The following is a 71,696-nucleotide window of genomic DNA, read 5'->3' as shown; positions in this document are numbered from 1 at the left end:
TGGGTATTTGATGCTGTTTCATTAATTTTCAGTCTGCTGACCATTTTCAGAGGAATGTAAGTGTTGTGGAAAATTTAACAATAACCTGCAACACACCCAGTGAGCTTGATTTGAAGTGGGTTTAATAAACACATTGCAATGTGGAGAGAGCATCCCAGTGAAACACTACGACCATCTCTGAATTGTGGCCACTGCCTTTACATCTTATATACAGAGACACAGACAAAGAACATTCCACATACTCTTACATGTTGGCCCCTCTCACAGGGGGGCTATACCTTCTCCCTCACAGAGAGAATTATGACCTTGTTTTCTGCTTAGCCGTCACCTAAGGATTTACATCCCTGATAAGCAGAAGGAGTCTCACTATCTGTATAATGTTTCCTATTACAATGGCCTCACTGTGTTAAATCAAATCAAATCAAATCAAATCACTTTTATTGTCACATCTGTTACGACCCGGCTCATAGCCGCAACATAAAAGAAGATGAATACCAGTTTGTGGGATGAGAAGAGGCTTTATCTTAAAATGGACAACCAGGTTGGCTAAAAATGGCTGGTGCCACTAAGGCAAAGACAACAAAAGAGATGGACAAAATGGTGAACGGAGAACTAAACTATACTGGGAAAACTAAACTACGGACCCTGAACAGAAACACAAACCTGAACACGAATAACAGCGAGCAGAAAACAGATGACGGTTGGGCAGCAGGGAAACACACGGATGAGACACGGTGGATACACAGACGGACCAGCCAAACTACAAAGACAGAGGACGCGACTTAAATACACACAGGGAAACACAGGGAGATTGCGCACAGGTGGGGAACACAGCTGGGAATAATCAACAAGACGAGACAGAGGTAAAACTGAACACACTCACATGAGACGCAGACCTTCACAATAAAACAGGAAACGAGAACAAATCCTTAAACATAACATAAAACAAAACACTGACAACATTAAATCGTAACACATCACATGTGCAGGTACACTGGTACAGTACATGTGAGTGAAATTCTTGTGTGCGAGCTTCACAAGCAACAGAGTTGTGCAAAATACAATAATGTAAAACAAGCAAAATATAAAAATGGCTAATCTAAAAAGTAATAAATATATGTACAATATGTAAAGGTATATGCATTACTGAATGTGTATACTAAATATGTTTTTCTACGTGTGTGTGTTTGAGTGTGTATATAGTATGTATATACATGTTTTACAAATGAAATAAAGTAAACAATAAAATAAGATATATAAAATATACAGAGGTTGGTATGTGCAAAACAGTGGCATTAATGTACAGTATGGAGTGCATAATGTTGAAGTTCCAGTAGTGAGGGTGAGGTGTCTATGAAGTGTTCAGCAGTCTGATGGCCTGGTGGAAAAAGCTGTCTCTCAGTCTGCTGGTACGGGACCGGATGCTGCAGAACCTCCTTCCTGATGGAAGTAGTCTGAACAGTTTATGGCTAGGGTGACTGGAGTCCTTGATGATCCTCCCCGCTTTCCTCAGGCACCGCTTCCTGTAGATGTCTTGGAGGGAGGGAAGCTCACCTCCAATTATCCGTTCAGCACACCGCACTACTCTCTGGAGAGCTTTGCGGTTGTGAGCGGTGCTGTTGCCGTACCAGGTGGTGATGCATCCAGTGAGGATGCTCTCAATGGCACAGCGATAGAAGGTCCTGAGGATGCGGGGGCTCATGCCGAATCTCTTCAGTCTCCTGAGAAAGAAGAGGCGCTGCTGCGCCTTCTTCACTGTTTTGTTTATGTGTACTGACCACGTAAGATCCTCAGCCAGATGTACACCAAGGAAGCGGAAGCTGCTCACTCTCTCCACAGCGGCGCCGTTGATGGTGATGGGGGTGTGTACTTCTCTGCACCTCCGGAAGTCCACTATCAACTCCTTTGTCTTTGCGACGTTGAGGGTGAGATGGTTGTCTTGACACCAGTGGGTCAGGGCGCTGACCTCCTCCCTGTAGGCCGTCTCATCACCGTTGGTAATAAGACCCACCACTGTAGTGTCGTCCGCAAACTTCACAATGATGTTGGAGTTTCTAGTGGCCGTGCAGTCGTAGGTGTAGAGTGAGTACAGGAGAGGGCTCAGTACACACCCCTGTGGAGCACCAGTGTTCAGTGTGATGGGGGATGAGGTGGTGCTGCCCAGTCTGACCACTTGGCGTCTGTCAGACAGGAAGTTAAGGATCCAGCTGCAGAGGGAGCTGCTCAGTCCTAGATCCTGCAGTTTCCTGTCCAGCTTCGAGGGAACGATGGTGTTGAATGCTGAGCTGTAATCTACAAACAGCATTCTCACATACGTGTCTCTCTTCTCCAGGTGTGACAGGGCAGCATGGAGTGTCAGGGCTATGGCATCATCAGTGGACCTGTTGTGGCGGTATGCGAACTGTAGAGGGTCCAGTGAGTCGGGTAGTGCAGAGCAGATGAAGTCCCTGACCAGCTTCTCGAAGCATTTGCTCACGATGGGGGTCAGGGCTACGGGTCGCCAGTCGTTCAATGAGGAGATGGTGGAGGATTTGGGTACAGGGACGATGGTGGCCATTTTGAAGCAGGCTGGGACTACAGACAGAGAGAGGGAAAGGTTGAAGATGTGTGTAAACACTCCAGCCAGCTGAGCCGCGCATGACTTGAGGACGCGGCCGGGAATCCCGTCCGGACCAGTAGCTTTGCGTGCGTTCACCCTCCTGAAGCACTTCCGCACATCCTCCTCAGACACAGTGTGCGCACTGACGTCATCCGCGGTGCGCACACTGTCCGGTCTCGTGGTGTTCGCTGTGTCGAATCTAGCGTAGAATACGTTCAGATCCTCACACAGAGAGGCCGTGGTCTGCGGTGTGCTGGTTTTCCCTCTAAAGTCTGTGATCGTGTTTAGTCCCTGCCACATACTCCGAGGGTTGTCAAAATGTTGCTCCACCTTGTCCCTGTACTCACGTTTGGCTGCTTTGATCGTCTTCCGGAGTTGGTAATGTGCGTGTTTGTAGTCCGATGTGTTCGCGGAGGCAAAAGCGGTGCTCCGTGCCGCCAGTGCTGTGCGAACATCTCCGTTAATCCAGGGTTTTTGATTTGGGAAGGATTTAACTGTTCTGGATGGGACGACATCTTCCACGCATTTTCTGATGAATCCGCAGACTGAGTCTGTGTACTTATCAATGTCTTTAGCAGCCACGTGAAACATTTCCCAGTCCGCGTGATCAAAACAGTCCCGCAGCGTAGACTCCGATTGGTCCGACCACCGGTGCACCGCCCTCAGGGTTGGAGCTTCCTGTTTCAGCTTCTGCCTGTAGGCGGGCAGGAGCAGGATGGAGCGGTGATCTGATTGGCCGAATGGGGCGCGGGGGAGGGCTTTGTATGCATCCCGGAAAGAGGTGTAGCAGTGGTCAAGAAGCCGGTCTCCACGAGTGCTGAAATGGATGTGTTGGTGTAGTTTTTGTGAGACTTTCTTCAGGTTACCCTTATTAAAGTCCCCGGTCGTGATAAACGCCGCCTCTGGGTGTGCGGTTTCCTCACTGCTGATCGCGCTGTACAGTTCCCTGAGTGCTCGGTCAGTGTCGGCTTGTGGGGGAATGTAAACAGCCGTAATAATCACTGCTGTGAATTCCCTCGGTAGCCAGAATGGCCGGCACTTAATCATCAGGTACTCCAGGTCCGGTGAGCAGAAGGATTTGACCGGGTGCACGTTCGCATAATCACACCAGCTGTTGTTGATCATGAAACATACACCACCGCCTCTGCTTTTCCCAGTAAGCTCCTGTGACCTGTCCGCGTGGTGCACAGAGAACCCCGGTAGTTGTATTGCGGAGTCCGGTACCTTGTCCGATAGCCAGGTTTCTGTGAGGCAGATCACGCAGCAGTCCCGCATCTCTCGCTGGAATGAGATCCGTGCCCGAAGCTCGCACAGCTTGTTCTCCAGAGACTGCACATTAGCCAGTAATAAACTGGGTAACGGTGGTCTGTTAGTGCGCCGTCTCAGTCGAACCAGAACGCCAGATCTTCTCCCTCTGCGTCGGCGTTTGCGGCCTCCACGGGCCCAGAACAAAGGCGTCTCAGGTGAGATGAATGGGGGGTCTGCAAACGGAGGGTCCGTGTTGCAAAACTTGAACTCCGGAAAGTGATGAGAAAGTCCATCTTTTATGTCCAGTAAGGTTACGTCACTGTCATGAGACATTCTCGCAAAAAAAATCACGGTTTTAGTAACGCAGTAACGCAGCGTTCCTACGGGAAAGTAACGGTAATCTAATTACCGTTTTTGCAATACTAATCCCTTACTTTACTCGTTACTTGAAAAAAGTAATCGGATTACAGTAACGCGTTACTGCCCATCTCTGGTCGTTAGTCGTTACTTCGTGTGGTGGCTATCGCGGAGCTTCCACAGTTTCAGTAACATTAGCAAGTGGTGGAGGGCAGCAGGTGGATGAGGGAAAGGGGAGGCAGGAGGAGGAGAGACCCGAGGCGGCCACCGGTGTCAGGTGAACTGAACTTCAGGTAAGAAGTTATGACCTGCAGTCTATCTGGGTCAGATATAAACCAAGTTTAGGTGGAGTTTATTTTCGTTATGCTGACTTTTTCGTGCTGGGTACTAGCTAGCATGACGGCGTTTCTATACAGCTGGGTGGCTGCTATGATGTTACTGATGTTGAACTTTATTTTGTTCATAAGGTTAGAGTTGCCAACCGTCCCCTAAAAAACAGAATCGTCTCGTATTCAGAGAAAATGTTACGCGTTTCGTATTGAGGTGAAAAGGAACACAGTTTGTCCCGGACTTCAGCTACAATGAAAAAGAAGACAGAAAGCTGGATTCTGTCTTTACACTGCACAGCTGCCTCTTCTTCTCTCATTCTCTCCCCCTCCCTCTCCTGTTGCTACTTCAATCATGAAACTGATCAATGATCAGCTGATCGGCTTTTCTGTCGCAAGTCCCGTCTCTCTTGTTTGTTTATTGCCCACTTTGCGCCAGAAAGAAGAAACCAGCTGATGTCGCGGTAAACAACAGCAGCACGTTTAAGCTTGATCAGCTGTTGTTAGAATTTATTTAATATTACTTTCTAGTATCAGCTGTTGTTTGCTGGAGCCACAGCTGTAAAAACTGCTGGTCATGATATCGGTTTGGATATGTGGTGAGAGGGAAACATGAAGATGAAACCAGGAGATGTCCTTACTGAATCATCAGAGCTGAACAAGTGATGGAGAAACAGGTTTACCTTTAGGTGACATGAATGAGTTAAAGTTATGAACTGTTTCTGAGAGACAACTAACACCAGGATCCTTTTTTTACAGCTGACAGCTGGTAACTGTGCAGGGGCGGGTCTAGCAAAGTTTTGCCAGGGGGGCCAGGTAGGGCGTTAACAGGGAAAGGGGGGGCACAAAGAAGTACTTTCCTTTCTTATTCTCATTTAAAATATCTAGCTTTTAAAAAATAATTATCTGAATCTTACAACAAACGATTGATAGGTTGATGCATATATACCATTAAAACAGTGTACATCACTGTCACAACAGCGTTTGTTTTTATTCAAAGGCTTTATGATTTTTCCTATAATGGCGGGCCGGTCTATAGTCAAAATGCCCGGGCCGATTTTTTGTCCCAGTCCAGCCCTGTATGCAGCTCATCTGCAGTCTGGAGTTATGTACATCTTCCTACTCGGAAGGCAGAATTTCTGAGCTCTGAGTACAGTCAAAAGCACCTCAACTGCAGTTTTCGTGTTAGATGTAAAAAGTGCACGTGATGCTGTGACGTAGGCTAGAATCATGGCGGCGGTCAACGACGGTCCAGGCGTGGGATTTCTCTCGTGGAAATATGCAGATTATTTTTTCCTTTCTATTGGTAGGTGGCACAGTGCACTTGTGGCAAGTAAGCGAGCTAGAAGACTGGCAGTCTTGCTGGGTATCCAGTTACGGAAGCAACACATTAACAAGAGAATTCTGAGTAAAACCAAAGTTACTTTCCCTAGTAACTAGTTACTTTGAAAGTAACGAGTTACTTTGAAAGTAACGAGTAACTTGAATTAACTGAGTTAATTTTGATAGAAGTAACTAGTAATGTAACTAAGTTACTAATTTAAAGTAACTTACCCAGCACTGGATGTTACTGATGTTGAACTTTATTTTGTTCATAAGGTTATTTATTAGAGTTCCAACCGTCCCCTAAAAAACGGAATCGTCTGGTATTCAGAGAAAATATTACGGGTTTCGTATTGAGGTGAAAAGGAACACAGTTTGTCCCGGACTTCAGCTACAATGAAAAAGAAGACAGAAAGCTGGATTCTGTCTTTACACTGCACAGCTGCCTCTTCTTCTCTCATTCTCTCCCCCTCCCTCTCCTGTTGCTACTTCAATCAGGAAACTGATCAATGATCAGCTGATCGGCTTTTCTGTCGCAAGTCCCATCTCTCTTGTTTGTTTATTGCCCACTTTGCGCCAGAAAGAAGAAACCAGCGGAGGTCGCGGTAAACAACAGCAGCACGTTTAAGCTTGATCAGCTGTTGTTAGAATTTATTTAATATTACTTTCTAGGATCAGCTGATGTTTGCTGGAGCCACAGCCGTAAAAGCTGCTGGTCATGATATCGGTTTGGATATGTGGTGAGAGGGAAACATGAAGATGAAAGCAGGAGATGTCCTTACTGAATCATCAGAGCTGAACAGGTGATGGAGAAACAGGTTTACCTTTAGGTGACATGAATGAGTTAAAGTTATGAACTGTTTCTGAGAGTACAAATACCACCAGGATCCTTTTTTTACAGCTGACAGCTGGTAACTGTGCAGGGGCGGGTCTAGCAAAGTCTTGCCAGGGGGGCCAGGTAGGGCGTTAACAGGGAAAGGGGGGGCACAAAGAAGTACTTTCCTTTCTTATTCTCATTTAAAATATCTAGCTTTTAAAAAATAATTATCTGAATCTTACAACAAACGATTGATAGGTTGATGCATATATACCATTAAAACAGTGTACATCACTGTCACAACAGCGTTTGTTTTTATTCAAAGGCTTTATGATTTTTCCTATAATGGCGGGCCGGTCTATAGTCAAAATGCCCGGGCCGATTTTTTGTCCCAGTCCAGCCCTGTATGCAGCTCATCTGCAGTCTGGAGTTATGTACATCTTCCTACTCGGAAGGCAGAATTTCTGAGCTCTGAGTACAATCAAAAGCACCTCAACTGCAGTTTTCGTGTTAGATGTAAAAAGTGCACGTGATGCTGTGACGTAGGCTAGAATCATGGCGGCGGTCAACGACGGTCCAGGCGTGGGATTTCTCTCGTGGAAATATGCAGATTATTTTTTCCTTTCTATTGGTAGGTGGCACAGTGCACTTGTGGCAAGTAAGCGAGCTAGAAGACTGGCAGTCTTGCTGGGTATCCAGTTACGGAAGCAACACATTAACAAGAGAATTCTGAGTAAAACCAAAGTTACTTTCCCTAGTAACTAGTTACTTTCAAAGTAACTAGTTACTTTCAAAGTAACGAGGAACTTGAAGTAACTGAGTTACTTTTGATAGAAGTAACTAGTAATGTAACTAAGTTACTAATTTAAAGTAACTCACCCAACACTGACTATAACTAATGTGATATGATTAAATATGTGATTAATTCATGAAAAAAGAAATCTACCTCCACATAAGCCACTAAACTCTGACTTATGCACATAACAGACAGCTTAATAAAGAACCCACTGCATCTTTAGGCACTTTGTTACTAGCTTCGTGTTACAAAGTTGCACAATTTGTTTAACTTTCTTTAGATGAATCAAAATATCAAACACAACACATTTTGACAACAATCCATTTTTTTTTTTTTTTGCACAAATAACTGGCGACACAGGACCCAAAAGATGCATCTGAACCTTCAGTTGATTCATCTAGTGTTCACTGAAGGCCCATCAAAAAGGTCTCATTGAACGGTGGCTGTAAAGAAACCATTCTTAAGGAAAGGAAACAGGGAGAGAAGACTGAGGTATGCCACATTCCCCAGAACTGGCCTGAAAATCAGCGGCAACAGATCTTTCAGAGTGACAAATCCAATGTGAGATTCTGTCATCAGTATGTACAGATGAAGTCAGCAGAGAGGTACAACAGTGAGTTTCTACAACAGTCTGTAAAACACGGTGGAGGCATTTCATTCGGCATTTCAGCCAGTGATATTTGGGATATTGAAAAATAAAGGTGGTTGTACAAAAAGACTTTCAAGCTTGTCAGCATAAACTCTGTTTTTGCCTTATAAACTGTATTTCCAGTTATGTTTACTTGTTTCAATAAATCACTGCACTTATTCACATCTTCCTTGCAAAATATAAAGAAATGAGGAATTGTTCAAGACTTTTACAAAGTAGTGTCGAAAATAGCCTGCATGCAAAGCATGTTTAGTTAATGTGTTGTACGACAACATTTAAGGCTGAAGGATTTCTGCATATCTTTGACACACATTTATTTCTTTCCTTACCTCTGAATTCAAATGGTACATCCAAACAGTGCTTACTGTAAGATAGACTGAGCATTTCAGGCTGACTTACACAGATTGAAAAGACACATTTTTATTGGCCTTAAATCAGATGTAGTGACTATCACATTGTCTTCAGTTCTGTAACATTTGAATGCTCTGTAAAATTTTAAATATGATAGTTTAGCTTCATGACTATGTTGTTGCTCCTATAAAGATCATCTGAGAAACAAATCAAACAGTTTCACATCTCACATGCTTTTAAAATAAAACAAAGCATGCAAAAGGTTCAAGTTTATTCTAGTTCCATGTGGCAAATTTCTTTAATCAGTCCACGTTATCTGTGTACAAGTGTCACTTTTTTTTTTTTTATCACCCTTGTCCTCCATATAAAATTCGATTCTTTCAGGTTCCTTTTTTGGTGTGCTATCATGATGCAGTTAAGTAACAGGAAGTCATGCATGAAAGTCATTAGTACCAACAAAGATTGTGTTCATTTAGTACTGATACAAAATAACTCACGATAGTCTCACAAGATCCATTCATTCATTATTTATAGACACAGGCAACAGTCTCTGATCTCTTGTGTATTAGGAATATTTGGACATTCCTATTTTGGTACAGTTTTTGTGCTAAACTACTTCGGTTATTAAATCCTGCTTGGATATAATGATTTCATTTGATTTTCCTTTATTGGTGATATTTTTTGTTTGTTTTTGTTTGTCTTGTAATCTTTATATTGTTAATATAGTTTTTAATTACATTTTAACAATATTCTAACTCTTATATACTTTTTTACTTTAAGAATTCTTTAAATATAAATATACATACATAAATTGACTTTAAATTAAGTTAAGAAATTGAGAATTGAGTTGAGAATGACATGTTTAAAAAGAAAAGAAGAAAAGGAAAAAGGTGTGCAAACATTGAAAATAAATGATTTTCAGTCCCCTCACACACTTACACATGAAGGGATAAAGTCCATCGCATCTGCAAACATTAATGAGTAAACTTTACAATGACCATGTCTTATGGGAGGAGACTTCAGGGGCTGCACTGTCATTACGTTCAGGAATTAACAATGCTGTCTTACATAAGACGGGGTTCATAAAAAGCTTACAGGTCAAAAAAAAGATCTTTGGGGAAGGCTCACTGTCAGGGTTCAGGTCAAAAGAGAAAGTTGAGCTTTTTCACAGGAGGATCTCATCTCAGGGAGGAATATGATAAAACAGGTGATAATTGGGGTTGTGTGTGGTGCTGCCGTACTGACTGTAGGCATCCTAATTGGTCACTTTGGTATTGCCAAGAGCGGCACCTCTGCACCATTGTGGCTGGAAGATGTGGCGAAGGATGTGGATGAGAGCCTCATTGAGAAGTTCATGTCGGAGGTGGACAACATCCAGATTCAGGAAAATCTCAGGTCAGTTTCCTTATTTTTTAAACAATGTTATAAAATCTCACCAGCACCTCATTTAAAATCCAAAGAGTATAATTTAATACCATTACCATTCATTCAAGTATTTCAAAGGCTAAATTGCCATTGAAGTTTTATCTTTCATCTTCCTCCACAGGAGCCTGACAAAAGTGCCCCATATGGCTACCACAGCTGGAGATGAGGAGACTGTACAGATAATGCTTAAGAGATGGCAAGACCCTGAAACTGGACTAGACAAGGCCTGGAGAGAGGAGTACTGGGTCTACCTGTCCTTCCCTGACAAAAATAACCCTAATACAGTCACTGTAGGTGAGTGAAATGCTTGTGAAATGCTTGATGACAGAGGGAATGGTTACATTATCTTGGTCAAAGTAAATATTACAGTATAAGAATGAATGGTTTACTTAGCTTGTGCTGTATGATTAACTACAGTGAAAGCTGCTCCATCAGCATCCATAGGATTATTCCATGGAGGACAAAATCCTTTAAGTACTTTTACATTGTTACATTTTGGTTATATTGTATATTTTTTTCCATACATATATATTTTGTCTTTTAATAAACTTCCATTCCATACTCAATCCAACATACCAAGAAAACTGGTATTAATCTAAAACTGTCCACTCTGTATTTAACACTCTTTCTAACACTGAGAAGCTCTTCAATCTGCAAGTTCCCTGATGACTCACAAGCAGACCTTTCACCATGAGTTGTTAATTTCAGTGAGCCCAGACGATACGGTGCTGCACACAATAAGAGAAAAAGAAAAGCCTTACACTCCGGACCAAAGTGATCCAGAGGTGGTTCAGCCGTACGCAGCATACTCCCCTGCAGGACATGTAAAGGTAAAAAGCTACAGCCTCACGCATCAAGCACTAAATTTAACTTATAAATGCAAATCACTCAAAATAAAACTGAAAACACATCAATTATATTACATTTAAAATATCAGCTTTATTCCCATTAACCAAACAGAGTTGACCAACACCTTTCATCCTGTTCCTGAAATGGGAAAATCTGGCAAAACAGTCCTCAAAGAAACCTCCAGTGTTTTATTGTATGTTTGTGCACAAACACTGAAATATTCTGTGCCTATGGAACTATTACACCATTTCTGACCATTAAATTACTGAAACAATGATGAAATAATAAAATCACATGATAGTCATAATTAGCTTACTTGTAACCTTTGAGGCTGTACGTTGTATGCTTACTGAAATACAGTCAGTATACTTTTAACTGTTGCAGTTACATGACTGTATATTCAAGAAAGATGATAAAAACCTCTGCTCTGAACAATGATTAAGTGGTGGTGCAACAAAACCTGAGGTCGTGACACAAATATTTCCAGGTGTAAAAGAGATGGGATTTACTTCTGACAAAAACTATGAGAAAATTTAACATTGAATGGAAAAGAAATAAATGAATAAATATGCTGCAATCACAGTCACAGATTTAGTGCCACACTTTTCAGTAATAGCGCTCGTTTATTGGTGCCATAAACTTCTCAACATAAAAGCCAACTCCAAGGCTAAAATGTCTTTCATAGACTGGCCAAGTACTGATAATCTTACAAGTTATGATGTAGACTGCGTTAGCAAAACGTCAAGAGCCAGTCTGTAAAGATATGTATCACTGTTAATCTTTCTCATGGCAGTAAAAAAAATGATACCCTGATTAGGAAAATAGACTGTTCTAGCCCGACTCACTTTATGAATGCAGAACACACAATAAAAAAAAAAAAAAAAAAAAAAACTTTCCTCAGAGACAATACAAAATACATGCAGGCAAACGAACTCCAACTGAAGGTGGCAGCAAAATGCAAAGCAAAAGTAAAGTCAGGGGAAACTGAAGCAAAGTTAAGATAATAGTAAACTGCTCTAAAACACTTGAATGCCAAGAGCTACTTAAAGGTTCAAACAGGGACATACAGTGATTCTGTGAAGTACACAAACTGATTACTAACAACCAAATTGATACCAGATTGATACTGATGATAACAGTGTTCTGGACTATCAGAGCCAATGAGGGGAAGGCACACAATGACTAAGGGGTAAAAAAGACAAAGACGGGAAGCAAACTAGCAAAGGTACAAAATATAAGTGGCAAATAAAAGAGGAGCATAAACCTCAGACCATTACATAAACATTAAATGTTTTAAAATTTGGTTACAGAAAGATTTAAATCACCTTTTCTTCATATCAGTTCACTTTTTTGAGTTTCTGTTGTTCACAGAGCGTTTCTATTTCTCATGGTTTTAGGGGAAATTGGTTTATGCCAATCAGGGGAAGCCAAGTGACTACAGTGAACTGAACAAGACAGTGGACCTCAGAGGAACTATTGCTATCACCAAATATGGCGGAGCAGGAAGATCGGCTAAAGTAAGTTTCAGAATGCATCATCAAATCACCGATTTGTACATTTTAAGCCCAATTTTGTTTGGTTATAAGCAAAAACCATCAACTAAGCAACAGGGTACATTCTTATTGCCACTAGTTACATGTTAGTTCAAACTCTTACTTTAACAAGTGGCATAATTGTTTTATCTAATCTACATAAACACTATTCTGTAGTCACAAATTTTTATATTAAGATTAAAAATATAATACGCTGACATCACGTGAGCTAAAAAAAAAGAAGATTAACGCCACACACTTCTAGTAAATTCTAACTTTATTAATATAGCACTTTTCATACAATTTTGCAGCTAAAATTCCTCTAGAGTGGACAGGTTTAATGACAACTGAAATGTAAATTATAAAAGAATAAAAGTGTAAACCAACAAATTACTGTTTACAAAATGCATTATGTGTCTCATCCAGGCCATCAATGCAGCACCATATGGCGTCGTTGGAGTGCTTGTCTATACAGATCCTTTGGACATGAACGATGGTCTCATGTCAGACGCCAATGAGACGTATCCTCACTCCTGGTACATGCCACCCACTGGCGTGGAAAGAGGTTCCTACAGCATTGACTTTGGAGACTTGCTGACACCTCACTTGGCTGCCAAAGGTTAACCATTGCACTTCTCCACACTCCAAAAAGATACAAGCTATATAGCTTCAAACACATACAATATGAAAATTCAAATCATGTTTAATTACTTTTTTATTATTTCACTTTTGTATCAATTCTTAAATGTAATCATTTATTTTACAGAGGAAACATACAGAATCAATGCCACAGACATTACAGGCATTCCTCCTATTCCAACTCAACCAATCGGATTTGAGGACGCCTATCGATTAATCTGGTTTGTGACAAGATAGATCTGCATGTGTAACTGATACAGCCTAACACAGCTGATGATTACTTCAGTAATATATTTTTTCCATTGGTCATTTCAGTGAGTTGGGAGGAGAACCAGCTCCAGATGCATGGCAAGGAGGATTCAACTGTACCTACAATTTTGGTGGTCCAGGGTTCAAACCTACATCCAGTTTCAGCAACAGGTAACCAACAGTATAAGTAAGAAGTGTAAAAAAAAGTAAAAAACCTTACAGACCTTTTCAACTTAACTATTTTTGAATAATTCAATTAGATAATTTAGAATCAGTGTAGTAAAAATTGAATTGCCAGCCAACTTGATCATTTTTATTCACTATACAATTTCATGTCAGATGGTTTACACTTGAATATCCAATTACATTTACACAAATACATGTTTTGGAGCAGCAGTTAAAGCCTCTTTGTCCCTTTTCTGTGTTGCCTTTAATTTCAGTGATGTCAAACTGGACATCTACAACTATGAAGAGGTGAAACCCTCCTCTAATGTAATGGGTTTTATCAGAGGAAGCGTGGAGCCAGGTGAGACTAAGGTTGGATCGGCAATTTAAGATCAGCTATTTTGATGTTGTGATTATTTTGTGTAAGTGGTGTGTTCATATCCACAGACAGGTATGTGATATATGGCAACCACAGGGACAGTTGGGTTCATGGCGCGATAGATCCAAGCAGCGGCACATCAGTCATGCTGGAAATTACCAGGGTGCTGGGCAAGATGGTCAAACAGGGTGAGGAGGAGCTGGAATGAATGACTGTTTGCATAGAGTTCTAGATAAAGACTGACCTCTGTGGCTCTCTATTGTAGGCACCTGGAGGCCTCGTAGGTCCATTATTTTTGGAAGCTGGGGAGCTGAGGAGTTTGGCCTTATTGGGTCCGCAGAATACACAGAGGTGATTTGCAATTTATCCACAAGACTACCCATAACTCCAAGCAATATGTAAAATGGCCATGTAATCTGTGTTAAAGAAAGTATATATATGAGATATAAAGTGCACATTCTTCTACACTTGACCTTGTTCTTGTTTCTCCTCCAGCAATACTTTGCAGCACTCAGTGAACGAAGTGTTGCTTACATAAACGTGGACATTGCAGTCTTTGGTAAGAAGCTTCACACTGCACCTGTACATCAGAAGTACATTTAAATGTATTCCAATCAGCCGTACAACACAAACAGCTAACAGAAAAAAAAATGCTCCTGGAGTTTTTGAAGAAATGTTAAAAATATAAACCTAAATCTGATTCTTTTGCACATACTCTGCATGAAATGAAACGCTGTGTTAACACACCTAAGATGAATTTACAGGTTTAATAGTGATGCTCTTGCAAAACAATTGTTGTCTTGCATTTTTCAGCTAATGCTACTCTCGGAGCTTCAGGCATGCCATCAGTGCAGAATGTCATCTTTAAAGCTGCAAAACAGGTGAGCCCTTTGACAAACTACTATCTAGACAAAACCAAGACTTTTACTGCTCAGAAGTGTGGTTTTTAGCTCATCTGGATCAATTAAGAATCAATGAGCTTATGTGATAGTGAGGCATCAATTCCGTTATTCACAAGAATCGTTACTGCTCCTCGTTTTGGTTAGATTTTAGTGAAACTTGAACCCAATAAGCATCTGATAGGTCTTCGTCCAAATTGTGCCCAAGATCAAAGTCATATTGGTCCTATTTACAGGCACTTTTCCATTTTTACACAAATCTCTACTTGTCCTAGACTATTCTAGAGTATTTTTCCGACTTTACATTGCAATAGTCTGTGAATCAAGATGGATTATTTATCATATGAATTACTGCAACACTGACCTTTGTTTTCTAGGTCAAAGCACCTGGCCACGAAAAATCTGTGTATGACAACTGGTTAGAGTACACAAACAAAATCAGCCCCACCCATGGATTAATTCCCAGGTAGTAAACTGCAGCCATATCTTGTTAATCTTGCATTAAATCTTAAAAGAACAGTTGTCTGGGATTCTATTCAAAATCACTCGTCTCTATTTGAAAGTTTTAAAAAACTAGATATTATATTGACATCATAGATTTTATTCTGCATGTTTCAGATATAAACTTTTTAGTTTTTTAATAAATTACCAGTGGCCACAGTAGTGTTAGCTGGTTCATTGTTAAAATGTAAAAGACTTGTAAAAGACAATCTGAGCTTAAAATGCTCCTCAGAAAAAAGCCTAATCAGAAGCAATTAAGCATATGTTGTTAATTTGCATATGTTGTATATTCACAATAATGTATGAAATACAGAATTAGATTTTTTGTTTAGTTTTATTGGTTCTATGGCATCATAATCATTTAAATTATCTAACAGACAGTTGGTTTGGCCAAGTCCTACTTTCTTTGTGATATGTATTTTCACAGAATTTTGCAGTGTTTTCATTATATATTCATATTTAATTCTATCCTATGTCTCCCTGCTGAAATACCTCAGAATGTGCTCCCAATGTGATGTTTTCTGTCTTCTTTCAACAGGATGGGATATCTGACAGGAGCAGGGAGTGATTATGCTCCCTTCAGCCATTATCTAGGAATCACCTCCATGGACATGTCATACACATATGACAAGGTACTAAAGATGTATGATTGCACGATTTGACACGTAGACAGAATAATACTGAACAGTTTTGCTTTTAGAGCCTTTTTGTGTAGTCGCAGTAAATGTGCTTTAACTAGCGTTAAATGAATGATAGAAATGATAGATACAGTTAAATGCTCTGGTCATTGAAGCCAGTTGTTCATTGTACATTTTAAACCAAAATAAGCTGCAAAAAGTTTTTTGTTTTTTTTTGGCATTCACATATATTAGGAGAAGGCAGGTGTGAACTCAGCTCATTAAGATAATATTGTAACTATTATTGTATATATATTTGTCTTCACACAGACTAAAACAAATGCTCGGATTTATCCTGCATATCACACAGCATATGACACTTTTGACTATGCTTCAAAGTACATTGATCCTGGTGAGAAATTATTTTTTTCCCTTGTAGTCTACTTCTTGCACAGTAAGAAGAATAAATGATTCCTCATCTAACCCTTTTCCTGTCATAGTGCTATAGATTTTGCCAGCAATTAAATATACAAAAAGCATTGCATTTCTCAAGCAAATATTTTCTAATTTGTGGTTTTTCTGTTGTCAAACTTGATCATTGAAAAGAAATAATTAGCTGAAAAGAATCAAATTATTCCATTATAACATTAGGTCATACCTTCTCTTGTAGGATTTCTCAGTCATCAAGCTGTAGCAAGGACTGCAGGAAATGTCCTGATCCGACTGGCTGATAGCTTGATCCTGCCATTAAACTGCGCTGACTATGCTGAAAGTCTGGAGGAATACCTCAGCACTGCTTTGAACCTATATGAGCAGAAACTTAAAACTATGGATATTTCAATGGGTAAGTACAGGAGATCTTTAGAGAGATGTGGGGGGAGGGGATCTTTATGGAGCTAGGTAACACATCTTATACTTTAATGATACCCTCTGAAAGTGTCTTGTGCATCTATGTTTTGTCTTGTATATCTATGTTCTACCCCAATAATCAAGTGTAATTAGAGAGAATAAAAGAATACAATCATTACTGGGTGACTGCAATCATCTGTATCTTGTTTCAGAACCCCTAAAACATGCAGTGACCAGCTTTCGTGCTGCAGTTTCTAATTTGGAGAAGGTGATTCAAAGTCCAGACCTGGCGAATGAAACGTAGGTGCACACATTGCATACAGTATGTGCACAGTCATATCCACATCCATCCAAACAGAAATGAATACCAACTCCCTTTGCTTTACCATGTCTTTTTCCTCAGGCCGCTTAAGGTCAGATGGATCAATGACCAACTCATGCTTCTGGATCGAGCTTTCTTGGACCCTCTGGCTTTCCCAGATAAATATGGATTTAGGTAAGAACGTGGCCCAGTGGATTACACAGAGATTTCTGTGACTTTGGAAAAAAATAAAATTATAGTGCCTAGTGGAGTCTTCTGTGTTATACAGGACACTGTACACAATGAGAGAAGAAGGACTGTGGGGGTTAGTGAAGTCCCACTGTTAATAAAACATGTTCATCCAGACATGATTACCATGGTTATGCCTACTATCTTAAATAGGACCAGAATAAGGCCTCAGGCCTTAAGTAACTTTTTAACCCCCACAAACAGCAAAAGTTTATGGAGCCACTGGAGCTGGCATAGTTGTTAAAACCTACAGTAAAAGAAGTAATAGTGATACATAATAATGGAATGCAGCAGTACGGCATTTCTGGGGCAAGGAGCCATTGTGAGAAGCTAGTGAACAATATGCAGAAGGTAAACGCATGGAATTAAGACAATGTGTTTTAACAGTACTAGTGATTTGAATATGACAGTGCCAGTAGGTTAAATCTTGAGCTGTTACGCTCTGTTGATTGTTACATTTAGTAGTCTTTTGATAAGAGATACCAAGTGTAGTGACAACAATTGTTTGTTTCATTGTAACTCAGAAACACATTTGATAACACTGTTGAGCTAATCTTTATTTTGTTGTGTGTTACACAGGCATGTTATCTGGGCCTCAAGCAGTGCTGGCAAACAAACCTTCCCAGGTTTAGCTGATGCCTATGCTAATGCTGAGTCATCAGGGCAGGCCAGCGACTGGGACAAAGTTCACTACCACCTGTCAGTATTAAGCCAAGCCATACTGGGTGCTGCCAGCACACTGACTGATGACATGCAGACTCAAACTTGGAGGAAGTAACTGCACTAACTCAGGAATTTAATCAAAATGCCAATGGCTTTTAGCAAGATTAACCATACCAGCTGTTGTTAATAGAGGTTGGTTTTGTTTTTGATTACTTTATGTAGTCTTTCAGAAATTAATGAATAAAAATGGAGGAAAGAAAACTTGAAAGGCAAGTGTGTTTGGGGCACTAGTCACCATGAGGCAGGAACATCTTATCAAAGGAGATTAGACCACAGTTTTAATTTTTCTCTTTTGGTTACAGATGCAAAGATGGTTTTGGTTTCTTTGGTAGAAAACTAGGTTCTGTATCCTATAAATGTATGATATAAATATTCTCTTTACTTTTCAAAAGAAAGTTTTGAGTCTTGAGCATATGGTGCCATTTTCCTCCCACACATTTGTCAGCAATATTTTCACAACAGTAACAGCTGAACATATGTAATGAGAATGTGCCAAGACTTTATCATTTGTTAGGAGCCCCGCGAAGTTGTACCCCTGAACTTCTCAACTGTCTCATAATTAGGAAAAACAAACATACAGAATGCTGTATTGTAAAGTGGGTTTAAGGCCCACAAAGGAATGGTTAAAAAACTTCCATTGATGCTATTGGATGGTGTAATGGCATATGGAGCAATAAAATTTTACTTGGAAATACTGGTGCAAAGGTTTGTGTGATGAGTCCCTATCAGCAACATAAGAGTCATAAAGGATTTTATGGCAATCGGCATAAAATAAAAGATGATGATCTGAGTTTTAAAGAGGTTACATCATTTGTATGCAAGGTACAGCTGGAAAAGAAATTCTGAAGTTATCTATACATGGTTCAGTTTGAATCGCACTTACAAGCTACAAGTCAATGAAAACTTGAGCACTTCATAGGCCTCCTGCCAGTGCCTATGGTGGAGCTGCAGTACTGACTCCTACCAGCAGGGGTCAAAAATACTTTGACACTTGACCAAAATTTGGTCAAGCGTTGCAAACCCAGTCAAACAGGCTGAAGAGGTACTTTCACATGTTCTCCTTCAGGGATTCTTCCAGGAATTCATTCACAGTGCAAAATTGAAGCAAATGTATTAAACAAAAAAGAAAATCAAAGAAGTCTCTTTGAAAAGAATTTAGCCAAATTATAAAATCTGGTTAAAATTTAAACAGTGTTATTCACCCTCATTTAATCCATCCAAAAATTAAAATCTCTGGAGATCTGCCTTTGGCAGCCCATACCTTGTGAGGGGTATGGGCAGTAGCAGTAGCACAAATAAACTCTTTAGGTGCAGACACTCAATGTTTTCCTGAATAAGGTGTAGGATCACTGCATACTTTTTTTCTCCTCTCCAAAATCTTCCCACACTATAACCAGTGTATTTCAGGAATGACTGCTTGTATTGTTGGTGTGATATATATAGGAGGTTCTTCAGTATTTTTACCAGGGGAATACTTACAGGCCATGGATTTTTTTCCCTTCAGTAGTGCTGTGTGGATAGCATTCACAGAGTTTGACATTCATATTTGCAGAGTTGCCCAGAACAGCAAAGGCAGTCTGTTTTTAGCCACTCAGCACATTACAGCTTGAAGAATTCTCTCATGCAGGATAGTAAACACTTTGCAAGCGTTGGATTCAGATGGATGAAATAACTATGCTCAGGCTTTGTTTTGCGACCTCTACTCAGCTGTTTCCCCGTATACTATATCCTATATAGTATACAGGCATTCCTGGACATTTTTTTGCTCAGAGAAATGCTCTTTTTCAGACCACTCTTCATAAACCCTAGAGAGGGAACTGCCGGAAAGTTGAATACTTTCTGCAATGCCAGTTGAGAGTAAATATTGAACACCTGACGTGCAGTGATAAATCCGACAGTCTGCCCCGGGGCAGACCCAGGACACGCTGGAGAGATTATATCTCTCAGCTGGCCTAGGAACGCCTTGGATAAGCTAGAGGAGGTGGCTGGGGAGAGGGAGGTCTGGGCTTCTCTGCTTAGGCTGCTGCCCCCGCGACCTGACCCCAGATAAAGCGGAAGAAGATGGATAGATGACTTATTTAGTCCATTTGACCCTAGAACTGAAGAAGCTTCTCGGATGAGAGGTGAAACGTCTTCAAGCAACCTAAAGAAGTCCAGACGCTTTTCTTTCCAAGCTCCTTAGACTACGATGACCTGGATGACTGAGAACCTTCACAGATACTTTTGATATAGACTATAGTTACATCCCGACCTCTAACCATTTCACATGGCAAAGTCAGTATGAGTGTGAACATCAGCCATAATGTTATAAAAAGAAGTGTCTTCGCAATGGGATTCAAACAAGGAGACGACGCTGGGGCTTTACTTGCCAGTCGCAGAGTTTATTATTTTAAATATACATAGACTATCCCGTTCTCATATTAAATACCCCACAACCCGTCCTCCCTCATCATCCCTCCCCTCCCTCACCCTCATTTCTCTGCTTTCTTTGTTCTGCCTCCAGAGAGAAAGCTTGTCTGGCTGAAAAACACACTCTACTTTGTGCAGCATATTGCTTATTAAGACATTTGCGAAAACATAAATTAAAAAAAGAAAAACAAAACTACAGCTTGTCTTCCCCCCCCCCCCAATTTCTGCTCCAACATCTGACTGTGGAGAACAGAATCTAAACAGGAGGAAATTTAAAAAAAAAAGAAAACAGCACAGTGTCCCTCAGTCTGGCTACATACAATGAAGTGGATTCCCAAGTTTTAGTTTTTTCATTGGTTTTTTTGTTTTTTTTTTAACTCGCATGTATACACAGTGGTCTGTACCGTGACAGATAGACAAAAACAAAACAAAAAAAAAAGAGAATTCCTTTCTTCAACAAATGTCCTGAGTTTGGTCAGATCATGTCGCCGTGTTGTTGTCATGTCGTGTTGTACATGAGACATCCAGTCAAGGTGGCTGATTCAATTTCAGCCCTTGCTTTCACTAGTGTTTGTGTCTCTGTTCATCTCCTCTCTGCTCCTCAGGAGGTAAATAACCCTCACGATCAGGGGATGGGACTGTTGTTTACGGCTTTTTTTTTTTCCTTTTCTTTTTTTAAAATTGCTGTTACAATTATTGGTCCAATGAGGCAGTTGGAGCTGCAGGCAGAGTGAAGGACAGTGTGATACGGCACTAGAGGAAAATTCAGGTGTTTAAGTCACAAGGCATGCATGTTAACACTGAACTCAGAGTCGCCACCAGAAATGTTTCTGCTGTTATGCTTGTATCATGTCCCGGGCATGAGTCTTGTCAGTCTGTTTTGGTGTGTGTTTGTGTGTCTGCATCAGTGTTTGTGCATTTTTTTTTTTTTTACTTTTTTCTTTTAAACAGATTAAGGTCCTGGAAAAGTCCTGCTTTTAATACCATCCATGCTAGACTGCCCTGACACCAAGATTTCATCTTTTCAGCAACTGAAGGTGTAAAGAAACCCATGCTTGTTCCTGTGACATTTTCGATCTGATCTGCATGTGGGCTCTCAGTGGAGAATAAATGCATAAAAAGCAGGTCTTTTCCAATTACCAACACTGTGACATATGTGCACATGTGTCTTCTGTGCTTCTGGTATTTCTCATGAGTCTTTTCAAAATTTTATATCCAATATTCTAGAAGTCCGTTTCCCCTCTCCTCTTTAGGAAGCACACGAGGGACTGCGTTGGCATTACGGAACGTCAAAAGGTCAAGCTGGGATCACACACGGGGGGAGTATTTGGGGTTTCTTGGCACCTCGGTGAAAGATTTCAGCTCATATGGGATCCCCGTGTCCACTTCGATGGATTTGCGGGAGAATAGCAGCCGGATATCGTTGTGCAAGTATATCTTTCCAGATTTGGAGCTCTGGAATCTAAGAAAAATCAGACCAAAAACAGAGGTTGGCAAAATAAATAAATTCCACTTGAGCCAAGAATATGACTAAAAGCACAAAAAAGGTTGCAAAACTTTTAAATATTCAATGAAAAATTTATATAACACAAAGTTTTATTAATGTTTTAGTATATAGACGTTTCAACTAAGCTTTTAAAGTCACATGATAATGGAGCATTTTAGCCTTTTCTGGCACAAAAAGTAAAAAAAACAAAGCAAAACGCATATAAAACCTTAGTTGTACCTGAGATGTATAAGGTAGCAGAGAATCTTCTTCCTATCTAGCATTCCACTTCCTGGAGACGCCTCGCCTTTCCCCTCAGCTCCCTCCTCTACTGGCACCAAGAAGATGCGGTGTCGCAGGAACGTCATATGATTGACAGGCATGTCGTTAAAGTTGTAGGTCACCAGGAACATCTTCACCACAGTTTTGTTGGGATTAAATAAGGTCTGAGGACACAACAGGAATAGATGAGATAGCTCAGCATGATTTAAATGAAATTAAATGGTTTAGCTATAATAATGACAGATATGTGACCCTTAAAAGTATAAACATGACAGCATCAAAATGTTGCATTTTTAAAATATATATATGTACAGGTAAAGAATGACATAAAATTACCACTTGAATGGTCCCTGCTTTGGGTATGCTGTATCCTTTCTTTCCAAGAGGTTCGAGGGATATTACCCCCTGTGAGAAAAAGGAGACACAGAATACATATCCTCAGTCACTGCAATGATGAAATAATCTGTAACATTTTAATACTTAAGACCTACATGAAGACTATGCGCCATGAAATGAAACGTAGGGGGCAGCAGTATGACAGTAGTAGCATACAACAGTAGTTTTCCATTTCTGTTCTAAAACACAGATGAGATCATCCACATATCTGTATTGATAACACATGTAAAACCAAAAAAAAAGAAAATCCAGAAATGAAGTTGGCGACCTCTAAAACTACTGCAGCAGAGCGCAGTTGTAAAGGCAGCTGCATGGAAAGTCAAATTAAGAGTTCAAAGAAGTGAATCAAAGGAGGCCTGACCTTCACTTTTATACACAACAGATCAAAGTAGAAATGAGGAATTAATCTAAAAGTGAAACAGCTGCTTTTCCATTTTTCCAGCAGGATTAAAGCTGTTTACACATCAGGGCTTCCTCATAACACTGCTAAAATGCTTTCTTGGCATATGCAATAAATGTACAGTATTTCCCGATGAACTGAAGAGATGTGAAGAACAGCATCATAGCATATGCACAGAAAGACATTTTGCACATCTGCTTGTGAAGAGGCAAATCAACATCAATCAGACACGCGCATTGTTTTGGTAGTTCTGATCTCTAAATTGGGTTTATTTTTTCCCCAACCAGGAAACCACAAACCACAGCAAACATTTCGTTTATCTTTTTTTCTTTCCTGACTAAGGATATGCACAACAACACAAAAACATGGCACAACACACACACACACACACACACACTGACCAGGAAGGGTGAGGGTGCGCTGTGCTCTGAGATGTCATAGTATGTAACCTGCACAGGCAGGGTGACGTGCTGTGGGCAGTAGGAGCCGCTGGCACCGATCTCTGCTGTGAAGCCTTCAATTCGGCCTGAGGGGGAGAATCGCCCCTTCAGTATGGACTCCTGGGAAGCACAACAGAAGGTGAAATGGGTTGTAGACATAGAGAGTCTATTAAAACTGTAAATGTCAGTTTGACTCACGAGTCAAACTGGGTGGTGAATCAGATAAACCCATGACTGTGAAATCCATAAAGATCCATATTTCATTTGTTTATTTTTAATTGAAACCAAAGCTCAGTTGGACAGTGTTAAAATATGCATCTGTTAGCCAGCAACACTGTGAGCCAAGAAGGGATCAACTTTAAAAGCATAAAACTGTGAAACAGCAATATTTATTTATTTATTTGTCTGTTTAATTAACAAACGAAACTCTTGAGATGGAGAATCCCTCTTTTTAAGAAAATCATCATTTGTTACAATTGTTATGAATGTTTTTAAAGTCTTAACATGTGAATGAGGTTAACATATTTTCAGCATTACAACAGTAAGTCCTGACTGTGGAAGTATTTCTCATCATTGACAATTAAATGTAGAGGCTGTAGTGAAAAACAAAAGTAACATCTTGACAGTGTTCTCATGAGAACAAACCAGCTTCTATCCTTGTTTCAACTGTCTAATTGGCCAAGTCTTCTTACATGCAGACAATCAAACAGTTTAAAAAATGTGCCAATAATAAATCATAACTGTCTAAACAGAACCCTATACAGATTACAAAATGCAAATGATCACCGTATTAGGTGCATCAGTATGAAAATCCACTGTCAGAGCATAATTAAAATAAATCTTCTGTCATTGCAGTCGTGGTAAAACCTAAAACCGGAAGGTCGAGGGATCTTCGAATTCTTTTTACCCAGTTTCATATCAGCACTTTGAGCACTCTAGAATCAGTTTCAAATTGGAATTATATTTATCCATTTCAGTATGTCCCGTTCAAAATTTACTTTCTTCTGGTTTATTATTAATTCCAGCTCATGTTGGATTTAATTAAAGAATAAATTATTATATGTATTTTTTTTAAGATCACATTTCCCTTCCACCAAAGTTGTCAAACATGACCTTCGGGCTGTGACTGTCGGGTTTATATTATGCGGATTTTACATTTTTGAAAGCTTTAGTCTGTCAAGGCTGAGAAACTTGGCTCCAGTCTAAGGGGGATTCAGAATAAGGAAAAACTGTTTTGGCAGAGAGCCACACTTTTAAAATGGCCATGCCCTGCAGAGGGAACAGCATGTGGACTTGTCCGCCCAAATGCTCCTAAAAACTACACGTGTTTTTTAAAAAACAAAACCAAAAAAAACCTGTGATACAAACACCTTCCCCCAAGTTGTGTAGATGAATGGGAAGGAAAAATATCACTAAAATTCTTGTTTTGTTTTTCCAAATGGCTTTGAGTTGGAATTACAGGTTAAAATTTGTACTGAATTACATTACATTGCAAAAATGTACCTTAAAGGTTTCTCCAAGTGTATGCTGCCAGAGAAGAACCAAGATTATCCCCATCTCCATGTGGAACACATTACACTAGTTAAAGGAGACCTATTATGTTTCAGCTTGGTTTTTGTCATATATACTACTACACTGGTGGATAATAAACATGGCTAAAGTGTACGCTCAAGGAATTCCTTTAAGGCAAACGTTTTGAGTGTTCTTTATGCTCATTTTCAGAAAAAAAGTTTTCTACTCTTGGCTGTGTAGTATGCCAATAAGTGCAAATATCTTTAATATGGTCATCTTAAGCAAACAGCTCTCGCTGTAAGCACAGCAGCCCCCTCCCATGTGAAGCTCAAGTCTTCTGTTTGCGAAAGGCAAGCAGTAAGAATAAATGGTTTAAATGGAGGATACTTTTTAAGTGAGAAGAGCTAAAACTGTTGCTGTCAGATAGAGAATGAGCTGACAGGATGCATGAAGATAAAATAATGGGGACCTATTATAACAATCATAATAGGTGCCCGTTAATGTTTTGGTTTTGCTGCAAGAAATAAAATAAAATTCGTACCTCAAAGTTGCCGAGCAGGGATCTGCTGATGGACGATGCAGGCCTACTGGAACGTGTGGAACGGCTGGTGTCTGTGTGACTGCCGCTGCGCAGCTGCCGACTGAATATGACCATAAACACACACACACGCACACAAACAAACAAAAAAGAGACCGGTGGTTAGTGGTTAAGATTACACTAATTTAGTCTTAACCAATATGTCACATGCCTCCGAGTGTGTCTGAATATTCGAGTACAGGCACAAACCCTTTAATTTAAAAAACAACAGAAGACCTACTCTAACTCCCACTTCCTTTCCCAATGTTGATTTTGGTGAAGTCAGTATGATACTGGCTGAGAGTTTTTATATATAAGGTGGGTGAAAACAGTTAATAGAGTCTTCAGACCAAATGTGAATAGCGCTGTGCATTTACAAAGTTTAATCAGAGATGCCGACTGACACAAATTTGCATCAGACATTTTGAATAGAGGGAAATATCCATCAGTGCAAGTTCCAAATATTGTGAAAGACTTTCTGCTCAGTTTCGGCCATAGACTGTGGATTCTCCTGGCAATCAGAAATGGGCCTAAACCTTATTACAGTTTTTGGGCAACTGCAGCTGTATGACTCTACTTTGGGACGGTGAGGAGAGGTCTTGGAGCAAAGTGAGCCAAACTGCAGGACTCTTACGCACAAATATTTGTGGATTTCCAAAAACATTTTTCTTCACGTTCAGTCTGAACACAGCCCAAATTCATTTTTAGTATATGCTGTCTTTTTAATATTAATATTCCGAGTATAAATAGAGTGGATTACTCACCTTTTTAACCGCAGTCCATTCTTTAGTCGTCTTCCTGATCTTGTGCAGTCTGTGGAGGTCTAAAAAAGTGATGACAAATAGAGGAAACAGTATGATTTGTTTTTTTCCTCTGTTAACATCCTGACATATCATTAAGCTACTCATAATCATAAAGGAGTGCTTGTTTTTCTGTGGTCCTGTGAGCTAAATTGTTAAGTGTAATTACATATTTCAGGTGTCCTTCTACTTACTGTGCACTGACTAGTGGTTGTTGTGTCACGCATGCATACATTCCCCATTTCCAGGCTTCCGCTGACCATAAAGGCCACTCTATTTTCAGGTGACTCGCCACTGGCCAAACCCATGCTGCCTGCTAGCCATTTTCTCACAGAAAATCTCTCACTCATGATTAACTTATCGTTACTAGCTAATCCTTGGTTATAGTTGCTCCCTTCAGAGCTAGAAGTTCTTTGTCAGCTTGTCAGCTCGTACTCACATTTGGTTAAATCCAAAGACGGCATTTTGAAAATTATCTTGTCCCACCGTTCCGTATGACCTAAAATATCTTATTTCCAGCCTTTGTTTACTGAAATATTGCCAGTGACAGTCTATCCTAGCTGCTTTTCTTTAACTCTGCCTCATCTGTCACTGATTCCCTTTCCTGCTTTGTTTTGTGTTTTCTTAAGTCTATCTGTTTCTCCCTGCTATTCCCTCACACAAACACACTAATCACTTGCAGTCACAATGATCCCACCACTGCATGAAACCAGTGAAACTAGTGAACCCTATTGTAACCATTAGCATACTCGCCATACCACAAACTCAAAGCACTTTCTGGCCTCCCAGTGTTAAAAAATTCAATTCCAGAACCATTTTTAAGCAGGATGTATGTATACATATGTGCATGAGAGACACAGCATACTCATGTGGGGGAACAATGGGCCCTCCCTGAATGGGCTTTATTCTGGAGCTGCTCTCCCTGTTCCAGCGTGGCATGATAATGAGCCAGCCATCACCTCATTCTTTTTACCTTTAGTTGTTCTCTCAGTTTTTGTGTTTTTAATACCTCAAGCCCTTATACAGGACTGTCAGGACTAGCAGATTTCTTACCCATACTTATTCAAATGCATTTCATTATTCACAATTCAAAGTCTCTGATGGCTCTGCATACAAGTTCTACAGGTTTCTGGTTTAAAACGATGACATTTTCATGGAAATGTGTGCTGAATATAAATGACCACGAGACTCTTTCTTGTGGTCGAGAATTAGACCTGGACAAGCTTGTTTCCTCAGTCCCAATTTACTTACAGTTTGTGATTCAAATTAAAATAGGATCATATGATGATTAATTTGGTGCTCTTTAACTAAAATGTATTCATTATTTTTGAATATATGACTAGTTGTGTGTGAGAGGTGTTTAAACAAAATGCTAAAGCAGTTGTTTTGGTGAATTAGATTACTCAAAGCATATGATAAAGATGATGTGTGCTAACCTTAGGCCGGTCCCAAACAGAGGGCAGCAGGTGGTTCCAGTAAGGGGCAGCTTTAGCATCAGTGCTACGACATGAAGCGGGCCCCAGTCCTGGAGCGAGCAATGACAGCCTGCTTCTCTTAGATGTGGAGGGTCCCTCATCTTCTGAACACGACTCCCCTGTATCACTTGGAGACAGCAACCTCTTTTTGGCAGGCCAGTGGCCTCCAGAAAAGAGACGGTGGCCATTAGTGCTAGGAGTTTTCTCACAGGAAGCCAGGCCGTTAGAGGAGGTGGCAGCCTGGGTGGCACTTCGCTCAGGTGGGGAGGATTCAAGTCCAACTTCCCATTCTGTTGCCTCCCCTGGTTCCTGCAGCTCTGTATGGTGTGGTGGGGAAAAAGGACCTGGGGGACTGGTTGGGCTGGCTGGGTTAGGAGTTTCATATGTGGACATTTCATACAAGTGGGGGCTGGGCTGGCCTCCAGATGACCCATTACTACAGCTGTCATTTCCAGGGCTACCTAGTGAGTGGGTCGGTGTGCGGCTCCCATTAGGTATCTCTGTCCTAGTTGAGCTTCCAAGGGAATGACCCTGGTCACACATTGGGGCTGATTTAGGTGAGAGTGGAGCAAATACATCAGGAAATGGCCTATCTTGATTGTACTGAGCTGGGCGTCGGGAAGGATTGTGGGTGGGGGAAAGGGGTGGAAACCTGGGTAACAATCCCTCCTCTGGGTCTTTATGCTCCATTTGCATGCAAGAGTACAGAGAACCAGATCCACTAGGCCCACCAGCTAACCCCATTCCTGCACCTTGAGCTGTGGCTGGCCCACACAGCATCCCTCCTTCTAGCCCCTCCCTGTCTGGGGAGTCCCCCAGGTGGGGGCGCTTATGAGTTAACTGAGGCTCCTCTAACCCCCTTTTCACACCTGATCGAATAGGCCTCTGCTGGGCATCAGTGTGGGATTCTGTGGAGGTGGTAAATCCTCCCAACTGAGAGAAAATAGAGAGCTGGTAGACCTTTTGGAGTCTCAACTCCTCCTGGTCAAGGTGCCTGGGTGCCCCCGGTCTGACGCCAGGGTCTAGGCCCTGTGAAGAGGGAGGCAGGTCCCCCTCCTGTGCCGGAAGCTCTAGTGGAGCCTTTTTGTGGGCTAACTCAACGTGAATGTGCCGCATCTTTTGACGGCTGAAGGATAAGAGTCTAAACTAAGTTTTGTGCAACAGGGTCAAGTAGATCCTCACAAGTGCAAGAGCAAGATGATCCACAGGAGTGGTAAGTCCTACACTTCTTGCAGTGATGTCAAACACAGGACACTTGGCCACAAAGCTCCTGAGAGAAATAACAGACAATTTTACAATTCAGGAAAAAGTTTAATAAAGCAGAGATTATTTTGTAATATTTGTAATTTAGGCTCTTTGACATTTGAAAAGTAAGTTTAACCAACTTTTTGATATATATATATATATATATATATATATATATATATATATATATATATATATATATATATATATATATATATATATATATATATATATATATATATATATATATATATATATATATATATATATATATATATATATATATATATATATATATATATATATACATACATATATATATTATATACATATATATTTGGTTGACTACTTCAAACAAACAGGAAGACTTAAAACTTGCAATAAAACTCATTTTTTAAAAGAAATTATTAAAAGACTCAAGTTTTAAAAGAAAAACAGTTAAGCAAGGATGCTAAAAATCCCATCCTGGCTACATAGAAAAGGCATGCCTCTAATAGTTCAGTCACAATGGCTTAACAAATTTTTAAAAGAATTTGATTACTATCTTAGTTTTAGTCAGCTAAGGTTGCCTGCCCTGCCACCAAACCAGAGGACTTATATTCAAGCCAATACCTGAGAACAACAGCTCATCTCTGTGCCCGTCCTTGTCCAATTCTGCCTGTGTGGACAAGCTGTATCTGGCACAACATCGGAAAGCTGTATCTAACAGCATACTAAAGGAACCCATCTAACTCCATGGCAGCTCTCAAAAAAATTAAGCCAGTATCCCAGAACATGTGAACAGGAAACACCAAGGAGTCCAGAACAAATCGGAGCGAAGGAGGTAGGCACAGGAGCCAAGACCTGAGAGAAAATACAAAGGTCAGTGTTCTTGTCAGTGACAAAAGAAATCAGCACCATTACAGGTATATGTATTTATAGTCAAAGTTGCTGATTCAAATTTATGAGAATAAAAAGGGTTTTTTTCCTTTTCAGTAATACAGCCTAGCTTGGGAAACCATGTTAGTAAATATACAATGGACCACTTAATGCTTCTTTGTATGCAAAAGACATAAGATTTGGTTTTGAGCAGCAAAGGTTGAAATTTACCAGTGGTGGAGAGTGTCAGTGATGTAGCAGGCTCTTGAGAAGAAATATCTCAAAGTTGTTACTAATTCTAATGGGCTTCCCTCTGTGATTGGCTGAAAGCCAGACACGCCCTCCTTGGTCACCTAGGCGTGAGATGTGGCATGGCTGAGGCATCATGACAGGGTCATTCCCCCCAGTATCTGTGAAGAGGCAGGACACCAAATTACATTACAGATTTAGGAGCGAGAAGGAGAGGGAGAGAGAGTTAGAGTGAGAAGCGGGTAAGTTAGAATGTCGATATTTAAGCATGAAGCAATTAAAAAGCAAGCCATTTAATATATTTTACTATTAATGTTATGTTATCAAAAAGTCAACAGATTAAAAATTGTCTCATCACTCTCTTATCTGTATAAAAAAATATCCCATTTGAGGATGAAATGAGGAGGAGTCATTCGTAGAGCTAACTTGACACTAAATCATGCTAGGCCAGGGGAAGCTCTTTCTAAACCTACTTGGACTACAATTTGGGAATGTGGGGGAGCGGGGGCACAGTGAGCCGTCACCGTGGCAACCAGTAGTCCAAGGATAACGACTCCTTTGTGCTTGGCCACAAAGAGGGAAAAAGACACACTGAGCTAGAGAGAGTGAAGGAGACAGGGTGGATGGTAGGGGGTGCAGGGGGGTAGGGGGTGGCGGGGGGAGACTAAAGATGCTGCTCAAAAAAAAATAAAAAAAATATTGGGAGACATTACAAAATAGCAGTTTTCCATTAAATGTGTCCAGCCAACTAAAAATTTCAGGCCACTGTGACACAGGCCTATGTTGTATCAAGCTATCAAAAATAGTTCAATGAAATGCTTAGATATTTTATTCAAAGCTTGAAAATGAAGAACACTAATCTGACTTTCTTCCCCTGGCACTCATATAAAAAGAGAAGTATAGTTGGTTCCCACTGAGACCTACATTACAGAAACCAGGTACTTCAGCTTTTTTTGCATTTAAAACATTATGATGAAACTGCGATGACGCAGGCAGAAATCTGTAACGTGAAAAGAAGTGATGACACAATCCTAAAGATCAAGCAATAGAAAAGAACTGGAGTGTTCATGAATATTTTCCAGTACAGGCGAATACGGGTGTAATGTTTCCAATGCTGGAACTGGATGCTGATAAAATCCCCCAAAGGCTATACTATCTATTGATATGACTGGCTGCACTCTTCTTGACCTTCAGCAGGTGTTTGAATTACTGAACAATAACATTTATGACCATTTACTGTATTATATTTCTTATTGCTGTAAAAAACAAATTCTACATTCAACAAACCTTCATGCCGTGTTACGTTACAAGATGTAACACGGCATTATTTATTTATATATATATATATATATATATATATATATATATATATATATATATATATATATATATATATATATATATATATATATATATATATATATATATATATGTGTGTGTGTGTGTGTGTGTGTGTGTGTGTGTGTGTGTGTGTGTGTGTGTGTGTGTGTGTGTGTAATGGCATACATAACTTCATACAACAAATCACATGGTCAGGAGTGAAACCTTTGTAGTTAGAATGGATTACTTTACTTTGAAAAAAAACAAACAAAAACAAAAAACACAAACCAGGATGCACAAGCTTCATATAAAGAGGAGTGCTTCTCTTATTTTTACATCAAAACATCTGGTGACACTAAGTAAACATTCTAATGTAGTTGCTTTTCAGCCTGTATATGTATTAACTCAACTATAAGACCATCAAGAGTATTCCCCAGTTACTTCTTAGTTATTTTCTTTTATTACGAAAAAAAACTGCTCCACATAAATCACAGTCTTAATATAATTTGCTCACTATGGATCTTAAGTGGGATTTATTTTGTGTTAAATCTATGCCAAAGGCACATAATAACTGCAATCCCTACTGAAACCCTACACTATAACTTACTTCTGCCGATATTATTTAAATCAATCGAAAAAAAATGGATCAGCTCAAAGACAGAAATTATATCGCCAACTAGTGTTTTGGCAGTGACCGTGCAGAACAATGCTGGCACACTATACACAAGTATTAATGCTTGTAACTTTATTGGCCGCTTATGTAAAAGCTGTAATGTCGCCTAAGTTCAAAAACGAAGCATAAAACACAAATCTAGGTGACAACACCACAAGAATAATAACTCTCTCTTAATGTCACTAAAAATGTTTAAAAAAATTACGTAACAAATGATTAATAAACAGCCAATATGCTGCTAATAAGCATGTCAGTAAGAAACTACATAAGCGGAAAGTGTTTGTAAACAGAGGTACACATAACAAAGTAGATCAATCTGATTCTTTACAAGCCAAACTACCCATACTGGTGTAAGATTTCTTTACTATAAACAGGAATATATGAGCAAGAGGACATGACAAGACATTTCCAATATAAATCCTGCTAGCCAAGGTCATTCAATTTTCTGTTGATATTTGAGTAGGGAGTGCCAAACCAGACCTGGTGTTTTTACCAAGTCAGATAAAGAGACATCATAAAAGTTCACTGCGAGTAATTATATCACACATAACTATACCCACAGAGCAATCGGGGGGGGGGGGGGAATGAGAGAAGAGTCAGCAACAGTATTTATAGTCATAGCCTACTGCATAGCGCAGTTGGCTCTATGCAGGATCCCACTTGATTTTTGACCTTATTTTGAACGAGCAGGAGTCTGGCAGATGCTGCCCAGCCCTTCTCAGGCTTAATCCAGTAACCAACAGGAGGGAAAGGTCTGGCTTCACCCCAAAAATGTCTCAGGTTCCTGGATATGGTGCCAGTTCAGGTCAGAGAACCTATGAAAACCATATTCACATCTACAGGTTAAATCTGATCTGCTTAAAATTCATATGACCTATGCAATCTGAACTGTGTGCTTCTCACACAGTTCAGATTGCAAAAATCTGTACTTATAGTGACTGTAAAAGCCCACGTAAAGTATATGCAATTTATTATAAAATGTCCAAATTAACTCTTATCCAAAATATAAGCAAATAAAATAAGTTTTTATCACCACACAAGAATTGTTAGATTTTTTTTTTTAATGAAACTTAATGAAATTTCTTACATTTCACTAAGAATGCACTGCTAAAAGTAATAAAGATGTTGCCTATCACTGGTGAGCCAGTTGCAAACAACATAACCTCTGCAGCATTGCCTATATATCTATCTGCATTCAGAAACAGACAAAAGAGATTGAAAAGGCCAAGATGAAAGATAAAAGACTTAAAAACACCTGACAGCAACCAGCGGTCAGAGAAAGCAAAGAGATAAAGGATGAGGGGAACTGAGAGAGGCCACAGCCAAACCAAAGACCTTGAGGAAGGTATAAATAGAGCCCCACCCCCAAGTGTCAGGGGCAACCTGGCATGTTCATGGCTACATATTAACGAGCAGTTATGAGGCCAGTTGGTTCAGAGCATATAAAATGGAAAGACAATGTTAAAAAAAATAATATTCAAATATAATTTTTTAATTCTAACAACACACTCCTTGAAAATGGTTGAATGCAGAAAAATCTTCCAACATAAATACTGCAAAAATAAAATAAAAACTAGAATAAAATAAAATTTAATATCTTTAAAATAAGCTAAAAAAAAAGAAAAGAAAAAAAAGATATGAAGTAAAAACAAACAAAACAAAAATTATAATAAATAAACCCAAACAACTAATGAGTCATGAATTAACTAAAGTTAATATTGTTTTACTCAGTTTGCTTCAAATCCATGTTAAAATGAACTTAAAATAGTAGGAGTAGGTTTAAGAAACACAGTACTAAAATGTTAAAGAGGATGACAAAAATAAATTAAAATTGCTGAACAAAAAGCTTAGTTTGTCTGACTCGGCCCTAGATCTGGATCAAAGCAACAGCAGACTGAGTCATGCATGGAAAAACATTAAAAGGAAATTTGTCTATTATTAAAGCAGGAAATAATTTTCCAATATGTCTGTGAAGGTTCTCAGTCATCCAGGTCATCGTAGTCAAAGGAGCTTGTAAAGAAAAGCGTCTGGACTTCTTTAAGTTGCTTGAAGACGTTTCCAATACAACAAAAGGACAGTGAGATAGGATACTCACTGATCCTATTCATTTTGATAAACAACTGGGATCCAGAGTGAAACCTCCTGGAAAATGACCATTTTCCAACTTTTCAACCTAAGCAATATTCACATTATCATATATTGTTATTTAGTCTTTGTATTAAGTTACGTTTCTTTGAGACATTTCGGTTATGTGTGTTGAAATATGTACAAGTATGTGTTCATTGGAATGCACAACACTCAACACATAGGCACCACTGTGTCAGTCTATGAGCATCCTCCAGGGCAAAGAAGGTTGTGGTCATGAGGTTGAATGCCAACAGTGTTGGGTCAGATGACTTATAGCCCATCAAGAGGCCCAGAAGAGTTTAACTTGATCATCATGGGAGGTGGTGTTAGGGATGTGGTAATTGCTAACAATAAGGCATATGGCTTACACATACACTCTTAGTTCCACTTGAAAGACTAATCAGAGCTTATGAGACTAGACACCCATCAGTAATGTGGGTGGCAACTACTAAACATCTGCAAAACAGGCAAAAGCACACTTAACACCCTGTGGTTTCTTGCAAACAAAGCTGCACATGGATGGACTACATCCTTGAAAACATACTCAAGCTATAACAGTCATGTTCAAAAGGTGGGGTGGGCATTAATGTTGGGACGTGGAGCCACTCCTGGTAAGGTCAAGACAACCCATAGAAAAGAAAAACATGAATTGAAACTAAGGTGAATAAACTATTTTAGAGAAAACAAACCAATAATAGTTTCCTGATGCAGCTCAATATGGATGTTTTTTTATTCTTAGAAACTGATAAAATTGTGGGATTTGTGACTTGATTTTTTGTGTGGTGAGGGGCATGAACTGTTTTGGCATCTAACAAGGGGGATGTCAAACCACTGGGCTATACATAAAGAGATGAATGCAGAAAGATGTCATTAAGAGGTAAGTGATCATGCAACCTAAAAACAGTTCCCAGTAAAATGTATGGAGATGTCAAAGATCAGACTCAAAACCTAGCAATTTAATCCTGCAACGGCTTGGGTTTGTTTTCAACCTTCAACTGATTTGAAGAACAACAAAGCTACTGTATACTTTAGATATTTTTACTGCATGCTCTTTGACAGTTACAATTTCTCATAGGTGGAGTCCTCAGATAAAAACAGCTGACCTTCTTACGGCTGTGAAGATTCACTTCTTTTAGTATAGAAATGCTTTTATTATAATACAAACATTTTGTCAACTGGGAATTTTTGCAGGTAACACAGCAAAAGCACACGTTTTAGTTTTTTAGCTATCCATAACATTTTTCTATTCCAGCTATCATAGAGTGAGAAGCGTCATACACCATGGACAGGTTGCAGTGTTAACATAGAGAGACACAACCAGTCACACTTGAATTTACACCTACATCCAATTTTGAATCACCAGTTAACCTAAACTGCATGTGTTTAGACTGGAAAGAAGCTGGAGTACTCCGAGAGAACCCACACAGGCAGAGGGAGAAGACGTAAACTCCACACAGAAACCACACTCTTCGATTCAAACCCAGGACCTTTTTGCTGTGAGGCAACAGTGCTAACCACTGCACTGCTGTCCTACTCCCTCATTTCATTCATTCATTCGGATTCAGAGAAAAGTGTGAAGCAAAAAAACCCAAACCGGGATAGCTAATGGTGAATTTCTAGTCTCTCTTCTTCCAGAGGCAGACAAAGACTTCACAGTGGCATTATGCCAACTGTGTAAAATCGATGATTTTTTTTCCCAGCTTACAAGATTAAAAAAAGACCATGGGATAGGGTTAATTGCCCACCCTTCTAAAGAGGTGAAATAGTTTGTTTTCAGTCAGTGACATAACATCTTTGGCTTTTGTGAAACCCTATCTCTAGGTGGTCAGATGCACTCTGACCTCTTTATGTCCTCGGTCAATCCTCTATAGAAATCTAGAGGCGTGATAGTATCAGCATGAAGTTAGCAGCCTCCCAAATGTCCTGATTGTCTCACTAAGTTTTAGCTGATCCCCACCCAAACTACTCCCATGCCTGTACTCTGCCTGAAGGCTGATAAACAAACACAGAGAGGAGGGAAAAAAAGAAGAGAAAAAAAGAGCACCACAAGAAAAAGTTACTGGGTGCTTCTACAAACAACCAGCTGTTGATTAGATTACTATAGTCTCAGTTCACAAGGGACTGGAATGACAGCTCACTAAGTCTGTGAATGTGTTTATGTTAAACAAAAGGCAGAAGACAGGAAGTGGCAAAGAAAGACAGAACATAACAGAGAGGTAAAGTTCAGTGAAACTGATAAACGAGAGCGAGAAAGCGTTAGAGTTGACACACACACAGCATTCTGACTGGAGAGTAATTGCAGTCTGAACTAAGCTGGCTCAGTGACATAGTTGCTGAGAATGCCTTTTTGACACAGGGTCTGTTTCTGTTTCTCCCTCCCTCTGCCTATCTGTCTGCCTGCCTTTCATGTGGCCATTTTAGGAGACATTGAGTCATTCGAGCCCAGCTGACAATATGACAGCAATCAACAGGAACAGCTTTAGTACACTTGACTTCACACCAAGAGAACTTGTCTCACTCACCCTTGCAGAAAGATTATCTCGCTGTCTCACTCGGTCTTTCTCCTTCCTTCCTCTATTTCATCAGGTGTTCTTGAGGGGCAACACTGTTGTCTCTTCTCTGTGTCCTCTTGTGTATTTCTGTTTCTACTAGATTAGGGTGCCTTATTGGTCTTAACTCCCTGGCTTCTCATCTGTCTTTGCTTAGTTCCGTTTAAATAGGTAATGTCGCAAGAACGACAAGTAGTTTTTCTGCATGCACTAATTACCCCTCTCCCTATGTATCCTGTTTTCTTTCCGTCTACCTCTCTCCACTCTCAGTCACACATACACAAATGAAAAACCCATCAACAAACTTGCAGCCCCATTTTCTCACTGGTTCCCTCCCTTGCCTTTTCTCTTCGGAGTCCTCCCTTTTCCCGTTTTTTTCCTCTCATTCGCACACCTCCAAAGTATCTTGAATACAAAAGCGATTTGGCATGCTACAGACCCTTCTCACCTCCCACTTCTCCTCTTCCTCTATGTACTTTCAGGCCCCTCCTTTTAAGCTTTCTAGCTATCCTATCCTCTCTGTTGTGTGTGTGTGCTTTTCTTTCTGTTGGTTTCCTCTCAGCTGATAGAGCGAGGCATGCTTTGCTCACTCAGCAGTGAAGGCACACAGGGGAGAGGAATGGGGGGGATGCTTCCAACTGATTGGCTCACCAGAAGGGGGGTCAGCTGTAGTGGCTGAAGCCCTGATTGGCTGGAGGAAAGGATTGCAAAGGAGGAGGAGGTGTGAGTATCCATAAGCCCTCCCACCTGCTGAAGCTTTGACTGTTCTACAGAAGTAGAGTGCAGGCCTTAAGAACACTTTGCGTAAAGTGTGTATTAAAACTAAGTCATCTCCAAGCATGTCAAGTTTTCTTTATACAGTACAACCACATGTAAAGTTGTGCATGTGTGCTTGAATAACAGTTAATAAAAGAAGTTAATGTCTTAGAAAATAAACCTGCTAATAACTATGCAATCACTCCCTCCCCCTTTCTCTGCTGCCCTATTTCTTATAATGCTCCTCTGTGGAACATTAAAGGCAGGCATGAACTATAGCCAGCAAAAGCAGAAGGCTTATCTGTGGTGGGACTGATAGAGCAATAAGTGCATGTGAAAAAGTTTATCAGTAGAGGACCAGGAGCAGCGCTCAGCTGTGTGCTTATGAGTGTGTGTGTGTGTGTGTGATTATTGCAGCATCTGTGAGCTAATAAGGAGCAGGATGTCGACTACCCGAGAACTACTTCAGTTTGGTGTTGTTGAAGTCCACACAGCACAGTGCATTACTGACACAAGCACGCATACAGTGGGTGGAAACTGCACAGAAATTTGTCCACAACATATATCTTTGAGGCTGTCAAGCGAGTGCATATTTAACACATATTTAAGACACTTCTTTGTCCAGCGCTCCTGGAGATGCACACTCACACCTCCCTGTCTATGCTTTATTTTTTATTTTGGAACACTGGGTTGACTTTTTATCAGATGTGCACTGGTTGAGACATGCGAGACCAACATACTGACAGCTACTTGTCACTTTAAATTTCATTCACTTTCTGTCATTCTCTCCCTCTAGGACTCCTGATTCACAGGATGTCTACCTCCAACTCAGTTTCCATCTGTAACACCCTTCATCTGTTTCCAAAACAAGATGGAATATTTATTCCTGCCAAGTTACTGCTGAGTTTCTGTATTGTCTCTGTTTTACAAGAGGGTGGACTGGGCATAAGCTTTGTGGTGTCTCTTTTAACAAATTACTCTAAGGTTATGGCTCCTTAACAAATGATTAATGCTTAAAAAAAAAAATCCTTGTACAAAATAAAAATCTCTGTCACACACATAAGATTTGATCCTACCTGCCACCAGAATAAATATGTGCATATACCTGCATACAAAATTAATCTCTACCACTCTTGCAGGCATGCATCCTAGTTTACATCAACAAGATTAACCATTTTGTCTCATAGACCATGTACTGACATGTACTTATTCATAGGTGGATCCTTGGCTGAGTGATAGTACGGTTGCACTTGTTTTTTTGGTTTGTTTGTTTTTGTTTTTTTGAGTGTGTGAACAGTAAAAGTTAGCAGAGAGGAGGCTTGAAAAACAAGACACGTCTTCAGCCACATAGCTCCAAATATAGAGATGTGGGGATAGGGGTGAGAGCGGAGGAGCGGAGGGAGGTAGACAGGGGAGGAGGAAGCAAAAGAAACAGAGCAAGACAAACTGACAACTGAAGATTGAAATGAGATTCAGGTGATTCGTCCGCTACTTTTCACAGAAAAGCTGGTAAAGAAATCCAATAATGGGATTTTATGTTCCTACATAGCACTATTTAAGATTCTCCGTTTCAACGCAAACAAACGCAGACAACTACACCCTGCTGTCCCTTTAAGAGTGAACGTTGCTTTCCATATTTGGCGATAAAGGGGTGTGTCTTCCTTCTGAACACCTTCCCCCATTCAATGGCATTGAGTGGAGCCAAAGAAAACCATGCATTGAAAACACACACTCACATTCCAACAAAAACTCACACTGATGCAATTTTGACTTGAGCGCATGGCAGTGTTTGTTTTGATGTCTACATGGCAGCGTAGGGGGCTGGACTTTCAGCCTTGATATGAGAAATGCTGCTTGACACATGTCTTGTTTTTGTAGGCCCCTCAAAGTGACACCAGCTGTGTTTATTCCATTTTTTGGATTAAATGGGTTTCTATGGGTTACATGGCTTGTAATATAGTCTCAGGAACAACATTTACAATGCATATCACCTGCATTAAAAAACAAACAACGCATGAAAATAAATAATCGGCGTTTCTAAACCAAAATATCTAAAACAAGCTCCTTAACTCTCTCACTCAAACTGGGAGTGAATAAAAGGAAGGATTAATGAGGGGAGGTGGAGGAACAAAAAGTGTGCATGTGTGAAGAGAAGAGCATGGTGCCTGTGCAATAATGAGCATGTTTAAAGACACACAGACTCCTTCCTGTTTTGTTGTCCATGTCTGTGTCTGGAAGTAAAGCCGTTAAGAAGCATAAAGCTAAAGAAAAATATTTACAAATAATATTTGCAAGGGTATTACAAACACCGGTGCATGTTGATGACTCGCTTCTTTAAATACACTCAAACTTTATGATGCAATGCCTCTGACTTGACTGTAACAATTACATGAATATGCCTGCCAGTAAAGGGTAGACTAAGGTACATATATTGTAGGGTGGCTGATAATTACTATGACACTTTTTGTCCTCTGGTGAAATGTGAAAGTACATTTAAAGCAATTTCAAACTTTTTTTTTTTTATACAACCTCTGTTTTTTTAGTGCTGCAAAACTTCAGCTGTAAAATGTAATTCTTTAAAAGCAAAACGAATGACCTAATTGGTATGTAGATGAATTTAGTTCTGCTTTCATATTGTGAAGTAGACCCTACGATGACACAACAGAGAAAACCCTAGCAATCATATGACCTCCTATGAGCAAGCGCTTTGGCGTCAGTGGGAAGGAAAAACCCTTCACTTTTAACAGGAAGAAACCTCCAGTAAAGCCAGGTTTAGGGAGGGGCGGCCATCTGCCGTGACCAGCTGGAATAAGGGTAGGAAGACAGGATGATTAAATGCAGAGAGGTTTATAAATACATAGTGACAATAATAGGTTTCCTATTTTCAAACATTTCGGCTCTTATTTCAACCAGCACTTTTGAAGCAGGTTTTTACCTGCCCCATTGAGTGCTATAATTCCACAGCAGACTTTACCACAGATAGAAAGTTCAGGTACAGGTGCTTTCTCTGTTTGTAGGGTAATCAATTGACTTAATGCAAATAGATCGAGCAAATAAGCTACATCTATATGACCAATTAAACACAATGGTTCGATTATACAGCTCCATAGTGTAATGACCTTATAATAGCCGGATCAACAGAATTACAGATATGTTGTCAAACAATTGTTATCGTCAAAAAGTAAATATGACAATAAAGGATGACGGAAGCAACAGGATTAAAAAAAAAAAAAAAAAATGTGTACAGGGGCAGTCTGTTTACTCAAGTCACGCAATGTCATGTAAAAGTCAGGCCAGATTGAGAGTAGAGAACCCACAATGAGTAAGAGCTCATTGATGAGTGCAGGGAAGATGCAACATGTCTTTTAATGCCAGTGGGTCAAAAACTTGAGCAGCTTATTAACGCTTTAGGATATTTCACAAAATACACACGTTTATCTGCCCAAGTAGTTTTAAAACATTGACATTAACACAGCTATATTGTATGTTGATCATTCTTATTAAATGATCTTTCTACACATCAGTGGACCAATGAGACTGGGCACTTCTACAAGGTGTCCACTTTTTACATTCAAAATAACTGAACTGAAATGCAGAGCATGTAGAAAAAAATGTAAGTTTCCCAAATTAAATAAATAAACTATAGACTAAATAGAAAAAAAAATAAGATAATTTATTTATTTATTTCATTTTAACCCATTCTGAACTCTTATACATCATTCCTGAAATAACATTAGTTCCCTTTGTTGGTTTGTTTGGCATTTTAAAACGAATTTCCTGTGTATCAGTCGTACCGCATTTCAGAACTCTGATTATATTACTGTGAGATAATGTAAAACGTATAAAAGGAAAGAAATCGAGTGGATGGGGAAAATATGATGGGGAGGAGTGTGGCACCCTGAGTCTTGGTGACAGGCTAGGCCAGCTCAGAGGATGGAATGTTCCAGAGAAATATGTTGCCTATTCACACAGGACAGGAAATATGTATGTGTGTGACTGTGTGTTTCTGTCTCCTCCTCCTTCTCCTAGCCTTCGGGTACTTTTTTCCTGTCCATCTTCTTTCAGTATGAACCAATTCTTTTTAGCCTTTCATGCTTAGAAAATTCACACAGCATGATGGTGTTGCACCATTCTGACTGGTAGAGGCTGAATGTAGTACCATCTGGGCAGTGAAAGGAGGGGGGGGGGGGGGGGGGACAAATACCATGTAGTTCATCCAACAATCATACTGTCATTATTTAACCAGTTAATCCAACAGATAACTGGTTACTAACCAAAGCGGATGGCTGAGAAGATTACGATGGCACTTAGAGGTCACTGACACCCACCTTTTCCAGTAAGTGTGTAATCAACAGCAGAATGAAAGGAAAACACAAGCAGCAAAGCATACAAACTTAGAGAAAAATGTTGAATTCAGTCGCATAACAGCATGTTGGTAGACACACATTCATAGGACGTCTCATCAACTTAAATGTTGGTGATGTTTCAGTGTAAAGTAGAGAGTGACGTCTGACTAGGGTTAATCCTGAGATCCATTTAACACACATCCACACACGCACTTGCAGTTATTAAGCAGAACTTAATAATGAGAAGCTTTGGCAATATAACTGCTGCTCTCTGTTTTAGGCTACACCCACCCTAAGATACTTTCATTAAAAATAAACATGATCTGGTTCCAAAAATGTATTTTATCATAATAAAGTCAGTGTAGAGAGATCAAAAATAATCTCTCTACACTGACACACTTGTAAATCCATTTTACATTCACTATTTGCATACATCGGGTCTGCGGTGTTATAAATAGCAAGCAGCAAATTTCTTTTTTGTAAAAACGCAATATGTAGGTAGAACAGAAATGAGGAGAACTATGAGCAATATTTTTTTCCATCAGGCCAATAAACAAACTCTAACTCAAATTATAAAGCAGTCAGGGCAGTGGAAATAATATTGTGAATATTATGCCACAAAGTAAAAATATGGGGACATATTAGAGTTGTATCAGGACCATTATCCATTGCCAAAGAAAACCAGGCAGTGGGAGTGGAGTGTCTATAGAAAACTGACCAAACATACAGTACAGGCACCCTGATGGCTGAGTAAGTCACAAGCTGCGTCGGTGTGACTCCTGGCTCAAGTTTACTGCACGTCATTCCTCTGCTCTCTCCTTTGCTATAATTCCTGTGTCCATTTCAGCCTAATTGGTGGCTGCTTGTCCTCCGCATGTTGCATCAGGTTATACACAGAAGGGATCCTGCTCAGAACTACTATCAATGCAGTATAGAGAACACAAAAAAGCTTTTTCCCTTGCTCTGGTGAGACATGCAAGGTGAGCCAGTAATACACACATACAGACAGAACATTTGTTTCATGGCATACCAACACAACCAAACCATTAGTACGCAAAGTCAGAGATAATCACTTATAGGCCTATTTTAGAAATACAAACAACACAAAGTGCTACAATGCTCCCAAGGATGTAGGAAATACACTGTTGTGGATATTTGTTTAATGTTGGCAGACCTAAGACTTGGTAGGTGATGTACAATAAACTGTTTAAATTAAACCCTACATACTTCCAATTACACTATACAGGTATACTGCAAACATCAGCTCTGCGTCGCTGCCTTGGAGTCATTTTTTTCATTTAGTGTAAAATTTCATGCAAGTCAGGCGTGTCCTACATACCCAGAATCCACAAGACAGATGGGAATATGTACTATGCACACATGGAGGGCTTTGATGCTACACTTGTTCCCCTGAGTAATGGCAACACAGTAAGAACAAAATGGAAAGCTCATAAGTGACCGATATAATGCACAGGATTACACGTCTTCTTTCCAAGACTAACTCACAAGACTACATTAATACAATGCGTTTATATGTTTTGTTCAAGGCGACTTATTTATAAATGCTAAATGATAACTCCTTGGCCACTTCTTTAGGTATAGCTGTTCAGCTACTTGTAAATGTAAATATCTTATAAGCATATTTTTTTTGGCAGTTGGGCATGAAGACATGGTCAAGATGACCTGCTGAAGTTGAAACAGAGCAACAGAAAGGGAAAGGAAGGTGACTTAAGTGACTCGTAATATGGTGATGCTGTTTGTGCCAGACAGGCTGTTCTTGTATTTCAGATTTTCAAGCACAGTCACATTTACGGTTTACAAAGAATGATGAAAAAGAGAGAATATCTAGTGACTAGCAGTGGGTACAAATTTGTTGTTCATGTCAGAGGTCAGAGGAGAATGGCCAGATTGCTTCAAGGTAATAGGGCAACAATAACTCAAATAACAACCAGAATACACAGAAGAGTATCGCTGAATGCACAACAGATCAAACCTTGGAGCAGGTGAGCTGCACCAGCAACAAAATCCATTGTTCTCCTTCAGACCCTCATGAGGCTCAGCAGTGGCTGCAGATGACAGGATAGTATCCCATCCTGATTCAATCAGTTCTTTTGTATTGCCTCACCTCCTGTTTCAGGGGATACTGGGGATGGAGCCACCAGCTCAAAACGATACCGCACAGGACCAGCTCAGCCAGACTGCTTTAGATGATTAATCTGTTTCACTGGTGCCTTGCAGCTTTCTTTTTCCACTTATGTGGAGGAGCATCCATTTAAATCCTCATAATATTTGGGTCAAAGATCAAGATAAGTTTGACACTTTGAGACATATACAACAATGAGAAAGACTTAAAATGTCAGTATTGGTGAATTTTTTCCTGCAATGAAAGCTCTTTTGATTCCAATAGCTCATTCCACCACCTTGGACCAAGAACAGAAGAGGGTGAAATGGTTAAAACTCAAAAGAGTACATAAGCTTTGTGGTAACAAGGAGCAGTTTTCCTTGCTTCCCTTTAAGTTAACATTAGAGTTTTAAACTAGATATAGGCAGAAACACAACGCCTTTGTAAAGAACAAAGAAGTGCTATGGAGAAACATGGGAGGTTTAACAGCAAAAAGGCAACAGTTTACTAGATTAGTTATGAAAGCCTGATGACACCTAAGCAACCTCCATTGCAAGGAGGAAGGCAAATACATCAACAGGAGTGGCCTGCCACACCAATATTTGCAGAGCATAACAATCTATCAATACCACGGTCATTCCTAGGTCATGTATCAAACTTGGCAACACAACTGTGTTGTCGATGGTCTTGAAAAGGTCTAGGTTAGGAGATATTTTCTCAGAAGGAACAAACATTTGAGCTTGTCTTGGTTGAGCCTCTAAGATGTAAAGCAAGCAAGCAGCAATGTGGGATGAACAGCTTAGAGTAATTTACAAATGCTTCAAGTACTTTAGATGATGCAATACCATCATGGAAGCTTGTGACTTTATCCAAATTCAATCTGCAGTCAGTGTCATAAAAACTATGTTCGGTGGCAAGAAAAACAAAGTGTTCTGTAACAGATGGATAAGGCCTAAGCACTGATCTCAACATCATGGAGTTCGTTTGAGTTTACCCCAAGCCAAAAACTCAACTGTGTAATTCTCCAACATGTGTCGAAAAACCTACTGAGTATCTTCATTTCCTATTATTGCTTAACACACTTTTTGTGAATTTAATTGGCAACTATTTAAGGTAGTTTTAAAATGCATCATTACGTTTCTTCTAGAGCTGTACATACTGCAGCAATAATTTTTGGTTTGTCTATTTGCATAGAGTTATATAGAATGCCCATAAAAAACCTATATAACACACTTATACACAGAATTGGAGACACGTCTGTCATTTATAAAAGCTGTGACATACTTAACTTAGAGCAGACACTGAAGCAGCTTGGTATAACAAAAATACATGTATTTGAGATCATTTATTTATTTTTTAAAATACTGATCACCAGCAGTTATTTCACCCGTAGTTACTTGAAGTTGTGGAATGTAATTCACTTTGCTCTACCATGTCACTACAAACTGCTTCCACTCTAGATGAAACCTTAGATCTGTCATTCAAGCCACTCCAGCATAATACGCAGTATCTTCCCTTTACAAGAGCAATCAAAAGTAACATCTTAGATTGACAAGAAGGCAAACTGGAACATGTGGACACTTTTAGGCTGTTTGAGCAACTTGAGCAACATTTAATATACACTTGACCCGTTTATAATTCCTGAGTCTTCATTATTGCAAAGCTGTCATAGTTCTGACTATCCGTGACCACCATTGTAACATTGCTAACTTGTTCCAAGGATCACAGAATTCTTTGGCATTTTCTTCAATAACCTCCACATTGATTATTCTGAAAACTACAGTAATAGAAACACAGGGACACTGTGTGATTGCAAGAGAACTAACCACTTCCTCTTACTGGTAGACTGTTAGGAGGACTGTGTGACCTTTAATGGTAAGATTGAAGCTAAGTTTGGTTAATGTGTGTACCAGGCCCTTTTTACACATGCTCTCTGGATAAAGTCAGGTAAGGATATTTCCAAAGCTGGGGCAAAGGCATGTTTCTCTACTCTGTTGCATTAATTCTTCTTTTTACAACACTTTGTACGTGTTTGGGAAATGAGGAGCCCAGCTGCTGTACATTTAAAAACAAAAATGTTTCCTCATTCTGAGTGAGGTTGTACATCATCTTTATGCAATACTGAAGGCCTTCCCTGAAAGAGATATATGGATGGCATTAATGGTACCTTCATAGATGTGCAACTTACCCAGGCTATATGCACTAATTGATTCCTACGCTGTTACAGACTCTGGCTTTTGAACTGTGGCCTCTCCTATTTAGCCTTGGGAAAAATAATGACCAATTTAAAAAAAAATAAAAAAATACTTTGGTTATTAAAATCACAGGATAGTTTTAAACTTTGGTCCATCCTTCATAAATGAGGTCAGTCCCAGAGAAGATCTTATTTATGCACATTTTTTAAATTGTTCTTTGTTTTGACATTGTCCTGTGTTTTATTCTATTGTTAAGTGTTCTTGGGTGTCTTAAAAGGTGCTTTTAAATAAAATGTATTATTATTATTGTTTTCTTTTGCGTGGTAGAATTTAGACTTCAGATGTAGTGATGAATCATGTTTAGTTATACTGATAGTGGTTGTCAGAAGTATTCCCAAGCCTATGCAGTCATTTCCAGAGTCATAGGCGCCACCAGTGCAGTGCTACCTGACGACCTGAGATCACAGAGATTTCATCCTTGTTTTTGATCTTGTCCATTGCATATAGATTTTTTTTTTAATTATATTAAGTAGAATCCCAAAGTGACATTGCAGAAAAGAAAACTATTCAGAAGACCCAACAGTGGTAGTCTCCCTGCATTTTAAAATGAGAAACACTATTCATGTCAGCTGGTCACTGCTTTCTGTGGTTTAGTACCAAAAGTCACATCAAATTCTTGTGCATACTTATTATCTAAAGTTATTTGTTGCATTCCTCTTTTCTTAAAGCTAACAATTTATGCCTAGTATTTTTTTGTTTATTGTTATTCAATAGACATAATTTAACTCCCATAAGGATAGAAGCACAGTCGTGCTTGGGCACACTCAGTCACACATACACACTAGAGATCAATATAGCCCCAGAGCAGTCCTGAGTACTCGATCTAACCCACACAATCATCTGTAATCTCTGACATCAAATCCTGCCGAGATACACTGGAGAGTTGACAACAAGCCTTCATCAACAAGCCTTCATCTGCTCAAAGCATTTAATAGCCACCCCCACTTTTTACACAGACAATCAAATTGCTGCCAGGTAGAAATGCTAAAGAACAATCGTGATCAAAGAAGAAAACCACCATAAGACAAATGATACAAAAGTTATTTTTGATTTGCTCAAAGATAGAGTGTATGCAAAAGTCTGTAATGTTGTTTTTGTGGACTTTATTTTATTCTCTTCAGACAGAACCATTCATTCCCTTAGCATAAATAGATACTGGTGGCCCTCCAAACTACCATCGGAAAACAGACTGTTACTCATGATCCTACTCTTGCTTAACTCAATGTTCTTGCCTGCTTAGTATGCACAGAAGCATGCAATTTGATTTCATTTAATTTGGCTGAATGTATTGGTTGTTATATATTTTGAAGCAGAAAAAAACCCCAACAACACTGCGGGGGCTTTCCTCTGGCTATTTTCTTTTCATGCAAGGAGGTTGATACACTTATCCATTCTTGTATTTGATCACTCCCTCTCTTGCTTTTCTTTGAATATGAGAGGATTATCCAAGTTTCTCTATCTCACCTGAATAGACTGAATTCATTTAGTGTTTTTTATTGTCCTTGTGTGCCTAAGCATGAGGGAACTTAAGTAAAAGGTGTTTGAGCGTGGGACAAGCCCAGACCAAGGTCTGCTGAACAACATGCATCTTGCCTTCGGGGCTGGATACAGCAAAGATCTGCATGACGTCACACTCAGCTGAGGACAAAAGCCCACTGCTTTCTCCCAGACAGAATAGTGGGGGGTGGCTGTCAGAGCAATGCATGGACAAGCAAGAGAAGAAGAATAATGAGCCGCAGCTGTATTTGGTGCTGCAGTGTGTGCTGCATGTGTGTGCAAAAAGCTGTAGTTTACATACATGTAAGACAGCTGCACGTGAGCTATATAGATGATGCAGTGTGAGACTGCACACACATGCCTAATGTGTATGTCATTGCCTTCATGCTCTGCTTGTCAGGACAATGAGAGATGGTGCACTGCAGCTAGCATATTAACAGTGCAATATAGGACTCATTGATTTGTTACATTTATTTATTCTTTTTTTTTTTTTTTTTTTTGCATATGCATGTGACAAAGGTTCTGTGCCATCATCAATACTCTCTTCAATGCATGATGCAATGCAACTCCCAAGTGCAATCCAAGGGAACAATACACCGACTGCACTCACTTATATGCCCTCTCCTATTAGCTGTACAATGTTCATCATCACTCCACCCGCTGAGCTACAGTCATAATCTCACAGATATACCGCTGCTGGTTGATCCTTCCTTCTTGCCTGGCCCATATATGCACAATCCCAGGAGCACAGTGTGCAGTTACAATAATTAAAAAAAAATAAAAACCATTTTATCTCATAACCATTTTAATGCCACGCACACTATTAATTTTGATTTATGCATTGGGATTTCACTGGGAAATTCTAGCACTTTGTCCCCAACCAATGCAGACTGTGCACACATAAAGAATGTGTGAGGAAGGCAGACAAAGCAGGGGAACGCCCCCTACATCATGCAAGCTACTGTCAGGTCATCAGCTGGCTCAGGCTGGATTTCGCTCATTCTTCTGCTAGACTCACAATTATGATAAGGAATCTCTATGCATGATCACAATGCAAAGGATGTAACTTAACCCATTTCAACACACCCCTACCTTTAAAGTACACACAATGCAGAAGATTAAAGGGAAGGCAACCAGCCAAATTTCAAGATTTCGAAGTCTACTCACCTCACGAAAAATATAGACTCAGATCATCAAACACAGCCAGGCAGTGTGAAGTGACGTCCGTGTAGTCTGGGAGTTTGGCCTTTCTGCTGTCTGTCTGCCGTGTTGACTGCTGCGTTGTCGGTTTCTAGGTAGCTAATGTTATGGGCCGAAAATCGACTTCGAAGCTAAAAGACGTTAGCAACATTAACCGTATATCAAATAGGTAAAATATTCGGACAGTCTTGATCTCGTCGTCTCACTCTATAGTCCAAATAGTTTTTTAGCTAACAAAGCTACCTCCCTTCCTCTCTGTGCCAGTCTTTTTAGTGCACTCCCAGCTGTTTTCGTTGTTTCAACCTTTGCCTTAAATTCCTCCTCTGTCCCTTTAAGTAACAGGATTTCCGGGGTTTGCGTGTAAAAATACCAAAGGCGGGGCTTATTCACCAGCTGAGCGCCTGTCATTTAAGCGATTCGCCGCTTGGATTTCCCTTGACCAATCATCACTTGTAGTTTTTTAAACTATGCAGATTTATTCAAACATACTGTTCTCTGATTGGCCTAAGGATTACCTCAAGAGCCGCCCAGTACACGTGCATTTTCTTCCCTCCTAGTCTTCAGTGCCAAGGATAGCTTTTTGTGCTGGAGCTCCGACAGTTGTTTTATCCATTAGTGTTTAAAATGACACGAAATTAAAATTAAAAAATAAGACTTTAATAATTACTGTCACGGATGCGTGGTAATTTATTTAGTTGTTTTTGTATTTATGCACTGGTTAAATTCACATTACTGTAGGTAACCCCCTTCTTTTCCTTCCATTTGCTCCATGTTGTCACAGAGCTAAGAATAGCTCAGCAACATGTATCCCCATATTGCCTTGCAGCTGCACTGAACTCCACGCCCATCTACCCAGAGTACAATGGGGCCTGATTATACTGTGCTGTGACGACGATGCAGCCTAAAAAGATAAAAAAAAGGACTGCGTTTAAGCTCTGCGCCTGGAATATAGGATACTGAATTTGATGCTCTTGCCTGTTACTTCTTAGTACTTTATCTCTTAGTAATAAACCCAGTGTCTGTTACTGAATAAACTCAAAATTACTAAATCAGTCAATGAGTCATTTATTCTTATTTTAATTACCACACAATTCTAATCTGTCAAAAAAATAATTAATGCAGGAGTTTAAAAAACGTGTACCACATAATCACATGTGTTGAGGAAAAGTGGATTACTCCCCTTTGTGCATGGCAAAGAGAAAATGTCCTTTTCCGAGTATCATATCAGCGTTCCTATGTTCTTTAAAAGTTATCTGAACGTTATGCACATGCACACAATAGAGATGTCTTATTGTTCATATATTACTCTCAGACCCAGCATACACTTGATGGGTATTATGGTGGTAACCACATAACAACTCATGTTATGATACCGTCCCAGTGCTCTCTGTTCTGCGTTAATAAAGGTGATATTTAAAATTGGTGTATTCAAAATGCATTGCAAGAGGAAGTGCTGCTGTATCAATCATTTGTTCCACTTCTTTTTGAAATTTCCCATTAACATAATATTTTTGGTGCATGATTATTTTTAGTTTTGGCCGTGGGACCACAAAGGTGGAGTCATGACAGATTTCTTTTTAAAGACATTTATCCAAAAGCGACAAAATTTGCATGCGGTGTCTGCAAACATTTTCCAGTAATTCATTCTCTGAAAAAGGAAATGAAACCTTATTATTTGGTAAAAACAGCTGTTATTATTATGTGTATTATTTTTCACGGTTGCATTGCTTCAAAAAGCACAGTAGTATTCAATCACATAACGTTTTCCTGTCACATAAAGAACTTTATCATTAAAAATGACAAACTGCACCATGCCTGTGTTAGCTTTATCTTGGCACACAAAGGTGCTTTTTAGTTTAGCTCCCTGCGCCCCCCTCTGTTTACTTGCTGTAACAGTCGTATTGCCCTCAGATCTAAGCATAAGCAAACTGCTGATCAGAAACCAGGACTTGATAAAAGTCTTTACAGTTGATTAAATAAGCACCAGTTGGTTTGAATGTCCTGACTTATACTATAAGTCAGGACATTCTTGTTTTATTAAAAAATAAAACAAAAAACAGAGCTTACTTTTCTTTAATAAAGAATAGCCAATACTTATAATACAAAATTAATGTCTTTACAGCAATACTTGAAATTTGGGTTTTTGAAAAGATGTTTGAATACAATTACATGTACTGCCATGCATGTACAGGTGTCTTATCAACCTAAACATTTCCAGTCCAGCTCCTTAAACACTCATTATAACCATAAATAACAAGTCACACACTATATACATCACTATCACTTCTCTATTCTCACACGCCATGCAAAATTTTAAGTGTTCAGCTGATCAGTTGTTTTTATCTTCTTTGACCCTTCTGTGCCATGTTCCCTCCTCCTCTTCTGTCTGTGCTTCTGCCCTTCCTCTTGCCTGAACTGGTGCCTGTTGTGGGAAAAACAAAAACATATTCACATGCATTGACAAGAGAAGGTAATTTACTTGAGTTGAATCTCAAACAACAGGGACAACAGAAAAAAAAACTATATGGACAAATTTGGCTCAGCAGTAAAGTGCTAAACTGTTTCAGGCTTTTTTTGCAGCTTTCCTGAGTTTCCAGGTGATAAAATACAAAATTACACACTAAATAAAAAATGCAGAAACAAAACTTAGTATTGTCTGACTTGCAGTGAATGGTGCTAGTATTCAAGTCATCTTCTACAGTACAACAATGATAAGATAAAGTCCACTGAAGGTCAGCTTTTCCTACATCACCGGTCATTTTGGAATGTGACTGTCATACTTTAAAACGTTTAACGCATCAGCATCTTGCAGACAAGAATCTGGTGGATATTAAACAATATTTTGATCTTCTGTATGAATCTAAACAGGAGGGCTATATTTCCCTTGTGTTGATGAGATCTTTAACATTTAAAAAGTGATAGCATGATTTCATCCCCATGAAAGCAAATTTAACACAAATATTAACATTGTTGGTACCATAGATTTTAGACACATTGATGATCATGTGGCCTATTGGCTAACAGTGCAGACAAAAATAAAACACTGAAAATATGTGAATGATATTTTCTCCTGTCTCTGTAGTCGTTCCTCTGCCCAAACATGTCCCAAAACACCATATATGGAAACCAGGTGCAATGAAGAGCTTTGTCAACTAACCTGGACTGCCAGCGTCGACCGCTGTTCCACACTCTACCAAAGGAAGGAAGCCAGTTGGCGTCTGTATGTGAGCTGTGATCAAAGTTGGCCCCCACTCTGTTCGGAGGAAGCTTCCTCAGCTTCTCTTGCTCCTCTGCCAAAAGAGAGATGTCATTATACTCCCATTACAGGCAGATTTTTTAACTGGTTTTATACAAGTCTATGTGGATATGTTATTTTTAATTCCTCACACTAACTCCAGCAACAGCAGCTTCATGATTGTACCTCTAGTGTTTACGAAAATGCTACTTATAAATGACAGTGATGCAACACATGCTTGACACTGCTACATGTCATTTGATGATAGCATCGTCCTTACTATGTTTGAGGAACTCGTGGAGTGATGGGCCAATCTCTGGCTCTGCAGCAGTTCTGGAGGTCCCTTCTACAGGATCATCTTGGAGCCAAGGAGGGACAGCACCTACAGCACACACAGGTTAAAATGCTTCATCAAGCAGACAAAATAGTTTCATGCAGAAGCTTCAGAAAGGTTGAAAAACACAACAGGAAACCAGTAAACAATGTATTAGCTTAACAGAAACCAAGGTTTGTCCACTGATACACAATGCAGTCAGGTCAACATCATTAATCACTTATTTTTAATTCATCATGCAATATGACTAAGTAGATGTCTGATGTACAAGTTTGTGGACAAGATCACAAGATATCATGTCAATATGGACCAAAATGTCTGAGTAATCTTTCCAGCACCTTGTTGAATCTATGCTACCAGGAATTAAGGTACTAGCAAGGAGAATCTAATAATGTTCCCAGTGAGTATATATACTGAATTTATATGTATTAATTTTATAAATAGCAGGAACAGTAAAAGTTCTGCGTAACTCTCAAAAGCAGTTGTTTTGCACAACCACATATATATATTTTTTTCACCGCCACCTCAAGTCATACATCACAGTACCTGTATGAACGTTTCCACTGTTCGATGAATCCTGTATGAGAGAAAACAAGCATTCATGTGAGGTCATTGCATTTGTATGATAAGATAACATTGCATATATATATATATATATATATATATATATATATATATATATATATATATATATATATATATATATATATATATATATATATATATATATATGTGTGTATATATATATATATATATATATATATATATATACACACATATATATACACATATATATACACACACACATATATATATATATATATATATATATATATATATATATATATATATGTGTGTGTGTGTATATATATATATACACACATATATATACACATATACATACATATATATATATATATATATAGATGAGTGAATACTTTTTGAATAAAAGCTGCCAGTCTACCTGATAACCTATGAATGTCAGGCCGTGTCCTGCTGGAGTCCACGGCATTTCACCGATCGAGTCGACAAAGCTGCTCCCCGCCTGCTGGTCTGATCCTTGACACATAAACTGTGAGCTGTTGCCCAAAGGACAAGGTGATCCCAAACAAAAACACAAGTCATTTGAAGTGAGACCGATGAGAGTGTAGAATAGCTACAGTGTTGCAGATAGGACAATGGTTTACCTGACAGAGTTCTCTACAGAGGAGTCTGTGCCGTTGGGTCCGTTCAACAACTCAGGCTCTGCATCACGCTGATATTGATTCAGGAAAAGCCAACAGTGGTTCACAGAGGAAGTCTGACATCTAATCATGTTTCATCTCAGCTTTTATCATCACAATCCTTACACACAACATTACCCAAAATGTTAACACAAACCTCGTGCCCTTCTTCTTACACCAAAAGGTTAACCAGCCACACTATTCTTTAAGAGTTAAAAAGGAGCCTACAATTATTTAGCTGAAGAATGCTGGAATTTGCAATCTTACATGCAAACAAACAACAGTTAATGCCACAGTGATGGATACTGCCACAGCATCGTTGGAAAACAAACCTCTAAAAGCGACTGTAAGACCTCCTGGCGATGCTTTTCCTGGGCTCGTATATGCTCAGCATGCTGCAGTCACAAAAAGAGAGAGAAAACAAAAAATAATTACCAACAAAAGGTTTCAAACCTGGATAATGTACCCTTCCTTAAGACACTAATAACGCTGAAAAAATGACTCTATGGATGAAAACAGTCTCTAAGTAACTATATCTGCATTTCAGAGCTGACTTTCAGATGTTGAGATGCTGGCTAATTCAGCAATAAATTGAACTGAAAATTTAATTCACCTCTATATATGTAACTATATTGGCATTTATTAATACTGTGCTTCACTACTCCAAAAACAGAATGCTATATGTAGTTCATTTAAAAACAATGTTGCAATACCTGTTTAATGTATTCATCCTCCTTCTCCACAAATGATTCCAATGCCTTTGCCACCTCAACTTTAAACCTAAAGAAAAATACAGAACAGTCAATGCAGATACATTTAATTTTACAAACAAACTTTAATAATGTCTGAATACTTTTGGCTCAGTAGGTCTACCTTTCCGTTTCCTCTTCTGTGATGATGACTTTGTCTCTAAACTTCGGGTCAGCTTTATTGTCCCACCAGAACTTGTGTGTATTCTTCCTGTGTTCTGGGCTGAAATAAAATATAGTTGAAAAACTTTAAATACACTCTCATATAAATTTATATGAAAAAATAAAGCAGGTGTACTATATTCATTCAGCAAATGTTTGAGAAATGTATCTTTCGTGGTCAAATGGGTCTTGGTGACCTCTGGACATATTACATATTTTTGCTGCATGTGTAGGTTTGGGAAACATCTTAAAGATATTTTAAAAACTCAACTTGCAAGTTGGCACATAAACAGGAAGAAATGGAAACAGTAATTCAGGCGTCAGCGTTTTCTTCTTGATTGTGTCTTATCAGTCACTTAAGGATCTTTCCTGTTTCATCACACGTAAGCAACTAACCCTATCCTTCTTGTTTACAACAGCATGTGTATACACAGCCAGTTGAGTAATACGCATTTAAATGCAGTTTATATGAAAAAAACAGTTTTTTGAAACTGTGTTAAAACACTTTTCCAGACATGGATTGCTTTAAAGCAACAAAGGAAATTGAAGCAATGTGAGCAATCAAAGGCAATCAAAATGGTTCCAGACAAAACAAAATACAGTGAATAAAACCTTATAAGTAAGACTCACGTTGCCATGTGTTCTAACAGGCCTCCATAAAGGACAGTCATGTTGCCGTCTGTAACGTTTTTCTCAATTTCACACCCACAGCAGTAGCACCAGAATGTCTGCTTGTGCTGGGTGCAATCAAACTTTTCTACTTGGGGTTTCTTAAGTGTTCGGCGAGCTTCCTTCACCTGGGAGACAGTGGATGAAACATACATAGAAAACTGACAAAGTTAGACTCTGATTGGAGCTAAAACAGTTTCACACAACTCTACTGTTGTATTTAAATATTACCTTTTATTATTATTCAAATTAAAAAATACAAATTAAAAAATATATATAATCAGTTTGGAGAGTGTAGCTTGTGGTGCTGTTGAATTATATAGGGTTATATATTTATATATATGTTTACAAAACAAAAGAACTAAAAGAGCTGATTCAGGAAAAGCTAACAGTAGTTCACAGAGGAAGTTTAAACAGCTCAGATTGGCCTTGTTGACTCCCATCTCTAAATAAGATGTCATTTACTAATGGCAGTATGTCAGTGTTTATCTGTCGATTTTGTGTTGTTTCAGATCAAGGCTGCATTGGCTAAATACAGGATAATGTGATAAAACTCTAAAAGACTTGAAAACAACTTTATAATGAGGATGTATTTGTTTCACTGGTAAAAAAGGACAGGAATAAATAACAAGAAAATCCCCAAACAATTGCTACTAACATGTGAAAATCTCCAACTACAGTGTACATAGAAACGAAATAGACCAAAATTACTGACAAGCAAAGACATACTATGCAAGTATGTACATTACAGTATTTGAGGACATATATAAATGAACTGTTTAAATATTTGTTCAAATAAATTGTTTTAGGGAACGAGTCTGAATCCTTACTGATGAAGAAAAATATATGTAATATACATGATAATAAATCAGACTATATTACTGTCCGATTTCATAGAAATATAACAGTAATATCATAATGATATATACAGATGTTGTATATCGAGTAAAAACAAATTGTTAAAATATATAATACACAATCAGAAAAATATAATAATAATAATAATGATGCTTTAAAGTTATTTAAGTTGTATCGTACATTAGTTATGAAAGGATGATCTCAAGCTACTTAATCAGAAGCAGGGCACATTACGCGTGGCGTGCTGGTGGTATTAGAGTTATGAATATTATGAATACTGACGCACCTCATGGTGGCCGTTCTGTAGACTTAAAATCATATACATATAATAAAGAAGATAATGGACTCACAATATTTCACTACGCAACTTGGGAATCATACTTTTTAATGTTACTCAGAAGGAAAAGAGTTCAATCTAGGATTTTAACAACAGTTTGCCTCCATCACTTCTACCAGGGTTTGATCATGCTGCACAAAACACAGACTACTCTCAATATCAAATATCAGTTAAAAAAAATCTATGATCTGCATACCTTTTCTGTGAATTTAAGGAGAACCACTCTGAGTCTACTTTGATGAGTTTTTCCGAAAATGTGTCCCTTCCCGTTGAATGTTGTTTGTCTACAAATGGCACAGTAGTGTGCACCCATTTAGATTCTGTGGAAGTTGCCAAACATATACCGAAACCAGATCCGACCTAAAACCAAACGTAACAGTTTTATCTTTGTTTATCTTGTATCCCCCTTCACCACAGCAACTACCCCTAATAGCTTAGCGTAAGTTAGCCTTTGCTACAGGACGTAGTTCCGTCCCGAAATACTTCCCCCTGGAAGCAGAGGAACGGGCTTTGTGTTAAGACTTTCAAAAGTCTTTGAAAAGACTTTTAGTACTACGGATATTGGTCATATTTAAAGTAGACTATATACCAAAAGCGGAGTAAGATCATAGATAGTAGATGCACAGCCTTCTTTCTAAATGAAAAGGCAACAAGTAAAGGCGGAACGACGAGCTGCACGACTTTCAGTGCCAGAACACTGTACGAGCCAGTGGAAGTAACGTGGAGAGCGAGAAGATCAGTGACAATCAGACAGCAGCAGTATTCATGCTGAGAAAGAGCACTATTGATGAGACATTTGCTTTGAGTGGATGCTCAGGCATCTCCACCGTTACATTTTAACGAAACTACCTCGTGCCAAGTGTCTTAAAGATACGTAGTATAATTACAGCAGCGCAGAGAAAAATAACTAAAAGTCCCCGTGAAAGCGACTGGAATAGATCAACTACTAGGAGGGAGAGGAATGAAAGGGTGAACTCGCTTCCAAAGCCGGATCTTAAAGTGTGACACCGAGCGGAAGTAAACAGAAACTGGGCTGGTGGCGTAAACATCGACTTGTGCGTGGGAACAATATTTGTGTAACAAGGCAATAATGCCTTCAGTTCAGCATTTTAGACAGTTTTTCAACGAGCGACTAGCTGCTGCTGCTGAAGAAATATTCGGCGCTTTTGAAAAAACTATCCTCGAGTACGAAGAAGAGATCAGCCGTCAGCGCAGGCTGCTGGACATCGCCTGGAAACCTGCGGTGAAGTTACCCAGGATAGGTCCGCAACACCTTAATTACACGTTTGATATAATTTGCAGTTAAATAATGGAGGCTTTAGACTTATATTCGATCCTGTTCGTTTAAAGTCCTATTAGTTTGTTTTCTTTATCCCAACAGGGTTGTGAGGATGGGAATATGGACGTGCCTCTATTACCACAGCACGTGTCGAACCGACCTCAGTCTATAATCTTTGTCAGTGTGAGAGAAAAACTGGGAGTCGGTGTTTGCTAAGCATTTTTTTCTGTTCTTAAATGTTTTAGTTTTTTGATCAGTCAAAACGGAAGAAAATCTGAAATTTATTCTACAACATTGTTTAAAATATCAGATTTGGCAACATGAAATTGAGCGGCAACTACAATGCTATTTATTTGTTTCCACCTCAAACGTGTTTTATTGGGTAGTTTTCTTTATTTTACTTTTTTTCTGTTACTGAGATTGGATTACACACATCAATATATGGAATATTTATGAACTTTTTAGGTGGATAGCAAAATCTGTGTAGTTTCTGTCAGTGTGTAACTTTTTGTTTGTTTGTTTCACTTATCCCTCCAGAGCTCCCACATCAACTTGCCTGTAAAGAGGAGGAGGTTCTTGCCTCTGACCAGCAGCCCATTTTCCAGGAGAGGAACCCCAGGTTGGATCAAGAGGTTAAAGAGGAACTCTGCACTAGTCAGGACAGAGAGCATCTTGTACTGAAGCAGGAGACTGATACTTGCATTGTGCCTCTTACTTATGAGAACGGTGACAACACTGAAGATCACACTTTGAGATTGAATCCGAGTGAATTAGTAAGTGCAACAGAAAAACAGTCCTTAGTCAAAATATCTATTAAAACCTCAGAGGAAGCAGAGCTAAATACCAACCACCAGCTCTTTTCTCACAGTTCCTATTTATCTAAAAGCCCTGACAAAGAAGACGAGCCTGAGGATTGTATGTCAGTTGGAAATGCAGAGACAAAACCACAGAAGATAAGTCACAAAGGCAATCATATACATAATCCTGCAATGTTGATGAATTACTGTAAAACACACGCAAGCAAAAAGTCTTTCAAATGTGACACTTGTGGAAAAACATTTCCATTTAATTCCAAATTAATCAGACACCTGCGAATCCACACGGGCGTGAGGCCATATTCTTGCAACATCTGTGGTAAAAGATTCAATCAGACATCCATACTGAAAGTTCATAAACGAATCCACACAGGCGAGAGGCCGTATTCTTGCAACATTTGTGGAAAGAGATTTAACCAGACGTCAATACTGAACGTCCATAAAAGAACTCACACGGGCGAGAAGCCATTTTCTTGTAACATCTGTGGTAAAAGATTTAATCAGAAGTCAGTACTGGATGCTCATGTCAGAATCCACACAGGCGAGAAGCCCTTTTCTTGCAAAACATGCGGGAAATGTCTCAGGAGTCGTTCTACTCTGTTGGTTCACATGAAAAAAACACACGGGCGAGCAACCGTATTCTTGCAAAATATGTGACATTTCAAATGCAGCTATCTTGTAAGTCCATGTGTGAAGCCAGACGTTTGCCAGACTATATGTAAAAGAAACAGCACACGAAAAATCTGCACAGGCAATAATTTTATAATTTTGTGTGCAGCAATTATGTGAAATGATTCTTTTATGCATCGAGCTTGATACGGTTTCTAAGGTTGCATTTGTTCGACTGAGTGTTTGTATATGCAAATTATACAATATAGAGTTTCAGTTTTTCACTTCAAGACTAAAACAAACCAGGAATATTTAATTACACCTCAATCTTATACTTCAATGCTTACATTTGATAATAAGTGTTAGGACTTTTTAAAAAGCATTAACCTGTTGAGGGGATACACAAATAAGGCAGAACCATCAGCTGTGGGCAGAAATGGGTCATGGCACACTCATTCGTTGAGCACAGATGGAAAAGTCCCACTTATAGAAAACTACATTCGGCTGCTTCATTGATACAAGGCGTAGCCACAGCGGATTTTTAGAGGGGACTGTAAAAGGGATTTATGATTTGTTTTTCCCCCACTCTGCCTTGCAGATTGGTTGTGGGGGTCTGATATATCAAAAGCTGCCCCCCCTTGCCTCCAAACACGTCTTTGGTGACTGTAGCTGCAAAAACCCAGTTTTGATCTCTTGACCCAGTCACCACACGACTTCTGTAGATCTGTTCACAGTATTTATCAGCTGGTCAAATTTTAGCTGGCAAACTAATACTACTTGCTGCTTCGGCTGGCTTCGAAGGCCTAGTTCTCCTAAAGAGATGAGCCTTTAGAAGAAGACATGCACACGCCACAGTGTCTGTATTAATTAAAATATCTCTAATTGTAACAATATACCCCATTTTCCTCTGTGTGCCTGAATGTTCGTATGCAACTGTACGTCTTCTTTTCGACAGCTCATGAATATTTGTTTTGTAACTTCATTGCTTTTTTGTGTTGGTGTTGTTTGTTTGTTAGTCCAAAGGTAAAAGTATCTAGTAACAGTGTTGTGAAATACCCATCACAATTTCATACAACTCCAGCTGATATTTGGAGATATTTTATTTTGTTTAGCGAGGAGCAAAAATGTGCAAAGTTCAATGTGACACAAGGTGATTGGATTGAAATGTTCCCAGTTAAAAGTTAAGCAGTTAGAGCCAGATTATCTTTGGTGTTTCTCATTACAAAAAGTGACTGTTTAGCTTATTACTCCTGATTATTGATCCATTATATCATTTAAAAGGAAATGCAGGCTGTCTCTTAGTGTATTTCTGCTATAATTGTGACTGAGATGCTTTGTGGAACTTTTGAAAGCACTGAAACCCTCAACATGAATTTGTTAATTACAACATATTTATATCTGGCTTTATTGTTTTTATTCTGATGCTGCTCTACATACCTCAGGCCAAACTAGCATTCATTAGGTTACATGTGAATGTTTCTACTTTATGGTAACACAGTGAAGAAAGCCTTTTACTTATCAGCGTTACAGTTTCCCTGTTAACAAATGGTAGAAACAACAAAACTGAAATACTTACAGAAGTTACAGTATTGTTTGCTTCTTTTTTTTTTAGCTTTTCTCTTCTCTTCTTTTCACTTAGTGTATACTGACGTGCAAATTTACTATTACATATATATATAGCACATAGCAAGGGCTGATTTTAGCTAACCTCTTGTAATGTCTACTGTAGAGAAAAACAGTTAAGATACATGATGCTGGATCTAAATGTACAACATGTTTATGTCTTTATCAAACTTGCGTGTTGTTTAACTAATGAAGGAAGTTAATAGTTGCTGTTTAAAATTAGTTAAGGGGATTGACTTATTGAAGTAACAATAGACAATAAAGGTAGCATTGCCCAGTCAGTATTTTAGGCTATATAACTTGTTTTACTGTATTCATCTGCATTTATAGATATTTAGATACCAAAAAGAATCCTAAGAGCCATCTATGCAGTCTGAAAGTCTTTGGCATTTTGTGTTTATTTTGTTCTTTGCAGTATTTGTTGCCCTGAAATTATTGTATATCTATGTAATGTTACACTAAATGCTCAGTTTGACTAGATCCCTGTGTGTGTTTTGCATTTTTATTTCACTCACCACAGCACTGTTATTTTTCCATAACATCAAATTGTTCCTCACAGCAACAGGAATTGGTTTGAGGAGCTATAATATACAAAATCTTTGTATTAATATTTCTTTCTCTGTCTGCCAATTTGTCCTACAAGCTCAGGATGTGATCAACCAAACTTGACCCGCAGATATATCTTAGGTCCTTCAAGGTTCTTATGACCCACAAAATGACCTGTTTTTAGCATCTGTGCACCTATGACAACTTAACCTATGCCTCCCTTTATGCACTTAAAAAACATCAAAGCATCGTGTTTTAATTCCACAGCCATCAACGTGGCCAGTCCAAACAATACTGTAGTTAGTATATCATATAATATAATAGCATATCATATCATGTAATACTGGAAAGAGAAACTCATGCATTTAATTCTTATCTTTCTTTCAAACTATCTAATTAAAGCAACCACTGTATCGCTTTATATATGTAAATATTGATCACAGTACTCTTTACAGTTCCATAGGAAGAATTTCACAAGTACATAAAACAGTGTTCAGGGGTTTTTGGGAGGAAATATGAGATCACTCTGTGTGTTTTTTGTGGTCAGCAGTGTGGGCAATTTGTTTTTCACATAGGGCCAGGTTTGTAGAGTTTGTAGAGAGCAAGTTTGGAGAGCTTTTTTCCTTTAAAAAATTAAATCATCATTGCAAAACTGCATTTTGTATTTACTCGAGTTTTTAAATTGTTTTTCTTAATATTAAAAATTCGTTGACTATTTGAAACATGTAAGCGTGACATATGCATGTATGCATGCCTTTAGCACGCCGGACAGTAGGTGGTGGTAGTGAGCTGGTACAGGATGTGTGTATCGCCCAGTATCACTTGCGGAAGTAAAAAGAAAAGTGCGCAAGTTTAGGCAGCTTCGAAGTCAAAGCTTCTACATTTTAGATGTAACAATGTATCCCGTTCAAAGCATGCGTAAGTTTGTCTGTGATCGACTAACAGCGGCTGCCCAAGAAATACTGGGAGCGTTTGAAAAGAGAGTAGGGGAGTACGAGTCAGAAATCGCACGTCAACGCAGACTGCTGGATACGGTGTTCACACCGGAGATAAAGTTGCAGGATAAAGGTCGGTCAGATTACCTTGCTCCTCAGTAAAGAGTCCTGTTATGTCTGAAACGATAACTGGTTAAAAAGAATCAGTCCTTGGATATTCATTTCTTAATTGTGCCAGGATCACTGTGTGGTCTGACCAGTTTGACAGGTATAACGTACCATTTGGTTTCCACTGAATTACACAATTTATTTTATTTTTAATAGCTGGATGTTGTACCTCGGTAATGTAACAAAAGCTGACACAAAGTCCTCAAATCCTCAGCTGAACCAAAGATCAGTGTAATATAGATGATGCATGTCTTGGGGAAGTCGTCTCATGTCACGTGTAAGGTCGAGCGGGTAATGAATTATGGACAAGGCAATCATTAACAGATCTGTGTCTCAGCAAGCAATGGTAATAAATAACTAAGCGGAGTTATTAGATACAATACCGAGATACAATTTTTAATCAAAATTTTGGTGACATATCACATCAATACATTTTTTGCATTCAAACTTCCCAGCAGGTTTCATTTTAACAGCTAGAACAAAATGTATCCAGTGTCTTACTATTATGTGTCTCAGTTGGCGTTAATGATGATGAGGACACATCCTCATTAATTATTAGAGCTGTAATTTGCACGGTCTCTCCCTGGACTGCACGGGGCTTGTTCTGTTCTGTGTTCTACAAGTTCACAGATTAATGATTTGCACACGTCCACAGGATCAGACGAGGAGATAAATAACTTTTGATGTGCCAAATAATGCCTTTAGGTGAGGTTGCATTGGGGTTGCCGTCTACATTTTTGGCCTCTATCTTTAAACTGACAAAGAATAGTTTTTAGTGTGCTTGGTGGTGAGTCTGGTTTCCCTACACTTGGGTGCTTTGTAGATTTTAAAGAGGCAGTCCTATAATTTTAAATTTAGATCCTGAAAATGAAAGTCGGTTGATTATTGAGGTTGAGGTCAGTTGAATACTACAATTATTGTTTTTGTTTTTTTTTAATTAGTTCCATAGATAGACTTTAGCTCTAAACACCCACGTACAGGTCTCTGTATTAGTGACTATAGCACTACTGATTTTTGTATTTGGAAATGCTTTTTACAGAATGAAACTTTTTTTGCTCCTTTTTCAGAAACCAATACAATAATTAATAATGTACATCTCCTTTAAAATTCAATTCGATTTTATTTATGCAGCAACAATTCACAACCAAGTCACCTCAATTCACTTTACATTGTAGGGAAAGAGCCTACAGTATTAGAATGCAAACCTCAACATTTAGATGTCCAGCCAAAATTAAATTACTAATGACTAAATGCAATTGTGATACATAAACACTCAGAGTGAAGATAGGTGAGTGAAACAGAAATGCTCAGTGCATCATGGGAAGTCCCCCAGCAGTCTAAGCCTATTGCAGCACGACTAAGGGACGGTTTAAAAGCATGTTACAGTTTTTATCGGCAGTTTAATCCTTATGCGTTGCCAGAGAGACTAATGCTGTCACATTCAAGGTGATGCACGGCTTTTAAATTCTATCACTAATAAACAGTGTACATACAGAAAGTGTCATTTTTAGCTAACAGCTATAAGCAAAAAATAGTATTTTAAACACTGTCCCATTCTTTCCTTCCTCCCTTTAGATCTTGCAAATACTTCTTTGAGTCAGCAGCAGAGTAACAGTGAGAGTGACTCCACTGTTCAGCCTGATATTACACGGATTAAAGACGAGCATGAGGAAATGTGCATCAGTCAGGAACGACAGCAGCTCACACAGCAGCAGGCGCCTGCTGCTTCTAAGGTGACTCCAGCTTCAACTGATCAAAGTGCCCGCAGTGATCAGTCTCAGCCTTCAGGTCCTGACCAAACGAATCCTGCAGCAAGTAATGATCCCAAACCCAGTGTCCCTAATGAAGATGAACGTGACAGAGAGAGTTCTCCAGTACCACCTCCAGATGATGACAACCACTTCTTCTGTCAGAACTCAGATGAAGGGGAGAGTCAAGCTGACATAACTTGTAACTATGGAAGTGAAACACCAACAAGAGGCGATACGGACACATCATCAGCTATTACAGCAGCGCAGCCGTTAGATGAGGAAAACAATGATGTGGGCAGCACAGCAAACAGTGGTACAGAGGAAGGACAGGTGTGTACCAATGAGAGCAATGAGCCAGCATCAGATAGAAGATGTAACATTGAAAACACATCATCAACCAGTAATTCTGGGTTAACACCTACTGTAAGATGTAATAGTGAGACCACATCAGCTATGAGTACTGAGCCAACACAGAACAAGAAACATATAGATGGGAATGAAACGTCAACCGCAACTGCTGGCCTAACGACTAACACAAAACAAAGTGGTGACTACACAACATCTACAAAAAGCACTGAACAAACACTAACAAAGAGCCCAACAGAAACTAGATGCCCCGATGTAACGCCACATGAGAAACACGATCAAACGAGCCCCCCGTTAAAAGGGAATGGTGAGCCAGCGGCAAATAAGTCAAGTCACGATGGGGGATCAAGCTCATCTGTCAGCCTATATGAAAAAAGCAGTGATAAGAAAACATCAGCTACAAGTGATGAGTATGCACCTAGAAAGAAACATAGTGATGTGAAGAAAAAAACAAGCAGAAGTACTGATTTAACTGCAAGTAGGAAACCCAAAGATGGAAAAATGTCATTAAGTACAACTCCTCAGTTAATGCCAAATGAGAAGCATAAAGACTGGGACACAAACGATGTCACTGAGCCTTCACCAGACTTTACATGTCACGACATATCAATGGAAAGTACTGAGCCAATTCAAAATAAGACTAGTGACCATGAACAGGTAGCATCAAATGGAAGTCCAGTTCAGGCAGAACCCACTGAGGGGAACACATCCTCAATTTTAAGTTCTGACCTAGCACAAAAGAAGCAGAGTGAAGGAAAACTAGCTTCTCCTTCAAACACTGAAATGGCACAAAGTAAGAATTCTAACAGTGATGAAGCCACATTGGCCGAAAGTACGGAAACATCGCCAAATAAGATGCCTGGTGATGAGACTACAAGTACTACGTCAACCTCAAGTAGGAAACATACACATCAGAGAACATCATCAACCAGAAGCAGGGATTTAACAAAACACAAGAAGCATAGACATAGAGACACAAAGTCTTCAAGTAGTAAGGAAGCAGCACTGCTTAAAAGACAAAATGATGGGAGCGCAACATCAGGAGGAAGCACCAACCCAACACAAAGGAAAAGACATAAGGATCAGAGTGGGGAATCCACTCAAACTACAGCGGCAAGACACAGTCAGAGAAACAACAATGGGAGCAAAACATCAAGTGGAAGTACTGATCCAATACAAAAGAAGAGACATAGGGAAAGTGAAAAACGCTTAAAAGCATCAAGTCAGAATGATGGTGGTAATGCCAAAGATGAGGAAAATCCTTACAAGTGTGACCGGTGTGGCAAAGTGATGTCCAACTTCAAAAACTACAAATTTCATATGAAGAGCCACACAGTTGAGAAGACGTATAAATGTGAGACTTGTGGCAAGATGTTCCGGGAAAGTTGGGATTTAAATAAACATTTAGTGATTCATTCAGCCGAGAAGCCTTTCAAGTGCGACGTCTGTGGAAACGGGTTCAACCGACGTTATAATCTCGACCTGCACGTCAGGGTTCACACTGGGGAAAAGCCCTACAAATGCAGCACCTGCGGGAAAAGCTTCAGCTCCTGTGTGAACATGAAGAAGCACATGAGAATCCACACCGGTGAGAAGCCTTACACTTGCAACGAGTGCGGTAAAGAGTTTGCGGATTCTTCTGCTTTCAAGAATCATTTGCGAGTGCACACGGGGGAAAGGCCCTTCAAGTGTACCTACTGCAAGAAAAAATTTGCTACCAACACGACTTTGAAAAGGCACACCAGAACACATACAGGTGAAAAACCGTATACATGCACCGTATGTGATAAGGCGTTTGGTCACAAAACCGACCTGAAAGGACACATGAGGATGCACACTGGCGAGAAGCCCTACAAATGCACTAGTTGTGGGGAACAGTTCTCCACCTGGTTAAAACTTCATAAGCATAAACAGCGTGCACATGCAAGCGAATCAGAAAAACCAGCCGAATAACTGGTCGTACCAAATGAATTAACTTGTTTTTGCTTTTCGTTTTCTTGTGATTTACTTCATAGTTTTGAATTTTTGTGGACATTCCGGGTGTTGAGGTCAAACAGGGTTCTTTATTGTGCATTTTTTCTGGTACTAGTGAGAAGTTAAAAATCAATTCAGGAAGGTCACTTTGAGTAAAAGATCTGCAAAGAGCTATGCTTTTCAAGGCTTACAAGCAAATACTGGAAATACTACAGAAAGCTTTACACTCTCACACTGATGACAGTTTGTTATTTGTGACAAAAAGATTGTATGTTTTCCCTTTCCTTCTTGGCTTACACTTTTCTGTTACAAGTCGATGTGAGAGCTTTTTTTTCTTTCCATTCTGTGTTATTTTTGTCTGCATTTCTCAGAGCAGGTTGCACTTTTGCACTATGTCATTCTAAATACGGCCTTAACCCAGGCCAGTCTTATTATGGCAACTCAAAAAGAAAATTCTGTATCAGAACGGTTAACCCCTAAAATGCTGGCTTTACCTGGACCATTTTGCACTGGACATCATTGTCGTTTATTACTCGCAGAAAGTTTTGATGGCTGGACTTTTCCATCTTTCTGGGTTGTTGGTAGTGGTGGCTGTAAACTGCTTGCAGGTGCATTACCACCACCTTCTGGGAGTAAAAGCACATTACATCCTGTGACTGATTTAAAAACGGGAAAATATATATTTCAGGACAAAAACCATAATCAGTCAGTTTTATTTTTATAGCAAATGTTAAATTATTTGATAATCATGACTATTTACTAAATGCAATGTAAATATTATATCAGATCCAACTCTGCAGGGAAAGCTGACACATCTTGGTATTTCCTATAAAAAGCTATTGCATTTCTTTTAAGGTTTTCTATGATAGTGAACTTTTAAGTATTTATAAATATGTACTATTTGCTCTTGCTTAAGCAAATGCTTTAGTTTTTGGATTGTTTTTTTACATCTGTAAATATTCTTGTTAATAGAATCTGGGAATTACATCAGACAGATCATGGACAACAAAGTCAGACGAGTCAAAAGCCAGTGGTTGTGACTTTTGAAGAGCTTTACAGTTGTTTAAATACAGTACACAGAAGTGCTTCTTGCCACAAGAATGCCTTCATTGCCTCAATGTGTTAATAAGGTGTTGTACTAGAATAGCAAGCAAAAGGAACACAGTGTTTGTTTGTTTGTTTGTTTTTTTTGTCTTGTTGGTAATGATTTTATTTTATTTTTTTCAGTGTTTTTTCCCATTTTTGTCATCAGAGCATAGACTTGTAAAACAGTCAGTGAATGTCTTATTAATGGGTTTACAATAAACCACCATGCCTTTTGTAATTGTCAATAAGTAATCTGTGCTCTTTCTGAATCTGTAGGATCCACACTGATTTTCGTTAAATTATTTGTGATGTATTGAGACAAAAAGAATTAAAAGAGATTCCTTTTTGTGTAAGTGATGAAGGAGAAAAAAGTTACAGTGCAATAAATTCTGCTCTTATTAAACATGTGTTCTGATGATGATTCATTATTTAGGGCATATTAATAGTTTTTAACAAGACTGCTTAAGTTGCTTTTGAAGCCTGAAGTAAAGTTACAAAGGTCAGGTGTTAATATTTAATATTTGCGTACGCTTGTTGAACACTTTTCTAAGCTATCCTTTGGTTGGACCTTTTTCACACAGAGAACTGTTGATCAGTGAATATTCTCTTTTTCAAACCATTCCCTGCAAAGCCTAGAGATGGTTGTGTTTGAAATTCCCAGTAGATCGGCAGTTCCTGAAATACTCAGACCAACAACCAAGTCTCATTCAAAATCATTTAAATCAAATCAATAAATATTTTTTGCTATTATGATGCACATTTTGAAATTTAGCAGGTCGTCTTGACTATGTTGTTATATCTAAATGCATTAAGTTGCTGCCATGTGATTGGCTTAGATATTTGTGTTAAGTAGTAGTTGAAATAATGTACCTAATATAGTGGCTGGCAAATGTGTTTTCACATGTATGATGTCAGTTTTTTTTCTATTTAAAAAGGGGGGCTCATTTAAACCTAAATATCTAAAGATACTAAAGACCTATTATGTTTTTATTTTTAGTTTTATGATTTCCAAATAATTTAAAAATGTTAAAATAAGTTTTAAAAATGTTACAAATTAAACTAATATTTTTATTGTTCTTCACAAAAGTACATATTTGTTGGGTGAAAGAGTTAAAATGTAATTTGGCGGCTAACAAAAATGTGGTAATTTGAGATACATCACATGGTCACGTAACAGTGAGTGGACACAAAAAAATTGATTACTCGTTTATTCAGTCCCATTCTGCCATCATGTGCTCCATTATATTTTTGGCTGCATCAAATGTGATTTAATAATCGATTTTTAAAAACCTGCAAATCTGCAAATTGAACTGCTGCTTTCATGCTGCTATCAACAATCCCTGTACAGTATTTTCTATTTTTTTCACAATATCTTGAAACAACTAGAAAACAGCTAACTGCTATAAACACGTGCAGCTGCTGACAGAACAGCTCTCAGAGCGTACGGGTACGATTTCAAAGAAGATCACAGCAGAATTAAAGAGCAGAATCTGGAATAAATAAATAAATAAATAAATAAAAATATTAACAAACAAAGGCAAAACACGAAGGTCCTGCGAAAATATTTTTACAGTATGAAGCTAAAACACTTGTAGTAAAACTAAAAGCCCTTTTTTGGTCATTGTTTATTTATTTAGCTAAGAATTAAGCAGAATATCCGGAAAACATCTTTAGATTTTTTTTTATCGCAAAACAGTCTAGCTGTGGATTTGCTTCTTTTCCTTCCCTTATATGCTTTATCTCCTCACATTTCTCTCTGCACTGTTATAGTTACACAATAATCAAAAGTTTAGTCAGCGCAAAAATATTATTTTAGTGCAGAAGTTGCTGTCAGATGTGCATTTATATAGTTGCATATACAGAGTGATAAGAAATTGACAACGGATTCTTACAGTGGAGAGCAGGCCAAGACTACCTATCTGTCTGTATAAGAGACCACCCACCTGCCTCTTTGTACTGTATATTTATCAGGCTTTGTTGCAGTGCTCTATCAGTGACTCCGAGTTACAGAATCACAGTGGGTCCAGTGTCATTTCGGACTATTAGTAACTCACAGGTGGGTTCATGAGTCATCCAGACTCTGTTTGTACAGCTGGCTGCACCGAACCCCCAAACACACACACACACACACACACACACACACACACACACACACACACACACACACACCGACCACAACCATATCAATTTCAAACATGACTTGCTACGTGTAACAATTCATTACGTGATTGATGGAGCGCTACTGTGGCAGGGCCTGCCGAGGGCACAAACAGAAAAAAGACAAAAAACAACAAACAATCAAACTTCACTATTTTTAAATTGCCCCAAGGAAAATCACCTTACTCATAATTTTAATCCTCCATTTAGAGCACAGTTTTGTTAACAAATAGAAACCCCCAGAATCCTAACATATCTTCACTTTCAAACAGTTTGACCACAGGATATAGACCAGCAGCACTACAAGGGGCCACAGCTTCACTCCCCCAAACTGTCTGTCATACCACCGAGCAGGCCACACACACCGTTAGATACTCCATTGTTTTACTGCCTTCTTGTTGTGTGTGTCGGCTAGTATAATCTGTTTGCATTTTCATGCTTCCCCTGCGTCAAACATCTTAATCTTTCTCAGAATCCTTGCAATGAACTTTTTTTTTAAAAGCATACTCTTAAAACTTCATCTAATTAGTAAGCCATTATCATAAGTTATTATCCTAAATGACAAAATAAACCCATGCTTGAACTTTTAATTGTAAACATTATGCCTTAAAACCTCTTTATCAGAAGTAGCATTGTGGAGCACAGCTTGCAGCTGATCCTGTCAACTCCATTAGCCTAAAACATCGACACGAGGGAAATCCTCTTCATTACACCCAGACACTGAACGCACCTCTTCACCTTTGCACGGCGTGTCATTTGGTCTCTAAATGCCTCTGCAGATTATTATACTCCAATACTACTACACGGCACCTTTGCAAACATTATGCTCTTAGCAGTATGTATTGCATTGCATTAGAAAGGTTAAACTATCAACAAACCGAACGTTTTAATCATAAAATACATCAGGCAGATTCACGCCCAGCTGCAGGCCTCCTGCTCCTTCAAGGTAAGAATTGTGTGTTAATATACAAAATGTGAGTTTGTGATGTCACATCGGCTCTCTTCGGTCAGTTTTTGTGCTCGTGGCATGGCGACAGGCGTCTTAAAAGCCGAGGCTGAGGCTGCAGCTGATGCGGACTGTTTAATGTTCTGTGCAGATTTGCTTGTGGTTTCTTTGTTGACATCTGGCTGGCTGCTAATTTCTGCTCTTTGCTGCTGCTGCCATTGGGACTGTGATATGTTTTCATGGGTGCTCCACATGAATTAACCACTTCATTGTTGTTTGGCCAATATACTGTATGAATGATAGTTTTAACAGAAAAGGTTTGGTAGCACATTTTTCCTCCTAAGCTGCTTTTTGTTTTCTTTTTTGGTGTGTGTGGGGTATTTGAGTTTATATTATTTCAGCATGTCTGCTGTCTGCATGTATGAGTTTATTTTTTCAATGTAATCCTGAAAGCTCACATTTGTTTGTTACATGCAGTAGCTTTTAAGGTTTCTCCCACATGATATATTTAGCTAAGAATCACACTTACAGAAAGACTTCAACTCAGGGATGTTTTTTTTCTTGGCTTGCTTTAGCTTTTTTTTCATCTCATAATTGCATCTTAACTGCAGAGCTCGGAGACAGTTGTTTCATGCTGATGTTGCCTTTGGTTCTAATCTGCTGCTTAGTGTGCTGCACAACATCAAACTGGATTTTATTACCAGTTAGAAAACCATGATTTATTGTGATCTTAAATTAGATTTTTGACTTTTTCTGATGCACATTCATGATAAGAGCATATTATGTAATTTGCTCCCGGTGCAGCGCTCATAGATTGTCTGTCTGATGTAACAGTGCTGCAAACACTTGCAGACAAAGTATCTGTCACCTACTGTTTTCTGATTATTTTTTTAACCGACTATGTCATCTATTAAAAATAAATCGTGCAAAAGAGGATATTCTGATGAAAGTTGAGGGTGATGAAGGGGTCCTCTTATTGTAACCAAAAGAACACAGCTTAGTCTCACAAATTCAGGGAGTCATGTTAAATTCAATTCAGGAACAAAGTCCAGTCATC

The 71,696-nt window shown here is 39.0% G+C and overlaps 4 protein-coding genes across 7 annotated transcripts; 2 read left to right on the top strand and 2 right to left on the bottom strand.

Moving 5' to 3' along the window:
- Positions 1-9,661: 9,661 nt before the first annotated feature.
- Positions 9,662-17,898, top strand: naaladl1 (N-acetylated alpha-linked acidic dipeptidase like 1). Its single transcript, XM_063488846.2, has 19 exons — positions 9,662-9,861; positions 10,013-10,185; positions 10,600-10,721; positions 12,138-12,257; positions 12,699-12,891; positions 13,039-13,132; positions 13,227-13,331; positions 13,601-13,686; positions 13,773-13,892; positions 13,970-14,055; positions 14,200-14,263; positions 14,518-14,585; positions 14,981-15,069; positions 15,643-15,736; positions 16,052-16,133; positions 16,392-16,565; positions 16,783-16,870; positions 16,974-17,066; positions 17,700-17,898. Exons 1-19 carry the CDS (start codon positions 9,662-9,664, stop codon positions 17,896-17,898), a joined length of 2,250 nt encoding a protein of 749 aa, XP_063344916.1.
- Positions 17,899-20,282: 2,384 nt separating this feature from the next.
- On the bottom strand, positions 20,283-49,141 carry LOC134639094 (atos homolog protein B). 2 transcript variants are annotated; one of them, XM_063490137.1, is made up of 10 exons: positions 48,785-49,141; positions 29,955-30,133; positions 29,478-29,708; positions 27,582-28,890; positions 26,110-26,168; positions 25,310-25,409; positions 23,218-23,376; positions 22,357-22,425; positions 21,979-22,184; positions 20,283-21,714 (listed from the first exon to the last, which is right to left on the bottom strand). In XM_063490137.1, exons 4-10 carry the CDS (start codon positions 28,734-28,736, stop codon positions 21,561-21,563), a joined length of 1,902 nt encoding a protein of 633 aa, XP_063346207.1. In that variant the 5' UTR covers positions 28,737-28,890; positions 29,478-29,708; positions 29,955-30,133; positions 48,785-49,141; the 3' UTR covers positions 20,283-21,560. The 2 variants fall into 2 exon arrangements, with proteins under 2 accessions (XP_063346207.1, XP_063346208.1); XM_063490138.1 differs by lacking the exon at positions 48,785-49,141 and adding an exon at positions 36,615-37,200.
- A 1,766-nt stretch (positions 49,142-50,907) lies between these two features.
- On the bottom strand, positions 50,908-56,831 carry cenatac (centrosomal AT-AC splicing factor). The gene is made up of 11 exons (XM_063489861.1): positions 56,581-56,831; positions 55,151-55,317; positions 54,483-54,581; positions 54,323-54,389; positions 53,942-54,004; positions 53,574-53,641; positions 53,351-53,465; positions 52,933-52,963; positions 52,333-52,434; positions 51,975-52,107; positions 50,908-51,239 (listed from the first exon to the last, which is right to left on the bottom strand). Exons 1-11 carry the CDS (start codon positions 56,695-56,697, stop codon positions 51,131-51,133), a joined length of 1,071 nt encoding a protein of 356 aa, XP_063345931.1. The 5' UTR covers positions 56,698-56,831; the 3' UTR covers positions 50,908-51,130.
- A 271-nt stretch (positions 56,832-57,102) lies between these two features.
- LOC134638702 (zinc finger protein ZFP2-like) lies at positions 57,103-67,920 on the top strand. Of its 3 annotated transcripts, XM_063489530.1 has the most exons (3): positions 57,103-57,646; positions 58,201-58,436; positions 63,935-64,056. In XM_063489530.1, the coding sequence occupies exons 1-3, from the start codon at positions 57,475-57,477 to the stop codon at positions 63,953-63,955; spliced, it is 429 nt and encodes a 142-aa protein (XP_063345600.1). In that variant the 5' UTR covers positions 57,103-57,474; the 3' UTR covers positions 63,956-64,056. The 3 variants fall into 3 exon arrangements, with proteins under 3 accessions (XP_063345600.1, XP_063345599.1, XP_063345598.1); XM_063489529.1 differs by lacking the exon at positions 63,935-64,056 and having other exon boundaries at positions 58,201-61,190; XM_063489528.1 differs by lacking the exons at positions 57,103-57,646; positions 58,201-58,436 and adding an exon at positions 62,095-62,324 and having other exon boundaries at positions 63,935-67,920.
- The last annotated feature ends 3,776 nt before the right edge of the window (positions 67,921-71,696 follow it).

The sequence above is a fragment of the Pelmatolapia mariae genome, linkage group LG12, assembly GCF_036321145.2.
Source record: "Pelmatolapia mariae isolate MD_Pm_ZW linkage group LG12, Pm_UMD_F_2, whole genome shotgun sequence".
Taxonomy (NCBI): domain Eukaryota; kingdom Metazoa; phylum Chordata; class Actinopteri; order Cichliformes; family Cichlidae; genus Pelmatolapia; species Pelmatolapia mariae.
This window is presented reverse-complemented; position numbering and strand designations above follow the sequence as displayed.

Bases quoted from the DNA above. Each gene is read 5' to 3' on its own strand.
- naaladl1 (XM_063488846.2), top strand. From the start codon at position 9,662: ATGATAAAACAGGTGATAATTGGGGTTGTGTGTGGTGCTGCCGTACTG. The intron at 16,134-16,391 runs GTGAGAAATTAT...CTTCTCTTGTAG, and splicing joins TTCAAAGTACATTGATCCTG to GATTTCTCAGTCATCAAGCT. The intron at 16,566-16,782 runs GTAAGTACAGGA...ATCTTGTTTCAG, and splicing joins AACTATGGATATTTCAATGG to AACCCCTAAAACATGCAGTG.
- LOC134639094 (XM_063490137.1), bottom strand. From the start codon at position 28,736: ATGCGGCACATTCACGTTGAGTTAGCCCACAAAAAGGCTCCACTAGAG. The intron at 25,410-26,109 runs GTGAGTAATCCA...GGTCATATTCAG, and splicing joins AATGGACTGCGGTTAAAAAG to TCGGCAGCTGCGCAGCGGCA. The intron at 23,377-25,309 runs GTACGAATTTTA...TGTGCTTCCCAG, and splicing joins CCCTGCTCGGCAACTTTGAG to GAGTCCATACTGAAGGGGCG.
- cenatac (XM_063489861.1), bottom strand. From the start codon at position 56,697: ATGGGTGCACACTACTGTGCCATTTGTAGACAAACAACATTCAACGGG. The intron at 55,318-56,580 runs GTATGCAGATCA...ACTGTCTCCCAG, and splicing joins TCCTTAAATTCACAGAAAAG to GTGAAGGAAGCTCGCCGAAC. The intron at 52,435-52,932 runs GTACTGTGATGT...TGTGTGCTGTAG, and splicing joins CAGTGGAAACGTTCATACAG to GTGCTGTCCCTCCTTGGCTC.
- LOC134638702 (XM_063489528.1), top strand. From the start codon at position 62,153: ATGTATCCCGTTCAAAGCATGCGTAAGTTTGTCTGTGATCGACTAACA. The intron at 62,325-63,934 runs GTCGGTCAGATT...TCCTCCCTTTAG, and splicing joins GATAAAGTTGCAGGATAAAG to ATCTTGCAAATACTTCTTTG.